Here is a 72,089-nt window from a genome sequence, read left to right as displayed (position 1 = left end):
GACAACTATACAATGTTGCACGATATGTTGGACAATAATTCAAAATTGTACGATATCCACAAGCTTTTGCAATATAAAAGAGATTCTTAAATACCAAAGCAAAGCCCATAAAGTATATTGCCAATAAATATTTACAAACTTAGAATCCAGGGGGAAAATTCTTCCAAACCTTAGTCGATTAATATGAAAATCAGATTTCGTCTGGAAGTTATTTGTCAAAAGAATCTACATAGTTACAAGCTCAGTAGAAAAAAACGGAAGTAAAAACATGTATTTGGAGATTTTCCTATTCCAGAGTATAAAATGGGATAATGCTTCTTACGAGGCCTAACTCCATCTTTATCTTACAAACATCAGGATTATAAAAATGTTTGCTGCAAAATCATGTAACCATCCACAAAAACTAAAGGCATTAGTTACAGAAAAATGTGTCGACCATGGTTCCACTTTATGATTCAGTCGTTTCACAGATCAATTTCCAATTTAATAATCAATAATGTTAGAAATTTTCTGGCCAGTATATGCAAATTCTCTTGGGGTGATTTAAAGTTTCATTTTACCAATTGATTCATTATCAAAATTCAGATCTCTCTCTCTCTCTCTCTCATGTTTCGTTTTTATTCTTTGGGCAATGCTTACAGATTACAAAGTTTAATAAATAAATATATAAACTAATTAATTACTATCACTAATCGTAGCGAAAGATTTATTGATAGTGAAAGCAGCATATTGCATATTACAATACTTTTGTCGATCATTGTCAAAATGACATTTTTTTTCAATCTTGAAATAGATTTGTCAATAAAAAAAATTCGAGAACGACATTCATCCTACCTGATATACGAAAGTTTTGTGTAATCAAACTCGGGTTCGGACTGTTCCTCCTTATTCTTCTTATGGCTTCCCTTCCGGCGGAAGGAGAATCTGTTCACTGATATCCGGTCCATCCCCGTCGTTTATCGTCACACAGTTTCTCAGACAATTTATCACAGTACCCGGCTATATAACGCACGTGGTTTGTTTTGAAATTATGCAATCAATGTATCCCATTTCCATGTCGCCAGAAAATGTAAATCAGTCCGTTGTTTGTTCCAGTAGAATACACTTCATGTCTGGATGCTGAGAACACAATACCGTTACACTTTGTCTCTTTAACTTAACAATGTCTACTTCGTCGTAATTCCGGTAAAAAAAATTATCGGTAAAATCCTAATTTTAACATCCTTTTTTTTAAATTAGAAAAAATTAAAAACACCGATTGGCATATATTAAAGAAATTTTTCCCAGCTAACTTTCTTCGAAATATCGTGATTTGTGAATCGGGTTCGCCGCCTACTTCTGCGTGAAAACGTTCCGTTTATCTGGTAATTTTCAGTCTGCTGTCAATATCAGAACGAAGCTGTCAACAGGAGACTGTCATTGGCAGTTAAAAAGATTCCGCCGAAAACGAAATCCGCGCTCTGATATCTTCAGAGTCTGACATAGTAATGAACGGCCAGCAGAGGGTATTATAAAGCAGGAATATTTATACAAAGTCAATACCCTGTCAACAGATCAATAGGCTGAACAGAATGGTTATATTTGAATATCAAACTCCGTCAAAGGCTACGACCATTGGAATCAACAAAATTCCCAATATATAGGAATAAATGTCAAAACACCAGAGGGATTATTATTGACTTATGGGGCCTCGCGCGTTACCTTACTGTATTGACTTAAGCGGCCCGCTGGTCAGAGTATTGACATAAGCACGAATTTTATTAGTCTTAATAAACAATTAACCACTGTATCTTTATATGGTGGACTGTGCATCTAATGCTGTTGAGCGGTAATCTTTGAGCAATGACCTTTAAATGACCTTTAAATAGCATCTCTGGGAAAATATATACCTGGCTTGTTCAGCAGCATTAAACAAGACAATGTCCAAACGTAAACTCCCTGAGAATGAAATATTAATGAGAACTATCTTGTTATATATCTCTGGGCAGTTTTACCTTTTATTCCTCTGTATTTAATTCACCCCTGATTACATGTACAACTCATAATGGTTTACACGACATCATCATTCTAAATCCTTTATGACAACAATATAATCACGCAGACAAGAGCTACAGAATCTGACAAGGAATTCTCAAAAGTTATAAATATAATCATTTTCAATTAGGAAATACAGTTTTGTTTTTAGGATACATGTATATCTAAATTAGTCCTCAAAGTAACCTAGTAAATCGCAAAAAAAAAAAAAAGATGAAGCTTTTTATGAATAAATTTGAATGTTCCCATGTAGACTTGAATTCAATAAAGAATTTAAAGGTTACTTTTAAAATTCTCATTTAAAGCTTAAAAAATATTCCAAGCGCCATCAAATACTATGAACAGGACACTTAATGAAATAAACGTTAGACGTCACATTGCGTCTATGAGCTTATAAACGTTCTCAGCTTTGAGTTGCTATCACCAGTAAATGTATATTCTTTAACTGCTTAATATTTGATGAACTATCTTCATATTGTTAATTTTTTCATACATTTTTTTTTTCATTGCGATGTCAGATTATATCACTATTTCAACAAGATAGCGTTTCAAAAGTTCAATACAGCAAGTAGTTAACATTATATAATGGCTGTTCCGGGAACACTTGAACTCCCTACAACAGCGATATTTATACAGAGAATACGCTAACAATGAATTCACATTTTCAGCGAAGTGATTTTCATTACCTGTTTTTTAAAGATATGTTATTTAAGAAATAAATAACAAGTTTAAAAACTTCAATGGGAATTGAAGTGGGTCGGTCACGTGATCAAATCCTGTGAAGGCCGAAGGCCTTCTCAGAAGATTTGATCACGTACCGACCCACTTCAATTCCCATTGAAGTTTTTAAACTTGTTATTTATTACTTATATATACATTTGAGACGGACAATTGAATGTAATCGAATATAAATATTGCACTAACTGTACGTCGTAGATTTTGACAAATTACGCTAGGTGTAAATCGGCTTGAAAAGCGGTTACGCTTCAAATTCATCTGGCATGATTCTGTTTCGAAGGGGATATTCTGTGAAAGGCTACTTGTGATCAATTAAAGTGAGCATATTGGTGTCTGGGAATTTTTGAATTCATGAGAACCCATATTCGATGTTAAAAAACACAAGAAACACTTCCGATGTTTGATAATAAAAAGTTGGAGGAATTTCGGTCGCAAAGGGATGGATGGAGACACTTGTCCGGACCAGATAACTTGAAATCAAGTACAAAATTTGATCAAAAACATAAAATCTACGATTTCAGTAAGGCATATTCATTAATTATGATGTTGATAAAGAGACACTGGCGACAGTTTACATTGTTTAAAAGACAACGTCACAACGATCTCGATGATGGAGGTGTGCCTACCGAACTTCCAAAGTGCAGTGTTTGTCAGCTGTTTGTGGCGTGATTGCATTACATTGGTATTTTTCAACAGATTTTCAAATTTATTGTGAGTAAAGTTTAATGAAAAAAAATTATAGCATTCAGAGGTCTGCGAGAAATAAGGGTATAAACGTTGAGATATGCAGCTCAGACATGAAACTTATAACACGTAGTTTTCTATTCTCTATATAAAATCGATCAAGAACTGTATTAAATACTCGTTACATTGTAAATAAAATGATTATTTTTTACTTGCGTATTTTGTACATTTTTATGCATGAAAAACATGCTATATAATATTGCTAAGTGGAGTAAGTATTTTTATGTAGATATTACTGCGCTGTGTGATTAGGTCACGTAATGACCTATAACCTTCAAAAAACTTCATACAGGTATGAAGATATTTGCTCTCTGCATGTTTATATAATAGAGAGATACCACAAATGTATATATAATGAATAAAAGTTATTGAAAAAAGGGTCAACGTTTACATGACAATTCTTTAAAAGTTTCAATGGTGCTCCAACAAGCTATATCCTTGTTAAATTCTACCTTTATATAATGTAAGTTAGACGATAGCTGAAGATTTCAAGGTCAGTCACCTTGGTAATTTGAGGACGTTTTGTGTGATAAACATTGTATAAGTATTACAGCCATATCCCTCATGTTAAAAATATAAGGCTTATGTATTTTTTTTTAAAGAAAGCTCAAAACTTTAGAATTGAGTTTAGGGTCATTAACCAATTATTTTAAGGAATGCGTGCACAAATCACCAGATCCCCGGCATTTCCGGTTCTCAAGAAAGACTGTGACAGACTTACGCCGGGCAATCTAGCATTTCCGGTTCTCAAGATAGAAGTGATAGATTTACGCCGGACAATGGTTCCCAAGCGTCGCTCAGTTCCCTAAACGATTAAGAACGAATGCATATGTGGTATGTAAATTCATGAACTCTAGTAGTTTCTGATAAGAGAATACTTTTCTCACTTTTTCTTGTACGATAAATTAGAAAAATTAATTTAAGGAATGAATTTAATAGCTACCCATTTTATACGGTATAAATTGGGTTGGGGCAAGTTACGCTTTTAAATATAAACCGCGAAGCGGTTTAAAACAAAGCGTGAACTGTTCCAACCCAGTTTATACCGTATAAATTGGGTAGTTATTAAATACATTCTTTATAATTTAATTTTCATTCAATTGGTGTAAGAAAAAAAGATTATTGTCCTTAAAAATGACTTTAATTTGTACAAAATTTGAATGTAACGTCAGGCGGATCGATACGTTTTTGACGCAAGTCATTGTGACGTAGGCAACCCATTTCATACGATTTAAAGTAAATTTTTAGCCAATCAAATACAGCGTTACAACCAGAATTGAATTATTAATTAATAATATAATTAAATTGATAAATTAAAGTAGAAATTGGGATGCGAAAAATCCCTTTCTATAAATGTTGTTAAGGATTGCACACCACATAGCGAATAACTTTGGTTCAGTTCTGAATCGCTAAAAATTTTAAACACTATCAATAAAATTCTGCTTTCTCTATTCAGATTGTACAGGAAAAATGGATGTAGGTCTTATATCTGAGAAGTTTAACAAAATACACATTAGACACTAAATCAATAAGACATTAACACGACACAGAAATTTATTCATAATTTATAGGGCAGCTAATCTCCGCTGTTTTCAGCAGTACACAAAGCGTTTATCTGACGTCGATCTTTGTGCTGATTGGACGCATCTAATTCCGGAGAGAAATCCAATATAAAGCCATTATCACGAAATGAAAAGACACTTTTACCACCAACATCAGAAAGAGGATTTTTTTTCTTTGTTTCCGGGTCTTTTTGTACCAGGCAGAGTATACTAATGTATTTATACGCCTTTACAAAAAGATATCAATTACGTAACATCGGTTTATCGATACTCTGGCAGGAAACCATATTTCCTTGCCAGTTAGGACGAAAATAATTTTTGTCGAATATTAAAAGAGTATATAGATCGTGCGTGAATTTGGCCAGACTGTCTCTTTAAAATACACAGGCATCTTTCTCCCATGCAAACTTACAGACGGATGGACGGGGAGGAAACCTAAAGTCCCCCCTCCGCTTTCACCGGTAGGGGACTAGACAGATATATTTATACATCATTTATTGATTAACTTCTTCTGAGAGCATTGTTATCTTGGTCAAATTAGGAAGTCACTCATGTCTTAGATAAATCGCCTTCGTTTGGTTTCTCGATAGATCTCAAAAGAGATCTGTCATCTTTTGAGTGTTTTGAAAATAGCATACTGAATTCAATAATATCTCGGCTCAATTTCTTTAATTCAACTTTATTTGGGTGGTGCTTATATGACTGAAAAAAATAAGTTTGTAAGCAAATACTCTGCTTCAATTAAATGTTTTACCTTTCAATTTCTGTAACTTATACTGGAGTCAACTTCATGTAGACCCTTTCTACAGAATATATATATATATAAATACCTAGTTGCAGAACTGTAGCGTTATGGTTTTATGTTTTATTCTTTGACCAAAGCTGCAGAACTGTAGCGTTATGGTTTTATATTTTAGCCTTGGGTCATAACTGTTTTCATGGTCAAAGACTAAAACGTACAACCCTAACGCTACAGTTCTACAGAAAATAAACACCTTAGTACGGGTCGCAATATATGGGATTTTCTCCACACTAATCCCTTTCCCTTCGACATCACAGATAAGCTCTGATGCTTTGAAGTCACTGATCGTCCCATTACAAATCTCTATCTGCGAAAGATCAATCATTGGTGATTAGGGGGACTTTATCCTACAATTCTCGTTATGATCACGTGACTGGGATTTCTGACAAATTTACATCTCCCACAAGCATTCTGAGAGTACGGCATGAGAAATACTAGTCTAGTCCCCTACCTGCAAGATTTATCTGGTTCTATTTAAAAATTAAAAAGGTAGTAATTATATCAAAATTCAAGCAAGACGACTGCAATGTAAACTTGAATTGTAACTCATCAAGGTACACTCAATACAATGAGTTCAATTTCTGCAAGCGTTTAAAAAAACTGCGAAAAAACCCCAAATATGACAGTCAGACAGACGGACAAGGAGAAAACCTATAGTTCCCTCTAGTTTCATCGATAGGGAACTAATAACAAACAGTATCGAAATCTTTTCCATTGTGTTACTGTAATATTTTTGTCAGTGACAACGCCTGTGTGCAAATAGAAGGTTTAAACTAAAATCTTAAATATACTTATTTTAAAGCTGAACACCACTCATAAATAGGCATACGCCATATTACTTTTCCTATCTCCGATATCAGCACAGGGTATACCCTTCACATTCGTTAAACCTGAATGCTTTCTTGTCACGGGTACGTGCGTGGAATGGACGACGTGCGTTTGTGTTGGTTATCTTACATTACCGTTGTTTACATTTTATTGCAGTTTACGTGTAGTTGGGTTTGTTTGTGCTGCAATGACCCGTGTAGTTGGGTTTGTTTGTGCTGCAGTGACCTGTGTAGTTGGGTTTGTTTGTGCTGCAATGACCCGTGTAGTTGGGTTTGTTTGTGCTGCAATGACCTGTGTAGTTGGGTTTGTTTGTGCTGCAATGACCTGTTCAACTAATGTAGTTTCTTTGGTAACTTTCCCTTCTGCCTAGGAAGAAGCACACAGTCACAGCTACTTTTGTCGCTACCGAGAGTTTTACAATAGCTATGCAGAATGCATTCGTTCACACCGGTGAAAACTGATTACACTGAAGCGTGACCAAGTTAAAGGCTTATATAGCGGCCGTACAGCTAACGGAAAATGCAGAGTAATATGGCAAATCGTAATCAGCTTTAAGGACATCAAAAGATTCAGCTTGAATTATCTGATTAATATCGACTCTTACACTTGACTAACTATCACGCCTTTTGTATTAAAGAGTAAAGACTAACATACTAGATAAATCAATCACAAGTATTGTTAACTTGTGTTATTGTATTGTTCACTTGTTATATTGTATTGATTACTTGTGTTATTGTATTGTTCACTTGTGTTATTGTAATGTTTACTTGTGTTATTGTATTGTTTACTTGTGTTATTGTATTGTTTACTTGTGTTATTGTATTGTTTACTTGTGTTTTTTTGTATTGTTAACTTGTGTTTTTGTATTGCTTACTTGTGTTATTTTACAACAATATACATTTGTTGACTAGGTTTGAGGACAATGTGGGTTTTGTCCAACCCAAGTTTGACTGAGGTCATTAGACCAAAGACAAAAAGTCTGGTTTGAGGGGTTGACAAAACGCATGTTGCCCAAGAACACTGTCAATAACTAAGTTAATTCCATCACTGTCAAACACCAACGAATGCAAATATGTCTCATTATGATTTTGCTGATCCGGCCCATGTACAGCGTGACGTAAACGGTCCAATATCTCATCGACAGGTCAAATATCTCACTGTGGTCAAACATCGATTTTTTGGGACTGCTCAGTATAACATTGGAAATGTTAGACTTTTTTAGAATAAATTTATATGGGAAACAATTTTTAAAGGTATATTAATAACACAAATACTGTATTTTAACTTGTGTTATTGAAATGATATACATATGAAAAATTTATTTGCCACATCTGTACATAATGTGGAGAATATAATACCTACTTTTCCCCTGTCATGTAATTTTACCTCTACCATTCACACAATACAATGATGCTTATTAATAATTAATTTTTCTGTCAACTTAATTAGTTTCAGAATTTCTATAAAGAAAAAAAGGTAGTAGCTTCTCTTTTATTTTCTATTTTTATTTATTGCAAATATTCAGGCAAAGAAGAAATCTATTAGTGTCTGAGAGGAATAAAACCATCAATCAAGGCTGTATTTACTGGGGACAAATGTACTAACCTATATAATAGCAGAACCAAGGAATTATGGGTAACAGATTGGGGGGTTGACAGATATAAAGGCGAGTGTCACTTGTAATGAGGTCATAAACTTAAGATTACCAATAATTCCTAGCAGCAAAGCAAGTCATTACCAAAGATTCCTAGCAGCAAAGCAAGTCATTACCCATGATTCCTGGCTACAAAGCAGGTCATTACCCATGATTCCTATTTACTATGTCAGATGAGCACCTCTTCAGATCAGCGCTTTTTCAGGAATAAAAACCTGAGTCAGGTTTTTATTCCTGAAAAAGGGAGATAACAAAACAGAGGGGAGAGATTACAATCAGTTATTGTACCCCCTTCCCTTCCCCTATCTTTCATATATTTTTACATACATCCCCCATCCTTCATCTATACATTCTCTACCTTTCTTTCCAAGTGTTTTTTTTTTTTTTTTTTTTTAATGTGCTCCGACATCACTTCTGAAGTTTTGTGGACCTTGGACCTTCTCACAAAATATCTTATGACTAAACCAATTTTTTTTCAACTCTCCAATAAAGTGCCCCGCTACACTGCATGATATGCCCATCAAATATTGTTCAATTATCAAATAAATCAGTTTAAAGTGCATGGAAGCAAATCATGTCAACTTTGATCGTATGAAGATTTCAATGATTTTTCCATTCCTTATGATATTAATGATATTTGATGTACATCTCCTGTGCCCAGGTGTATAGGTATTAATTATAACAAATATTACATCAAATATTTTGTCAACTGGTTGTGTTAAAGTTTTTACAAATGCCTATCTGCAGCTTTGTTTATTGTATTTTTTATGAATAATTTACAATACTACAGCCTAATGAAACATCAAAAACACTACTCATCATGTTTATTCTTTTGACGACAAAATTGTCATCTTCGTGAAACTTGACACTCTGCAATGTGTTGTAAGGATATAAAAAAAAAATAAAATTTAAAAAATTATATTATACAACATCAAATTAGTTTAAATTCTTCACATCAAGTTTATTTTGAAAGTTAGGTTAGCCAACAAGAACTATTTAACCTCACAATTTAACCTCACACAAGCAATTAAGAGGCTGATTCCTCTGCCCAATTCCCAAGAGATAAAGATAACATCTGCTTGATCAGAGATGCACTACTAGAAAGCTCCTCATATAAACTCATTAATTTATCTCTAATTTGACATGCAATTTTCTGTTACCAAAATTCTCCTTGACCAATGCTTGATAATTAAACCCATGGGAGAAGTGGAATTTCTCTCATTAATGACACAAAAGAAACATATTTGTTATAGATTGCTGTAAAGAATATCATGACAAAAAATGTGTATTTTCTCAATTTTTCATTTTTTTAATAAGGTTACTACTGGCTTACTGCAATATTCTTACATCTACTCAGTTAGTGTACAGCCATGAAAAGATCCATTACTGCTCAATGGCCCTGAGTGCCAAGTGTATAGGTCTTAAATTTGCAGCCCTCAATCAGCCAAGTGGTGGGGTCTCAATATGGCTGAACAATTTTGAAAGAGACATTAAACAAGCAAACAAAATCATCCAAAATGAAACATGCAATTTTAACAACAGGTTATTCTACAGCGATTTCCAAGAAATTCTTTTGCATTGGGGGCACAAAAAATATACAGGTTGAAAACAAATGCGTGATAATAGAAACTCTCAGAAAAATGGATTTCCTGGACATCGAAATGCAAATAAGAATAAAATAACTTAACAAAATTCTGGGCTTGTAAATATTTGTCCCGGCTAGTGAAATTAGTCAATACAACTGCCCTAAGGACATGTGCTAAAAAAAGATTATTGGGAAGACTGGTACCATATCCAAAACTACCAATATTTGTCTGTATAATATCATGGTCCCTTGGACCTGGGCTTGGTCCCAAAGTAGTGAAAGTACATTAAAATTACAGACCAAATTAGGGAACCTTGCTACTGATTTCCCCCAAACGATCAAAGTTCTCAGAAATATACAGTAAGACTTGACTTTGTAAATCTGATATTCAACCTCCAAATACTGAAGAAATCAAGGATTTTTAGTTTGGGATTTCATTTATTAATTGTCAGAACAGGGGTAAACACCAATTGTAAAACATGATAGCCTGCGGGGCTAGTGACTTTGTATTCCTACTATGAGGGGTTGGGTTGATCTCATTTTCCTTGGGGGAGGGGGGTACAGGAGCCTCCGCCAGAAATTTTTGAAAATTAAATGCCAAGTCCTACATTGTGGCTGTCTATATGGGCATAAATTATGTTAATTTATACAGACCTTTATCCTTATGGAAAGATTAAAGATAAGGCCAACAATAAAAAATGATTTGTTTGATGAATTCCAATTGACCCATCAATATTGTCACTCCCCTTCATTTTTTTTTCAGTTTATCAGTTTTTTGAAAAAAAAAAAAAATTCTTTTCTGGAAAAAATATGAGACATCTTATCGTATATAAACTTTAGATTTAATTTTCGGTGTCATTTCTCCAAGACACTTTTTAGATCAAAAGCCATTTATTGCAATAAATCAATAAATTTCTAAACCTGTGATTTTCATCTTTAATATCAATGTGTTAGATACTTGTTATTCAACAAAAATTTTTAAAAAAACCTACCTAAAAAATGTGGGTCGGTGTTCATAAAACAATTTTTTTTTATGATGGCCTAAATATTTCCTGGTCAGTTGTCAATATCAGTGCATTCCTTGTATTACTGTAAAATCACTCATTTTCATGGGATCACATTTTCGAGGTTTGAGGAAAAATTAGTGGTTCAAGAGGATTTGATATCATGATTTAAGGAGAAACATCTAATTGCAGAATGCAGTGTTTAAAATAACCATGCGCCCGACTGCCCGAGACGCACAAATTTTGCAGCGGGCGAACAAATTTTCATGTATTTATGCCCGCCTGGACCTGTTAAAATTTTCCATAATTAAAATTCATATATTTGATAAATCTCTTTTATATCAACTTATAGTATCGGTAGCAAAGTGTAACAAGCAAAGAGGAAGAATTCATCAGTCTATAGATTCTGGTTTGAAGTTATGGTGACCTGGTTCCAGTCACATAATCGTTAAAAACAAATTTAAAAGAAGACAATTATTTTCCTGCGAGAGTAGATCTTTGGCAGGGCTGACAACTTTTACTAGCAGTCAGCCCTGCATGTCTGGCTTATTTTGCAGTGAGTTTCAAACACTGCAGAATGAGACTTTTAACATTTCGTGGGGGACATGAATTAGTGGGTCTTTTCATACCAGGAAAACAATGATAATTAAAACCCCATGAAAATTAATGATTTCATAATCATTTTGACATCATAGTTTAAAACACTCATCAGAGGTGGGCATGTATAAAAATATTCAGACAGACAGACAGATGGAGGGACGGACAGCTAGACACAGAGAGACAGACAGATGTTGGTGCATCACCTGAGGCTTTGCCAATGCATAAATCCTTTTCTTTTTTGACCAATAAAGCTAAAAATCTGAAAATGCATTACAGGTGCATGCAGATGTTTACATATTAATTTGTCTAAATATAGCCCTGGTTTACTGTAGAAGCCAGGTATTTTTCTGCATAATTGTACAAAGCTAAAACATGTCTTTCTTTAATTGTAGTAATATTAATGATAATCCCCTGATGTACTCATTAACATGGTGATTCCAGTTTTCTTACAGCGACAAACATTAATTGAAACAGATTCTTTGGACAGAAGGAAGTTACACTTATTGATTTCAGAAAGGTGTTTTGCTCTTGGATTATTTGTGACATGATAAATGAATTTTCTTAAAATACTCTGTTCATGACATAGCAGCAATCCTAAATATATCTTTTCCATAATGTCCTTAGATGGATAAACTGAGTCGAAATATTTTTGAAATTCACACGAAAGGAGCCAAAATGGGAAACACAAAATTCCTTATACCTTAACTTCTTGTGAGAAAAAAAGTTTGTGAAATTCACATGAAATCTACATCTGAACACAAGAAGTTAACTGAAAAATTGAGTTCACGCAAATTTTATCAGTTGTGTTCCAACTTCACAAATGTGAAATTACAAAAGCCACATTTTGGTTTAAATCCCAGAAGCTGATTGAATCAAATTATTTGAATCATGACATCTCTACTTAATAAAATAATGAAATGTAAACTGGTGCCCCTACCCTAGGTATTTGAGGTTGCCCTGGTCAACTGCCATCATGGATGTCCTACAGAAACTCCGCGTTGATTTAATCCCCGAGGCGACTCGTGATAGGAAGCGATTACAGCTGAGAACAGACACAAACATATAGCCAGCTCTCTCTAGTATGTTCTTGATCTTAAATAATGGTTTCTCCCCAGAGAGTCTTTGATCTAAATTAATGGCTTCTCCCTACTGTGTCCTTGACCTCAAAGAAAGGTTTCTTGTCTATGTCACTTTCTACTTCATTCCAAAATCTGGAAAAAAAAATCATCATAAAAGTATTACAAGTCTTATTGTAAAATTAACATGATAAATGAAATAAATGTATGTATTTGTGTTTTTAGGTATTTTGAATTTTAAGTCTATTTTATTTATATTTTTTTTTCCATATTATTTGTTAATATTTAATTCTTTTTGTTTTTTGTTTTGTATATTCTGTTTTACTAGTCATATTATTGTATATCATGATCCGTTGGGACATATTATGTATGAAACAGCCCTATGTGTTAATGCCTTAAGTTGAAATGTCTGAATGCAGTTTCAAAAACTTTGGATTTCAAAATCCATGCTGCGGTCATGCTATTTGGGGCAGTTGATAAATTAAATTAAGTATAAAGATTAGGAGTAAAATATATGGTTAAATAACAGATACCGTGCTTTTTGCAGTGGAACACATATAATACAGTAACAAGAAATAATACCCAAAGTGTGTGACCAAAAAGCCACACAATAAATCCAAAGTTTTTACAACATGTACAATGCTTGGATCTGTAGCTCTCAGGTTTGTCTGTCCGAATTTTTCTAAACCAGAGCTACAGTCCTGCAGCTAGACTGTGCAATTTATTGTATGCATCACAATACATCACCTTTCAGAACTTTTTAGATAATTTTTGTTCTGAAATGAGAAATTCTCTATAAAACTGTGAAAGTATGGAACCTTAAGTTCTCAGATACAATTTTGAAACATTTAATAGGTCCTGAATAAAATAAAAACAGCTAAGATATATAAAGATTTTTTTTAGCTAAAACTAGAAAGAAAAAGCAATAAATAAATTGGTTTTCTCCCATGATGATGATACAAGAAAGATAACTCTTTTGATGTATTCCTGAAAATATTTAACATTGAATTACCTCCCTTGTGCTAGAATTCTACATTACTTGTCCAAGTTGTAACAATGCTTTTAACACCAATCAGCTACTAAAACTTAGTACAAAAAAAATGTCAAACATAGCTCTGACTATAGAACTACATGAAGGTAGCAAGCTTTTAATTTTCAAGTGAGCGAAAATTATAAATTTCAGGTGAATTCAACAAATATTTATTACCCTAAATAACATAAATATTTCAAAATTTTGTGTCATTTGTCAGAAATTCTTGTAGCTGGGTAAGGAAAACGTTCTACCCCGTGGAACATTTTCTGTATGTGTACATCTTAGGTACTTATTTCTTAACTCCAAATATGATGAAGTACGCCCCTACTGAGAATTCCAGTCATTTTCACCTCCAGAAAATAAGCAACAGTATAGTGTTTACAATGATCATTCTCAGATGTTGTGTTCTAATCTCCTACAGAATGTAAAATGCTCTCATTGTTTAAAAATGCAATACAAAATATTATTTTTTTTCAGTTACACTTCACAGCTTAATTATTAAACAAATAGTTTTCATTTCCGGCACTGAAAGCTGTGCTGAGCAATGTTTTGGCACTGTCTATATGCAGATAGCAGGCAATGAGGGCAGTTGTGCCATGTATGATTTTGTAGATAAATTACCCCATAAAATGGTATTAAAAATTTTTATCATTTCATATTTTTCTAGAAATAATAGTGTAGGTAGTTCTGTAGGGACATTTTCCATATCATTTGGGGTTAGATGTCTTCAGTTATGTCATAATTATACCATGCGGTAAACATTTATTAGAAACAAGTGCCTGTAGTTTGTCATATTCTACAAAGTTCCACAGCTTTCTTTTTGAGTTTTGAATATACATTCATGTGTATGTTTGATTGCAGAGTAACATTTGGTTCACTGGATTTTTTTTTTATATGTTCAAGGAAGGGGGGGGGGGGGCTTTAGAGAAATTCCAGTCAGTGGAATTTCATTTTTTATTAAACACTTGTTTCCATATTCTACTTAAGATGTGTGTTTGTTACTCTTTATATTTGTATGCATTCAAAATTCAAAAGTAGAAATTTTCAACTGAATGATGGTACTTTTATCACAGTTGACAGTACAATGCTGATGGAGAAAATTCGAAAGCAAAACAGATACTCTGTGTCGATTGGTTAAATACAAGTGACACTCTGAATAAAAAGACAAAATGTTGAGCTGGTGATAAGATATAAAGGAATCTCTTTTCTGAGTTCTCTGTCAGTAATGAGATCTAAAGCTCAGCCGAGATGCAAGTGACTTACGCTACCCCGCCTACCGCTACGGTTTTACCTGCTTCTCTTTTACGCTCGGGCTCGAGATGTTCTAAACTTGAATCTCGGATTCCAGGTGAATTTAACACTTTGTTACTTCGGTACATATATAATTTTAACCCCCCTCCCTTTCAAAAAGAAAGGGATTTTAACAAAAGCTTATCAATTGGAGACTACGGTGGCTGTTATTGGACATAGTATGAGATTTTTTTAAAATTAATTTATGGCCACAAAATAAAATTTCGTTGTCAAGTAATAAAATTCGTTGGAACGAAATAAATTTTGTGGCCATGAAAAAAACAACAAAACTTGTGGGAAAGAAATACAAATTCCTGACCACGAAATAAATTTCCTGGGAAGGAAAAAAATGTCGCCACAATATAAAATTCGTGGCCATGACTTTTCTTTTTTCTAAAATACAATGTGTGCACAAAGTAAAGGTGAAACGGGTTCGTCTCTATGTTTCCAACTTTGTGCGTTTTACTGCAGTCAAAAAGTCATAAACCGTTAAAAAAAATGAAACAGCAAAGATATTTTTAATACTGCAATTATACGTACAATATATATACTTATCAACATTTAGAACTCTTGAATATTTTATCCAGACAAAAATGTTTTGGTTGGTATATAAATATATACTAATCGGATACTGAAAAACAAAATAAAAAAAAAAAAAAAACAAAAACAAAAAAAAAACTTATGCATGAAATCATATTGAACATTTCTAGAAGCTTGTTTTTGTTTTGCTCTTTTTTTTTTTTAAATTTAACCACTGTAAGTGTGAACAAACCAGTTTTGTACTAGAGCTTAGATAAATATATACTAAAGATATATTGTTGAATTCAACACCATATCAATAAAACATCTGCATCAAAGTCACAGTATTTCCTGATGTATATATTATTATAATGTACTATATGATTCACCCCGGCAAAAACTGAGATAAAACATATTTAGGGGGGGGGGGGCATTGTCATCGAACAATTTTTTTTTAATCAGTGCAACTTAAAGTTGGGGGTACAGTCTGAATTTTATCCAGTGGCCCCGATTTTTTTTTAAATTTTAATTTCATCTTCCTGTGTTTTCTACCTCTTCAATATTTTTGACCCAGGTTCAGACATACTGTGGATATGTTACATATTTTACAGTTTCACGAGTATCATATTGCGGTATTGTACATGCATGTACATCTTCCATTTGTACCTCCATTGTAGAAATGATTAATATTTATTATAGTATTATATTTTAATGTGATTGGAAATGTCCCCCTGAGGGCCCTTGATTGATGAATAAACATAATCCCTTAATCCCATTTTATTATTGAGAAATTATTAATTTACTAGATAGAATAAATTCATGCAAAATAACACACACACACACAGAGAGAGAGAGAGAGAGAGAGAGAGAGAGAGAATATGGTCATTGTTGACGTAAGAAAGGGTAAATTTTTCTGAACAGAATTAGTATACTGAAGATAAAACTATTTTTCTTCACTCCTGGGGCCGCCGTCAGGTTTCTGGAAAGGGGAGTGGGAACGAGGGTCTGGAAGGGGCACCCCTCCTCTCAGCCAGACATTTTTGAACAACGTGTTACCTTTTCGTTGCGTTCTGGCGTATTCTTTAAGTCCTTTTTTTCACAAATTAAAAAAAAATCTAGCAACATTACTTCAAACAAGAGGCCCAAGGACCTTAACGGTCACCTGAGTATAATTAATAAATTAATAAAACAATTTAGAAGTTAAATACACTGATAGTTGAAGCTTTGTTTCCCTAAAGCAAAAAAAGTAGGAAGACCAGGATCAACAAAATAATTAGTCTAGTATTCAGTATCAACTCATAAATTAAGTTCTAATCTGTCCCCCACTAAACACTATCACCATGCAGACTATTAACAAACTATTAGTGCTTCTGTACTATTTTTAAACCCATATTAAGACCTCTAGCATTGACCTCTCTTATGGTCTTTGAAGAACTTTTAATAAGATAAGTTACTTTTGTCTCATTTTTATTTATCTGTTACTTACAGGTCTACCTGATTATTAAACCTAAGAAAGTACTTTTTTAATTATACGATAAACATTCTTGCATAATTATCTTATTCTATTAACCTTTCAAATACATTATTTTCAGTGATTAATTATCAAAGTTGAATGGAAAAGGGGAATAATTTCTCTCAGTAGAATACAAATTAATAGAGCCCTGCCCAGGACCAGAATGCTTAGACGAATGGTCCAGATGTTTAAAAATCTGGTAGAAATTAAATACGCTTACTCATATCATTTAAACTTATACTCAGTTTGCTTCCGATATGCCCAGAAGCAGAGAAGAATTTCACAGGTACAATGCATTTTCACTACAGATTCAACAAAGCCTTACCCTAACACCAGAACCCAAGACGAAGGGTCAAGAAATTTACAAATTTGGAAGAGTTACCCTCATCATCATAACTATGGACTTCAAAGAATTAACACTTTTCCACTATATTATCAAAAGCCCCCCCCCCCCCCTCGTTATGCCAGTACCCCTGACCCTAGGATCACAAGATTTAAAAATTCTGTTCGAAGCTCCCATTTTCATCATAGCTAAGCAATTTATTTATCAGCTCAACACTAAGGAGCAGACAGGATTAATTAATGATTAATTAATAGAATTAATGCTTTTTCACTATATAATCAATAGAGCCCCCCCCCCCCCCCCAAGAACCCCAAAAACTGAGGCATATATTTAAAAATTTTGGAAGAGGCATCCTTGTCTATCATAATCATGCACTTAGTTTGTTTAAATAATCTCCAGTAGCAGAAAAGAAGATTTTCAAAGAATCAATGCATGTTCACTATATAATCAATAGAGCCCCACCCTAACACCAGAACCCCTGACCCTGGGGCCATGAAATTCACAATTTCTGAAAAGGCATCCTTATGCATCATAACCATGCACTTAGTTTGTTTAAATAGTCTCCAGTAGCAGAAAAGAAGATTTTCAAAGAATTAAAGCATTTTCACTGTATAATCAATAGAGCCCCGCCCTAACAACAGAACCCCTGACCCAGGGGCCATGAAATTCACAATTCTGGAAGAGGCCCACCTCCTCATCATAACTATATACCTAGTTTATCACCTTAATGCCCAGGAGCAGAGGGGAAGATTTTCAAAGAATCAATGCATTTTCACTATATAGTCGATAGAGCCCCGCCCTAACACCAGAACCCCTGACCCTGGGGCCATGAAATTCACAATTTTGGAAGAGGTACTCTTGCTCATCATAACTATGTACTTAGTTACTTTATTAAATATCCAGAAGCAGAGAAGAAGATTTTCAAAGAATTAATGCATTTTCACTATATAATCAATAGAGCCCCTCCCTAACACCAGAACCCCTGACCCAGGGGCCATGGCTTTCACAATTCTGAAAGAGGCCCACCTCCTCATCATAACTATGTACTTAGTTTATCACCTTAATGCCCAGGAGCAGAAAAGAATATTTTCAAAGATTTAATACATTTTCACTATATAATCAATAGAGCCCCGCCCTAACACCAGAACCCCTGACCCTGGGGCCATGAAATTCACAATTTTGGAAGAGGTACTTTTGCTCATCATAACTATGTACTTAGTTACTTTATTTAATACCCAGGAGCAGAGAAGAAGATTTTCAAAGAAATAATGCACTTTCACTATATGATCTATATAGCCCCACCCTGGGGCCAGAACCCCTGACCCTGGGGCCATGAATTTCACAATTTTGGTAGAGGGCTCAATGCTTATTACAATGATGCCAACAGTTTGACTGCTTGATGTCCAGGAGTAAAGAAGAAGATTTTTAAAGATTGCATTATTTTTGGTGGTTTTAGCCCCACCCCTCAGGCCTCAGGGGGGCAGGGACCATGAAATTCACAATTTTTGTTTTCCTTTACCCATAGATGCTATATACCAAAATTGGTTGAAATTGGTTGAGCGGTTCTAGAGAAGAAGTTAAAAATGTTCAAAAGTTAACGCACGACGGACGACGCACGACGACGGACGAAAACAGATAGCAATAGGTCACCTGAGTGACTCAGGTGACCTAATAAGCTAACAATGAATTTATTTTGTGGTTAAAATTATGTTTATTTTTAAAGGGGTGCATAAGAACCAACGACCCCCTCCCCCCCCCTTCCGACGGCCTTGACACCGTATAATAATTATTAAACTATTATACTTTCACCTTGAATCATGATCAATGAGGGTACCTGCATGTATCTTCCCTCCTCACCCCCCCCCCAAAAAAAAAGGTAAGAAAAATATGTCATCATTCATGATGAGACAAAATTAATCCAAACGATATAATATTGTAAAATACATGTTATCTTCCTTGATGTATGTCATTGTCCTCTATGTATTTTATAAACACCTGTTTATATTGAACAATTTATTGTAAACAATGCAAGAAAAAAAATGTACTCTACCAAATTTTAACTTTACTCAATTTAATTTTATGTATGACAAAAAAATAAATAAATAAATAAAAAAATAGAATATTGAACAAATTTTAATGAAAGAGGATAGTAGTATCCAAAAATTCTATATACACCAGCAAAGAGCCATTCTCCAGATTAAAGAACTGAGTTTAAGTATATAAAATAATTGTCCTATATTTTATCTAATATTTATTTTCTTGATAAGAACAGCATTGATCTGACTAAGAAATGTGATTTATTGACAGAAAAGTTTTAAATTTTAATCATTGTATATTCATTGTAAGAATATTTATAACAACGATCGATTCATTTGAGTTCTATTCTGTACCGCCCATATTGTGGTTTGGTATTTCCATTATACGTCACTGAATTCAATGCTTTTTAATTTAATCAGTATTTTATCCATTCTATGCTTGTATTTGAAGTTATTTTCTATCATACATGTATATATACTAAAATCAAAGTATCATCAAAATATCTAGAAAGAAAGATAGAAAAAGAAAACAACAAATTTAGGATCAGAGGTGGCTATATCCCCCATCTTATAATGTACATGTAGTCCTTTCTTTTTTTTTCCCTGTTCCGTTAACTTTAATTTTCATACAGAAAACTTCTAAAGAGTTTTTCTGGTTTGGGGGCCTCCCTCCTTACACACTGCTCTGCTTTATCATGTTTTTATTAAAGGGACAGAAAACGCCACTGACAATTAATAAAGTACTAACATCACTACTATATGTACTTACCACTGTATCTAATTGGCTACTGTGGCTTTTAAAACCATTTTTTTTTCTTCTCTAGAACCAAAGGGCCAATTTCAACCAAACTTGCCACAAAGCATCCTTGGATGAAGGGCATTCAAGATTGTTTAAATGAACGGTCGCGCCCTCTTTCTAGAGATAATTAATTTAGTGAATATTTAATGACATCATTCGAAAATCTCCTCAAGAACCACTTGGCCAGAAAATATGAAACTTATTAAAAGCTACAATATACATAGTGCAAGTAAATTTAAGAACAGATAAGCCATGATTAGACATATTTATATATAAGCATCCTCAGGTAGTGTAGTTTCAGTTTATTTAAATCAATACACCTAGGGGTAGTGTGGGGCCACAATATGTTATCAAAGTTTTTAAATTGGAAAATATTTTGGAAAATCTGCCGAAGAACAGCAAGGCCATAGTGACACAGGTTAGTTTGTGCCCCACGGGCCTCTTTTATGTTTAATGCAATTTCCTATAATTTCATACACAACTCTTCTTTTTGAGGAGATTTAAATAGTCTATAAATATAGCCAGGACCACTATGCCTTCATATCCGAAGAATCCTCGATACAAAAATGAATATTAATATTTAATTAAGTAGTTTTTCTCAATTATAGAATTAACCCGACAATGAAGTCCCATTGGTCGAGTTTAATACTTCATCACTTTACACTCCTTTGAATTTCACACTGTAACGGTATTTCAAAACCTTAAGTTAAACAAAGTCTGAAAAATTTTGATATAAGCCCACCCAAATTGAAAATACCAAGGGAAAAAACTGCTCGGGATAAAACCAAGGTCACATTAAGTCACGTGATTAATGGGATTGAATGGTATTCGACAAGAAAACAAGAAGATCGTTTATCTAGCCAATGATAAAGAAGATCTTGTTTGTGACGTCACAGATTCAGTCTCTCGAATTATGATGATTAGGTTACTATATAAAATAGATATTTACATATTTGCTTGCAGAACATCCTTTTCGAAAACTTTCTAAAACAGCGAAATTAAAATCCGACCCTGATTAGCATTGTATAATGAAATGCGTGCATTTTTAAAATCCATGAATCGTAATATGAATAGATAATTATATTCGTGTTGAATGATTTCAGTACAGGACCTCACCACCTGCTAGTCATTGTAGGAAATGTAAAAATCTATTGAAGAGTTCATGAACTAATGGCCCTTGACGGAAACTAATCATGTGTATCGTCTGTGTAAGGCGCCACCTGGCGGTAGTTTTTCATGGAACGACAGCGTAGTTTCATTTCGTTTGAAGTGAAAGACGTCTTTTAATCTTCGGGAAAAGTCGTTTTGTAAACGGAACTCTGGACCTAAGTGTAGATATGGCAGTTGGAAATATATAGAAAAAGAAAACTTTATGCCTGATTCCATGGAATTAAAACAAGCTTTTCCTGTGACGAAGAAAAAATAACGTGGATAATTTTTAATTTCAAAGAAGCGGATTTTTAAAGGAAAGTGCTTTATGAAATAGGATACATTGAGTGATTTTAGATACATTTTACTGAAGTTGATTCAGTTGTCGATTTTCAGAAAAAAAATGCCAAATTGTTGAAAATATGGCATTTTGAATTTTATATCATTGAGAAACAAAAGTATGATGGAAACACATAATATAAGCAGGTTAATATTTTTTAAAAACCAAAGTAATCAAACTTTCAATAAATATTTAACAAACAAGTAAGCATTGCCGGGGAAGAACTCGGACCGCAGTGCATTATGGGAAATCCAATTAGACCTTTAGTCAGACAGTGTATCATGTTACTGTGCCTTCTCCAGGAAGTGTGGTCACGTGGTAAAATGTTGGATCCGCCCGGAAGGTCATCACTATGGAGACAGGGGTACAATTCACCTGTCAATCATCATGATAGTCAGCTGTTTTGTGGTGGATACCGGGTAAGTTAAGATCCTTGAGTATTTTATGATTCACCTCTGAGTATTTTAAGAAATCAATCTCTTTTGTCATCCATTTTTATTTGCGAAATTGTGGATCTAAAACTACACATGTACGATGCCTGTGATGTTGACTGTCAATTTTATTTTTTAGACCAAACACAGAAAAAACGTCATTTATACCGTACATTTTTACAAGACAAAAAAGGGGGAATAGGTGGCAATGATTTTTTTCTTCTTACGTACACCTGTATTGACACTGAAATAATTAAAGAATTCTGATAGAAAGGTTTTCGAGACTATAAAAACTAGAACATACCTTTTAGTATAAATTATACCTTAACTAGATCTGAATGACTGATGGATGATAAAAGTGCAGATATTTGATGACATAATTTAGTAATGATTAATGTTAATCAGGTGTCTATTATCACTAAAATGGTTAATGAGCAATAAACATTTAGGAAAAAATCTGAATTTAATGCGAATAAAAATTTTCCTCTTAATATTTACAAACAGATGCTTTTAACCCCAGCCCTAATCCACCACGTCTTTTTTACCCATTAGATACTGAAAAGTAAAATATTTTCAGAAATAAAAGATTCCAGTCTTACGGTGTCTTTCTTAGATGAAGCGTATAACAGAGTGTTTAAGGAGACACTGTCATAGGAAACCCTCTAATGGAACGCTGTGTCAATTGACGTTTTTTTATGGGACGCCGTGTCAATTGACGCGTTCGTATTAGAACACTGTGTAAAATGACGCCTTCTTATTGGAACGCTCTGTCAAGTGGAGCTATCTTATGGGACACATTCCTTTTAATGTTTTTCTTCTGTAAGAATATGAAAAGTCAAACAGGAAGTTAATTGTTTAAATCTTCTGTATTTCCAGCCATAAACACAATACTTTGTTATCAACTATTCTATGTAATCAATAAAATATTTGGTTATGCAATTAGTACAAACATTAATGAACAATTTCTTTATTCACTTGAAATAATTTGTAATTTTAATTAACCTGTAATTCTAATTATCCTTGATGTAGTTGAGTGTCATTATTGAAATTTACACCAAGTTTTCTGACCTTAAGAAGGAAATACACAGAGATGTATTTGCATTAGGTGCACTCTCTGTTTGGAATGTGCCACCGTGGGCTCTGTTTCCCTTGTTTAATTATAAATTAAACCTTAAGGACAAAGCAACTTCCAAAAACAGAGGGAATACCCAAACACGTGAAACAAACTTAAGTTACATCTTCAGTTTGTATAATACTAGTATTTCCCGTTTTTCCCCTTAAGTGTTTAAATGATATTTAACATAATAAAAATAACTTTATTATAAAGAATGCTAAAAGGCGCTGCATGTTAGTCGTTATTTTCACTGTATTTTAGCTGTCACTTATTTAGGCTTATTTAGGCTTATTTTAGCCGCTTTTAGATCATGATTCGCTCTCTGCTTCTTCACATAAGAATATTGTACTTTTCAGGGTCATTTTAATAGCAGACCTGTTTACCCATATTGTTGTCTCTCAGTATTTTTTTATTAGATTCGTCAGTGAGATTTGGCTTTTGCCCGTAAGATTTCACTTTCCATCGATTTTGCTAGATAATAACTACATTTCCTATTACCAAAACATGGTTTAATAACAAAGGAAAACACCATGCTTTATTTGGAGGGTTTCTGTCATTTTTTTTAAACCACCGCGATTTAGCAGCCCGAACTTTTCACTTTTTTACCGAATAAAAAGCATCAAACTGAGAAAACTAACTGCTAAAATACAAACAAAAGGATTTCCGATTTCCGTATTTTCATAATAGCAAAACGTGAGACGTATTCTGGACTGAAAATCCGTACAAAATACGGCGAAATCGTAAGAGTAAACAGGTCTGTAATAGAGAAATGCTTAACTGATACTGGATGAGGAAAACTTTCTCTGTCGAGTGTTGTGTATCCTGAGATAGGGGCATCATTTATCAGAACTCTCTCTATCTTTCAGAATGTTGTGGAGAATGCCGGAAAATGTGGTGTGTGTGGTGACCCGTATCAGGGACCTTATGATAACGAGGCTGGCGGAAAATATGCCAGCGGTATCATTACTAGACATTATGACGTCAGTGATAAATACATCAACGTCACGATAGACCTTGCTGTGTTTCGTAAAGGATATTTTGAATTCCGAATTTGCCCGAACAATGACGTAAATACCCGAGTGAAACAAGAGTGTTTAGACCGTCATTTGTTACATATACATTCTGTAGAGTTCTTTCCCTTTTTTGATGGAGTCTATCTAAATCCTGATTCATTAATTCCCGGCAGTACTCGGTATTTTCCGAAGGATCGAGGAGTTGATATGTTTCAGCTTGAGATCCCGGAAAATTTGACTTGTAATCAGTGTGTACTTCAATGGAAACACGTCACAGGTAAGGTCAAAGGTCAGGATCGAAATAAAACTAGTCACGATTTTCTCCACCCGTTTTCACTACTATTTTCGCTTGTGTTCTTAGGTGAATTCTTTAAATTCTCATTAAGCTTGTTTACACTTCCGATAGCGTTTGCATGAGAAAACTTGCCAAAATGTTAGAAAAAAAATTGCTAAGAAATTTTGAATCATACATTGTCAAATATCAAAGTCTTTAAAGTGCGCATTCACTTTAAATGCTAAATATTCTGTAAAGAATAAAGATAGAAAATATACTTAATTGCAACGGCTAAGAATTATGAAATAAGTAACTCACTTATGTTTAATTTTGGTTTAGGTAAAATTTAAAAGAAAATATTTAAATAAGTGAAACTTCAGAAAAAGAAATGATATATTGTCTAAAATAATGACAATTTCTCTCATGAAAAGAAAAAGAAAGATTCAGAATAAATCATTAGATAATTTGTATATTTTAGGATGCAAAAGTGCATCAGAAATAGCGAGAATGTTGGCGCTTTTACACGTGATATAGTGTTATTGATTGTTTTAATTGTTTCAATACTCCGCCAGAATATTGAAGCCTTAAATCATTCCTGGTACCAGGAAAAATATAATGAAGCACTCTTAACCATGCGTTAGTAAATCAAACGCACCTTTCGTAAATAATGTTCTTGGTTTGTAAATCAAGCGCACCTAAAAACACATTCATTTAAATATATATATTCAATAAAAGTTTCAAAAGATAAGGTTAAATTTTACAGAATACTTTAATGATTTATTTATTACTCAGAAATTAGGGATATTTTAATTCAAATACGACAAAACTTTTATTTAAACATGTTTAAGCACAAATTATACGAGACGTTAAACGTTAATAAGCTCCAAATTTGTATCGTTTCATTGGACTTTTGAGATTGAATACTGTTCGCTATCTTCATATTTCATTTATCTCTGATGCGATTTGAAAATCAATGCTTAATTTAAGTATTTACAAGCGTCTTAAAAAAGTTAAATACCAAGATGCTTATTTTGTTTGTTATAAAGAACACTTCAGAATTATTTTTATGAGAATCGTATATTTTCTATAAAAAAAAAAATTGTTGACATGATTTTGAATCAATTAAACTGAGTCATTTATTGATCTGTGGAGATTAATCGATCAATAGTGGATAGATAATTGAATCAGGGTGTTCACTAATCAGATATGATGGATGGTCCAAGTGTACACACTGTCGCAGTTCACGCAGAATTTATGAATGTTAGCAATTTTAGAGGAACAAAGAATGAATACAATGTGATATTTCACAGCAACAGATTCATTTACTTCGAAATGCAGAATTTTATGTAAATTTACATACAAGTATATTTTAATGTTTTCAAACCGCGTATTTTCTCTTCTGTACGACAGAAATAAAGGAAACAGACATATTTCATCTCTCTCTCTCTCTCTCTCTCTCTCTCTCTTATATACATGTACTTAAAAATGCATAGATCTATTATGTTTCAACTCTGACTTTACGGCAACTTCATCCTTCTTAATGTACAATGAATAGTTCTAAATTTCATTTTTGCATTTTTTTTTTTTAAAAAGGAAATTGTCCCCTCCGTTTGTGTAAAGTAGGTCATAAATCCATTTAAAGGACAATGAAAGGGGGGACATGCCCGTCTCTACAACACAGATAAATCAGACACCTCAATGTTCAGTCATTTGTAAGGGCTGTCAGACCTGACACGAGTGTAATTAATTAAAATTTTTAATTCAGCACGTCATATTTTGACGGATCGTCTCTGTGATGTCGTGTGACACTCGGCCGATTATTAAACCCTGGATTTCAGTAAGAACCACCTTAAACAGTGGTGAAAATGTCCTTATGTTAACTTTTACAATAGAGTCCTTAATATAGTCTTTCCATGATTAAGCATTTTCAAACTAGAGTAAATAGAAAATCTCTCTCTCTCTCTGTCTCTCCCTCTCTCTGAAAGCCTATATCATAAAGGAGAAAAGACAGGATTGTTCATTAATACTTAGTAGTCAACAGTGATTAAGACAGAATAGAATAATCAATCAATTAGGGCGAGCATCAAGATTAAGATGCAATCATTAAGGATAAAATGCGGGGTGGGTAGATTAGGGATGGGGGTGGGTAGGTTAGGGATGGGGGTGGGTAGATTAGGGATGGGGGTGGGTAGGGATGGGGGTTGGTAGGTTAGGGATGGGGGTGGGTAGGTTAGGGATGGGGGTGGATAGATTAGGGGTGGGGGTGGGTAGGTTAGGGATGGGGGTGGGGGTATATTTACAGCTGCTCCCTGAAAGCTCTGTTGACGCCGGCGTCTAGACAACAATGGCATGATTTACACGAAATATAACACGTTTGATAAATCCAAGCACCTTGAACCTTAAAAAGAAGCTACCACTGAACCATTAGAACGACAAGGTTATTTGTCAAATAACAAGCAAAAACAAGAGGCCCGTGGGCCATAACGCTCGCCTGAGTAACTTTTGCTCTTCTCTTCATCAGATTATTCCCCCTTCATATTTTTTGTAAAACTTTGATAACATAATATTATGGCCCAAATTCAGGGGGTCAAGATTTGAACAAACTTTAATGTACACTACTCGAGGATGCTTCCGTATGAATATGAAAAATCATGCTTTTCTGTTCTTGAGAAAAAAGACTTCTTAAGATTTTTCCTATGCATTACTATGTAACACTTTGATCCCCTGCTGTGGCTCACCCTACCCCAAGGGGTATGAATCGAAAAAACTTCAATCTAAACTACCTGAGGATGCATAAATATGACTTTGCTGTTCTTGAGAAGAAGATTTTGTCTATATATTCCTATGTTTAACTTTGATCCCCCATTTCCGCCCCACCATACCCCAAGGGGTGATTGAAATTGGCTCAGTAGTACTTGAGAAAAAGTCGAAAATGTTAAAAGTTACAGACAACGGACAACAGACAACACTCGACAGATGGACACTCTTTGATCAGAAAATCTCACTTGAGCCATCGGCTCAGGTGAGCTAAAATGATAATATATAATGAATGTTTACCTGATTTTAGATCTTGACGTGTAATTAGTGGCTTAATGAACAAAATTAATAAGATTATTCTAATTAACCGCAATACTTGATTTAAGAGCGGGTTTTGACATCCTGTAACATGTATAACCGTGTTTTTCAACTCAATTTCCAGAATTCCTGCAATTTCCAGAATTCCTGCAATGTTTGCATCGGGACGGGAGATAGGATAAATGTCGGACTCGGTTCACAAATTAATAAATCTCGCATGAAATTCTAAAACCATTTTTTTTGTACATAATTACATAATTTAAGGAACCGAACTAATTGATATGACAGTCATTTCATTTTCAGAAAATGCAAGTCTTCTGTATTTAATAGACTTTTACTGGTAGTCAAGATATATAGACGTATATATATCTAATACCTGTAGATGTTAAACATTTAATAGTCGAGATTTAGAACTATGCAACTATTTTAGCATAAAGAAATCTGACGATAGCAGGGCAAATTTCTTTCCTTAACTAAGTTATATACCAGAAACTTTTTTCAGAACAGGGACAGCCGAAAGAGAAAATGGCCGATGTGCCGTAACTATTTTCAAATGTTAACGTCATTTCTATTTTTACACTTTATTTGGGAATGTCTTCTTCTTTTATTTTATTTTTTAGGTCAATTTTGGGGGACGGCCAAAAACGGAACCAATTGTCAGGGATGTGGATTTCAGGAAACTTACATCAACTGTGCAGACATTTCTATCGGAATCTCAACAGATCTCCCTTCGGAACCCACTCACTCATTGCATACCGGACCCACTCATTCCTCTCACATCAGTAAAAGAACCACGGATGTTTCGCCTCAAGTATTGGTCGGTTTGAACTCCACTACTAGAGAGGAGTGTAGGAGATGCTACGCGGTCCCCGCCTGGAATCATTACCCGGGTATGGATGACTGGTGTGACGAGAATTGTCGGGAAGGAAACTGTCCGCCATGTCGGTGTTACTGTGGATGTCCCGCCATCACTTTCCAAAACCCGTGAGTTTACTACTTCCGCTTGTCGCCCGTTTGGCGTGAGTTTACAACTTCCGCTTGTCGCCCACGTCGCGTGAGTTTACTACTTCCGCTTCCGTTTGGCTATGTCTTTTCAGAGACTATTTTCTAACTGGATAAGTCCATAATCTTTCACAAAAGGGATAGGGGTAGCTGTATTTCAACAGTTAAATTTACCTCTTTTTCATCTATTGCAATGTCTACATGGAATACACATATAGATCTTTACAAAATCCACTGTTATCAAATTATAAAATGTCTTCTTTTATTTTGCTTTAACTTTCGAAGTAGTTTTTACCTGCATTATATCAGTATTGTTTTTAATCTTTAACCATATATGTATAATTAATCTGATTAATTTGAATAATGTATTTTGAAAATCAGTTTATATAATGTGTAAGCATGTCTTCTCCATGCACAAAATCTGACCGTTAATCATAAAACAAGTGGAAAACTGTCTATGTGATAGCAAAACGGGTTTTCTTTTGTTCGACCAGTACTGGTATTTCTCATTTAAGTTATGAAAACTTTCTTTTCTGAAAACTGTAAAGGAGTTTGAATCCCAATAGTATCAATGTAACCTGCAATAATTTGCACAAAATGACAATGTTCTACCAGTGGTATTTTTCTTCATCAGTTATCAAAAATCAAAATCCAAGTACTATGCACATCTCTAGTATATGTACAATTGATCTGCAAAATTAAAAAAAAACTTCCTACTTTGAAAACTGTAGGAGAAGTTATGCGGACAAATGATGTACCTTATATGCATTATTTTGCATAAAACTGACAACGTACAGCAACTGGTATCAAAATCCAAGTACCAAGCACATCTCCGATTCTAGTATATATTCAATTGATCTGCAACATAAAAACTTTAGGAGGATATATCAACACGAAATACCCAACATAAGCAATAATTTGCATAAAAAATGACCTCAACAACAGGTAATTTTCTCATAGAGTACTATTTTCAAAAAATAAAATCCAAGTAATATACATATTTCTGATATATACGTGTATGTATATTCTATATGCAAAATTAAAAAAAGTTCCTATCTTGAAAACGGAAGGAGGAGTTTTGAATACAAATAACCTCCCCTTTTGGTAGCTGTCCTCGAGTGCCACTTCATTTCACTATTTCAATAACTAGATTTTTCCTAGTGAAAACCCGTTTTAAAACATTTTGCTGATCAGCCATGATTTCCTTACTGCTTGTGAAATAACAATTGATGAAGAGTTCCAATGTCAACGTTCAACTAGAGGCTAATATATTACACACTAAAATTACAGTACCCTTATTTGTATCTTAATATAATCTGAAAAATTTAATCTAGAAATCTGCGTGTTACCTTACATGTGTGTGATTAACTCATTACCGCCTTGGAAGATGGTATGCAGAGTTGAAGTTTTTTGCATTGTTCGACTATGTACTTCTTCTCTTTTGTGATTGGTAGAAATTACATGATGTGAAAATTTCCAGTTATTTCATTGGTTAAAATGCTGTTCAAGGCAAGGGAGATAATTTTCTGGTGATCTAATTTTCGTACGACTTAACAATTTCTCAAGATTTTCAATCTAAAAAAAATTGACAAAACGAACAATTAAAAATGTCAATAAATAAATCTAAATAACACTTTGATTTTTTAATAGCAATTCCTAAAATGTGTTTCTATATTTTCATTGAAAACAGTAAGTTCTTTATTGCTTGTTAGGTTTTTAGCTTCTATTTGTTCTTATTTCTTTGTTTTGCACTGTCTTTCTAATACCTCGGTTTTCTCCGTAAACGCCGACTAGCAGCAGAGTCGAATTTTACGGAGAAAGCCGAGCGTCTGGCTGAACTTTCACATGCGATATGGTAGGGCTAATGTCAGTAAAATCTTGATGAAGAAATGCTCAAGAATAAATACGGTCTGATAGCTGTATGCCAGTTTACTGTTTAAGGTTATTGCTAAAGACGGCCAAGCTTTTTGAAAAAGCTCCACTTGTCGTTATGAGGTAATTTTCTATAAACATAATTCTACCTTACAGGTGTGTGGGTGTGGGGGAGGAGCGTGGATTCCAAATGGACACGTGGTGCTGGCGGGAATGTTGTGAGTACGACTGCCCCGCAGACAAGTGTCAGTGTAGCGTAAACATCAGCCAAAGCTTCAATAGTGTTTACCACGTACAGCGGGAGTTAGTGACACCTCAACCGGAACCGGAAATATCGCGTACAGAGTCCTCTACTGCGAAAACGACTAAAATAAGCGATGATATAGATAGGAGTACAGCATCGGCCCCCAAAATAACAACACTCTCCTTAAACATATCATCAACAACAACCCTGAAACCAACAGTGAAAACAACACAAACAACCACAGACAAACCGCTATCTTTATCAACGACATCATCAACAACAACACAAAAGCTAACCCAGTCAGAATTTAACCCAATTTTTGACGACCCCACAAATATAACTGGATTCGACCCGACCGGAATTCCTCTAGAGGGATTATCATCTTCGTTGTTTGGTCAGTTTTTCCTGTCTAAGGTTACCAAGGATATCGAGGACATCCTGGATGTTCCGAAGGACACAGAATACCTACCGAACAACGTCAGTAGTTTCTTTAACCTAGAAGATCCATTCCAGAGTGCTGAACAAGCCGTGAGTGTGTCTGTCATAACAATTAATGCGCCAGAAACAATATCAGCAGACCCAATAAAATCTACGTCGGCGGATCCAATGGAAAATACTGGGGATATTCAAACTTTTATTAACACATCTTCATTAACAACTTTTGCATCTGTTGATCAAACAGAATCCAAATCTACCACAACATCGGCGACAACGACATCAACTACATTATCAACGACCACATCAAAAGTAAGAACAACAACCAAATTGCCAACCACAAAAACAACAGCTATAACAACCACAACGAAATCAATAGCTATAACAAATCGAACAACAACAAGTAAATTACCAACCACAACAACTTCACCTACAAGATCAAGAAGACCGTCAATCAATAAAGGTAAACAACTACACACAGGGAAGTTAATCATGCCCCCTCCTCCACCTCCAGTCTCAATAAATTTTCCGTACGGTAAAGGACCTACATTCTTTTCCAAGTTCAACAAATTTCTGGGGACAAGGAAGCGACCTCGAATAACAGCCGCAGCGTCTAGTCCTTATACAAGAGTACACAACAGAGGACCTTATACCACAGTCAGTGTAGGAAGTAAAAGACTGCGGAAAACAACCACAACGGAGAGTCCACATATCAAAGTACACAATAGACGACCGCATACGACAGCCAGTGTACAAAATAAGGGACTCCACAAAACGACCACAACTGAGAGTCCGTTTACCAGGATACAGAAAAAACGAACTCATACCACAGAAAATGTACAAAATAAGGGACTTCGTATATCTACCACAACTGTGAGTCCGTATATCAGGGCACAGAACAGACGACCTCATACCACAGAAAATGTACAAAATAAAGGACTTCATATATCCACCACAACTGTAAGTCCGTACGTGAACAGGAAACAAAATGCTGGGCGTGTAGAAGAACAAAAACCTCGATCTGTTATAACAACGCTTAGTCCAGCAAAAAATGCGGAGTCTGGGCAAGGGCAAAACAGATCAACATTAGGATCTGTACATTCAATATCTGAGTCGACGCCGAAATCTGTAAATGACCGAAAACCTACAACTGAATCTTTACCTATAGTTACTTCTTCTAAAAAAGAAGCAAAAACTAAAGATGCTGTATCAACTAAAACTAAACCTGCAAAGGTTCCGAGACCTTCAGAGGAAGTTATTCCAGACGTTGTGCCATACCTGATATTCTTCCCGGATGAGAGGAATGATAAATATGAAGGCTTTTCTAAGAACCCTCCAAACAAACTGGAAATTAAGAAGCCAAAAATAAGTTTCCGGTCTCGGACGACATCAGCCACACATGTCGTTGATCCGCCACGTAAAGCAAAAGAAAAGCTTGATATCACTCAACGAAAGTTCTTTGGAAATTTTTCCTCCAATATGAACCTCAAGTTGAACCGTAAAACGCCTAAAGAGGAATCCTACACAAAGATCAAAATGAAAGAACATGGTCCGACGTCGCACCCCCTTAGTGCGAGTCTGAACAAAATAAAGACCAACGTCGAAGGTAACTCCTCTTCTAATTTTAAAGTAACACAGTTCAATAACACCCAAGTCGGAAAAGACGGAGGGAAAATTTACATGGATGAAAATTTGCCCACTTTTGAGCCATATGTTCCAAACAATGAAACAAATTCCACTGACCTTTACACGGAGGTCAAGAACGTGGTCCACCATAATTTTGTTTTGAATGGTCTAATAGAAAATATGGGGACATTGCTGAAAAACGGCGAATCCAAAATACACTTTCTTCTAAAAGGAAACCGTGAACGCGATAAAAGCAAAAGGAAACCTATAAAAGCAACAGAAAATGTACAGCTGGTCGACGGTAATTTTATACCTACACAAGAACAAGAGAAATTAACGAATCCTCAAGGGGAAGAAACGCGTCCAAAGGGGGAAGTAACGCGTTCTCGAGACTTGATAAAAAGTCAGGATGTTCAAAACAAAATGGCGGGAAACCAGGACTTGACTCATTCTCAAAGAGATGCTCAGGTAAACATAGACCTGGACAACACATTGTCAGAAAACACGAAGAAACAAAGGACAGCTAAAGAGAAGATGAATCCAGTAGAATTTAGTGCAAAAAATGTCAATGTGTTCAAGGGTAATAGTGCTATATCAAGAAAAGCTGAGAATATCGAAACAACAACATCTAAGACGGTGCACCAGACTGTAAGACCATTTCCAGCTCACATGACCCGACTTCGTCCAACAAACCAATCAAAAGACAGAAAGGTCATGTCTGCTCTGATGTCCTTCCCCCCACCCCCGCCACCTTCGCCGATTTATTACAAAAACCTTAATAAAAAGACACCCAGTAATCCAAGCCCAGCAAAGAGAGATCAAACATCTCGAGATGTGATAGGAACAATTCCTCCGGAAATCAACAGAGCAGAAAAGAAAACAACAGTTAAGTTTCCACCTGTACCTTCTATTTATCCATCCAATGAACGATCGCCAATACCGGCCCCAACACCGATAAGAGTAAAAACAACAAACCCAACTAAAGTTACAACAACGACTGCACCACCAACAACAACACAAAAAACGACCACTAGGGCGCCTAAGACAGTGACCCCGAATCTCTACTATCCGACCATACCCAGGGGATTGACCACTACTGTTTACAAAATCAGTCAGATCTTCTTCCCTCCAGATTTCACACAAAGAAGATCACTTACCGATATCATTAATGCTGATCCAAATAAAGTCCCAGGGACGTACACAAAAACTGTGTATCCACCCACACTAAAACAAATAAATGCCACCGATGTGATGTTGTCAACCCCCTATCATGTGAAGGATTCCGTTTCTAAAGTACCACTCCTAACTTCTGGTACCACCGTAAGTACAGTTCGACAGAAAGCTCCGGGCATTAAAGGTCTCCCGCGCAACATAAAGCAGACAGAATCGGAATCAACTTCTTCACCATATTTAAGGAGTAAATTAGAGGTTCCCGATCCATTCACGACAGGTAACAATGATATCACAACCCAATCAGAGTCACCTCACGTATTTAAACACGCTAACGGGTCCGCTTTAACGACAAACGTCCGTAAACAAACGAAAGAAGTGAAAACCTTTCGCAATGTTGGTATAAACATTTTAAAAGAAATATTTAAGTCACCGAAGGTGAAAAAGCAGGACGTTCTCTCAGGAAAAGTGAAACTACCACAGGGAAAGAACGCAGTGATTTTAGACATTGGTCTGATGAATAAAATCATGGATACTTTCAGGCGATGGCTTGCCAGTATGAAGTTGTTAGTGGTAGAGAAATAATCTACAGCAATTATACAATATACGTAAATAACGTTCCTGGAACTTGCAAAATAAAGTCCCAGCATGATATTGATACGTGTACATGTGGAAGTTTCCGAAAAAAATTGTAAACAACAGGGTACTTAATCTGAAAAATCACGTTCACTCCTTGCAGCGCTTCAGAATGATCTGCTGCTGAGGTTTCTGCGTTACTCACTTCCACCGTTTTGTGCTGCAATATTGACTCACAAGGAGAGAAAACAAATGCTGTGTAATGAAAAAAAAAACCCAAATAACAATCTTAATATCTTCTGTGAATGGGACAGATGATTCTAACTGGTGGGATCTTCTTAAAAGACTGAGTCTGTGTCCACGTGTGTAAATGTAAATCACAGGGTCTCATCACTGCCTTTCACTGCATGAGAACATTTTACTCCCTAATATGATATTTTCATTCTCTTAATGTATATGACCAGGGCATAAGTGTTCATCATTATGTTCTCCGTCCCTCTGTCCTTCCAATCTTCTGTACGTCGCTCCGTCATGATTTGGATTTAGTTTCAAAGAAATTGATTAAAACAAAGATACATTAAGGTATTTATTGTATCAGTTAAACTTTTCTGACCTTGACATTGCCTGTGACCTTGGCCTTATTTTCACCAAAGATGAACTGTTCAAGATATTTTTCTCAAACTAAACATATTTGTGAGAGCAGTCCATTTTTTTTTAATTGCTGACTTTGACTTTCAATATAACCTTGATCTTCATTTTTAAGGATATTTTTTCACACTTCTCAAATATATATAGTGGTGCAAAGATTTTTTGGACCTTGACCTTCCCCGTGTCTGAAGCACACATGCACATTACTTTCTTCTAAGATCCAAATGCCACTACAAGCAAGTCTATATACGATTAATCTCTGTGAAAACAGTTCAACCATCCAAATTCTAGAGATCGTATATAAATTTGTCACCTATAGAAAAAATAAACTTATCGCTGTTACAGATAGGTTGAAGAAACGCTACATACATGTTTCATGCTATAATTTTTTTTACTTTTGGCTCAGATCGAAGAGACAAGATACTTTTCTTTTCAAGATTCAATTATCCCTGTACCCTTGGGGCGGGGTTCAGGTTTTATTGACGTATTTTGTCATGCTTTGTTGTCCAATGAAAACAAGACGAGCCGTCCCTAGGCTTCATTCAAAACTGTTAAATCCTATGTATAACTGTAGATCGTTTTCTCTTATTAGAAGAAATTATCTTGATCTGCACCGATCGAACACTCGCTTCCCTTGTTGTAAATATATAAATAGTTGTTATTTATCTCAAATACCTTTTGGCTTTTGAATAAAGTTTAAATAAAAGGTTTATAAAATGTTCATAATATTTTTCTGCTTAAAAATATTTATAACTTTTACAGAATTTTTTAAGGTCTTGTAGCATTAATAAGGCCAGTATATTTTTAATGAATCGTTGTTAGTGTTTATGGTTTCCAGGATTTTAAAAATAAAATTCATTGTGAGAGAGAGATTGAATCCTCACAGAACAAGCGATGATGTCACTACACAATTATACTGTTTTATGACAAAATAAAGCATAACCGAGTATCTGATTAATTAGGATAATTAGTGACACAATTCATGTACTGTGTAACAAGATCGTAGAGGATTCCATGTTATTGGTGTTATTGGTTATGATAAAAGAGATTTCTGATCCAAGTGGGGTGTAAATTTAGACATTCCAAGCTAAATATTGTCTGTGTGGGGGTGGGGGTGGTAGGGAGTGGACGGGGGTGTTAGATTATTAATTAAGAGAAGAAGCATTAAAAAATGTAATAAAAATATTGTTAAGTTTTGAATTGTTGTTATACATATACGATAACATCTATTAAAGTTAGCGTTACCATGGTTACAACAGAGTTCATTGTCTAACTTTAACTTTCCAGTAGGGTTTCCAAATATCCTTAAAAATGTTATTCATTTTCAAAATATTTTTCGGTATATTAGAACACCTTTTTCTTAGAATAAAATAAGTTATCTCATTTTAAGAATTTTAATAGTTAGGTGAACAGTTTATTAATTATAAAGACATCAGTCTAAATAAAGCTTATAAGATAGCAATGGCTACAATAGGTAAAATATAACGAACTTATAATACAAATGAACAGCATAGTGATAAAAGGTCGTGCATGTTTAACATACGGTTAAGAAATCTTTCTCGTTCGATATAGTCAACATATATCTTACAGTTTTACATGTTTCATAATACAATCACCGACAACAAGGAATATCCAAGTTAGTAAACTGATGATTTCATTTCATCATTTAATGCATTCATATTGTTTGAGATGCAGCTAACTGTAATGACGAATATTCAAGTTTCTGTGGTGTTATTGGAGGAGAATTTAATCTGAAATATTTGTCTGTGGTGTTCATGCTTTAAAGCATCAACTCAATTTACTTGGTTAACACCAATAAGCACTCAGAGGTAAACAATATTTACCGAGTTCGGAGGGCGAGGTGAATATATTTCCTTTTAGATACTGATTGATCATACTGATCAAACGAAATAATACTTACATGAATATCAATTATATATACTCCGTAACATTCATTCCTAAAATATGTGTTTGATATCGTGACATCAAAACGTCACTCCGAACAAACACGCACACACACATATTTACATAGATTTCCACACGCCATTTACTCAATAATAATTCATCCTAATGTTATATTCGGAACATATCTGTACACATCGTAAAGTTGTGGAGGTTTTGGTCGAGCCTTAATAGTAACATGACCAACACATCCGTACACATCGTTAAGTTTTGGACGTTTTGAATCGAGATTTTATAGTTACATGACCATTCGGGACACCTCTATGCACAGTTTTTTACTAGGACGTCCCAGCCGATGCTTTGTTGTAGCGGATTTTCGGACGTCTTCGGGCCTGACTGTTCGCTTTCCTCCGTTTTTTGACGACGATGACGACGACAACAATGACGATGATGACAGCCCCGCTGACCCCGATCACAATCAGAATAATCTTGTCGTCTGCTTCCGGTGGCGGTTCGTCTGACTTTGTAGAGTTGCTTCCCTTTAAACCTAAAAGTAAGCAGTGTGGATACATACTCCATGTGTATCTTGAAATCCAAACTCTATACACTACACATTGAAGAGTTCATATTCCAAGGAACTCTTACACAATTAGAGTTATCCCCCCCTTTGATTTGTCATAAAGTATTCAGACTAAGATGAAATTAGTGAATACATGTAATTTCTTAGGTTGCGTTTTCCAGTTTAAGTAAGCAACAGTGTTTTCTGTTTATCAGTTCTCTGTTGTCTCCTGGGGTATCAAGAATGATAGATATCATGTGTTGGAAATGGAAAAGATCAATTCAATACGATATAATTTTCGCAAAGTCCGAAAATCCTTTCCTATAAATGTATAACGGGTTCTGAACCGACTTTTCTAATTCTAAAATCTGAGCGGACTAGCATTGTACCTGAGACTTTATAGATGTTTTAAACTATCCAGAATGTTACCGCCTATTATAGATTGGCCATGACTGGCGGCCAATATTCCAATCAAAGTAAGAAAAAAAAATTCCATACATGAGGAATAAAGAGTAAAGACGTTGTAATATTGAAAAATACAAAAATTAAAACCTCAGATATCGTGAGAAAGAAGGCAAATGAAGTTAGGAAACTGCAGCTTAGTGACATCGGACTCATTTCTAGACAGTAAACGTGTACACGGCAGCAAAATAACTCATAAAGACGAGGACGGCGCTCTCAACTGTTATAAAAATTCATTCAGGTATAATAGGATTAAAAACAACAGGCTATCGACACCAACAGGGACTGGAAAAGATCAAGACGGTGTCGCGTGTAGACATTCGAGTCCTCGGATAACATATATGCATTCATAACGAGAAAAAAAAAATATCTTTGAGGAATTTTCAAACGAATCTGAATACTAACAACTCATTGCCAAAAACTATACAATATATTACGGTCGGCATGAGTTTGAAATAATGAAAACATACACACTCTTTATATTGAACGTTTAGGAAGTTTATTATTCAAAAAATATGTTGAAATTAAGAGTACATTACTTGTGTGTAAGTCAATAATTACAATAAATTTATCACTTTTAAAAAAAATCAAAAAGCAGGAGCGGAACCACGATTTTTAGTACCGATGTATCTTGAAATTCATTATTGAAAAAAAATTAAAGACACAGGCATTTTATTTCGAATAATTTTATGTTTGCTTTATATAAAAACCACTATTTTATCCAGCTCAGTGGGTGTAAAGTCGCCATTTACGTTTGCTATCCTATTTAGTTCGGGACAATTGAAGAATTCGGTTTATCAAAGGTGGTCTTGACGCTGAGATGAAATGTTTTGTACATATAAACAGTGCATTTTACATTGGATTTGTATGCATTTGCAGGTTAAGAATACAATCGGAAACAGTTGGAAATTGAGCCGGTGTCACACCGCGAAGTTTAATTCCGTGACACAACACATAGCGACAAAATTTAAAAAAAAAATACTCAGGTGACACTTTATAACAATGTCTGCTAGGTTTTTAAAATTTTAAGATCAAGGGTGACGCAGTGAATGTCTTAAATGACAATTGAGAACGGCTGCTGTGAGGAACGGGCGATAACTCTTCCCTAATTACCGCACCAAGTTCTATAAGCATTTAACAGATACTTGTGTTATTGTTTAAAAAAAAAAGGCATGACATGCAATAAATACGAAATAAAAATATATGACATTTTGATGCACGTATGTAGAAACAGCGACCCTGAGTATATCTTTTAAACCCCCCCCCCCCTCATTTTTTTCTTTGGTATCGCTGTGCTTAAAGCTTTAAATATATAAATAACACCATGCTACGTTATAATTAATAACATTCCTATGAATTGCTTACAAGTAGGTTTATAGGTTTATGCACACATTTTGATTTATGGAGCAATAAATGATACTGCACTGCAAGGAAAAAGAGCGTACTTAGTTAAGATAATCAACGACTAAATATTCACAGCTGTCGTTTATTATATAAACGTGCATCTCGTGTCGTAAGTGAAAAAAAATTAAAGAAATAAAAACATTGTGAAATTTATCAAAGTCTGTTATCCTATACAAAGCAAAGTTTAACTAATACACATATACATAATACTTTGATATGAATTTCAATGAAAATTTATAAGAATAATTTATAGAAATTTATTTGTAAGAGTCTTTAAAAAACATACCATAAAAAGAAAATACGGGTTGTTTTTTTTTTATCTAACGTGTTGAAAATCAATTCATAAACACATGGTACTTTGGGGAAAAAAATTCACATACCTCAATGGTTATTTTAGATTTCTAAATGTCAACGAAAATTTACTGTTAAAAAAGAGAGAAAGAAAAAAAATGCCCAAATGATAATCAATGTGTCAAATATTATTTTATTACTGTCTGAAGTTTTTCTTGTCTTTAATCACTTAAAAAGACTTGTAGAAAAAAGTTTAAAAAAAATAATAATAAGATCCGCGCCTGATTTTTACCTACCCTGTGTTAATGTTCCTAAGCAGCAAAACAGCATTACAGTTGTCATGGTTACCATGTCTGACGCTAGACTGTGATAAATCCCTGATTTATTCTGTAGCAGAAAAAAAGAACATCTTAATTACAAAACGGGGATGAAGAAATGATATTGGCGTTGCAGGTGAAAAAAAATAAGACAAAACCCGTGATTAATCAATACCTGTAATTAATGTAAAGTTTTTTTTAATACGGCAGAATCCCGATCTTAAGTATAGCTTACCTGAACGTAGACGCAGCAATGCACACTCCATAATTACAGCTAGACGACTTCAGATTTTAATATGTTATTTATGTAGACAAGTTTTATGTCATTTTTACCTTTAGGTTTATATACGTCTCGTTTTTAATTAATTCCCATGAAATGCATATTGTCTTGGTAACGGAGTAATGGTCAAAAGTTTGTATAGCGTTCTCTGTAATATTTCCAACATGCAGTAATAATTATACCTCGGCTGTAGTCAATTATTTCACGCGATGAAAGATGCTGAATAATAAATGAGATCAATTAGTGCGGTGATCTGGTGCATCTTATTGACCGCTAAGCTTAAAAAACATTGCCCGACCCCCGGGACTTACCTCCGCCTATGACTAAATCCTTTCCAGTAAGATTTCATCAGCAGCAGGCCCGGGGCCCTAGCTTCTATGAAGTTACTTGGATTTACCTAGATTTACCTGGTCGATCAATGCCACCCACGACTCCGTACTAAAGAAAGGCGTACAGGGGCGGGGTCCACACTCAGAGCGGGGTAAATCTAGGTACCGGAGCTCCCACGCTGTCAGATGAGACCGGGGTAATTGTGTCTCCTGAGAGCGCCCTCTGTGGCTCCTAACGTGATCGCCGTGTTCGCTTCATTAGAGTTTTCTTATTACAGGTAATAGAATCAACATGTGAACGGACAACAAGCCAGGGAGATTCTGTAAACACTAGGAATCTATATCATGGATAAATGAGGAGCGGGTTGTCAATAAAGGAGCGGATCTCTCTGGTACTCTGGTACTGAAAAGGAAGGAGCGGATCCCCCATAGCTTACAGACAAAAGGGGCGGATGATATCACACTGTTTAAATATTTTTTGGAAAAAAGTCTTTCATACATATTTCGAAATTTTTAGTTTGAAAATGAATAATATTACAGGATTTAAATTCGGTGATTTTTGACAAAAAGAAATAGAATGAAATGTTTAAAAAAAATGAAATTTAATCATATCTATCGACAGAGTAAGATAAGCTGGAGGAGAAATTAAATCAAACATCTAGTTGTAAACACAAGGAATCTATATCATGGATAAAGGGAGCGGATTCTATATTTCAATGGAAAGTGAGGATCGGATTCTCAATAAAGGAGCGAATTAAATTTCTCTTATATGTTGGAAATAGAAGGAGCGGATCTCTCCATTGCTTAAAGTCAAAAGGGGCAGATTTTATCTCAATGTTTAAATATATATATATATATATTTAAAATAATGTCTTTCATGGATGTTTCAAAATCTTCGCAACAATTTCCAGTTTTAAAAAATGAATAATATTATGATGTATGAATGTAAATACATTCGACAAATTTCAAGAAATAAAAAAAGGATGAAGTGCTTTAAAATTTGAATTAAATCATCTTTATCAACAGAGTAAGGTAAAGAGGAGCGGATCTCTTTTCAAAAGAGGCGTGGATCACTGCTTATACTTTTGAGAAATCTGAGATTTGATTAATAATCCTGACAAGCAATCTTAACGACTTAAATTTCTAATATGTGTAGGGCCTAATTGTTCTTAATGTAAGAAAAAAACTCTTGATATTTTCAAAAATTAAAGGTTATTCTAAAAAGAAATTTCAATAAAATAATGTAGGGTGGTGCTGTTATATCTTTGTTTAACGTTCAAACAAAAGGAACTAAATGAAAATTGGAGTGACAGAGCTTTGATACTTGAAAGTGATTGTCAAATAAGAGGCGACATGACGAGTTGGATTGTGCTCTGTAGGTATGTCACTATCTATAACTTATTACGGTATTTTCTCTAGAAATAGCTTTACCGTTAATATAGATCTAACAGCACGAAGTCAATAAACCAAGAGAGATAACTCTTTTAAATGCTGTGCCTGACATATATAATCAAAGAACTGAATGTACTGAATCGAGGAGACGTCTTTCTGTAAAATGTGTTAACGTGCATAGGCAAAAGCTTATATTGAAAAGAAACCCCATTGAAAATCACTGGAAAGCAAAATGTGACCAATACCACAAATGTATTTTGTACCTTTGTAACGCCGACCGAGCGCTCGTATTCCTATTCCGTCCTCAGTGTTAAAAGTCTATATTTTGGAAGCGTAAAATTCTTCCTCATATCTTGAAATGAGACTCAAGTTGGTTTTTTCTACAGTTTATTTACACATATCAGAAATATATATGAACAATCACTAAATTAACGGCAAGATAATCCAATAAATCAAATAATTGCAAAAATCATACATGTAATAATGTACCCAACGCAGTTAACAGTCCAATTGCAAAAATCAAAATCATGCCTAACAAAGTTTCAGCGCGGTATTTATACTATGGATCCGCTCATGACAATAATTAGGAGTTATATTTGGATCCCTAAGATCAGAAGTCAATGCAATAATTACATAAATGAATATATCGGTCAGCATAGAATAGACATGTGGGGTAATTGCTACAAATTAAGGATTGGATATACAAAGTGAGAATTATGGAATCACTGTCTAGTTTGTTGGGTATGCCAGGGTATCAATAATAGTTGAAAACGTGGGATAATTTGCATAACGGGCGAAGGAAACAAAATACTAAAAATGAGCAATCTTTTATGTACAAATTTATTTCCCGGATTTTTGTGTTTATTTTTGTGATGCTGCCGTATTTGCATTGTATCGACACTTCTCTGGAAACATGGTTATAATCGTGGTTAACAAAGGAAATTCTCATATATGGAGCTCTCCTCATTGTTTGCTTATTACTCCTAACAATGAATGTAAAGGACAAAAAAAATGTAACGCTCGAGACAAGTACAACAATTTTCATCCCCTAACCGTGAAAATGTGCCACCTCTACACTATGAAAATTCTACGTAGAAAGATTCAATGGTGCATTATAATGGTGACAAGGCTCAACAAATTCCTGTTAAACGAACTGTAACGTGTTTGGGTCCGTGAATTTGAGTATATATCCTTAATCATGACGATTAATTAAACAAATGATTAGAAATGATAGGTTAGACGAAGCATGTGAAAATAAACGAGTCAATATATACAGATATAATAATAGGATTTCCTATCCTTAACATAAAAGCATACAACTTTCTTTAAACAATAATGGTATGGGTCTCGCACACGGACAGGTCTGTGTCCTGCATGTATCAGTACCAGGACAGGTACGGGTCTCAAATCCCGGATTGGTCCTGTACCCGGACAGGTCTGTGCCCTGCATGTATCTGTACCAGGACAGGTAAGGATCTCCGAGGTCTCTGTCCTATACACAGAGAGATCTTAATAAAATTCGAGGAAAAGTAATAACAACTTAATTAACGTTCAAATACTACCACCCAGTATACTAGACACCGTATACTGTATTAATTACAAGCCTTATTAACCTCCGCCGTACCTCACTATTATGCCTCCAACGACCGTCTATACTGAGCTCCAACTGGCAACTGCCAGCTTTCTACAGAACGCTCATATATATACCCGTATATTCCCGGACTACCCTTGGCGCTATCGTATCACACTACGATAAAGTCCGGCTGACGTAATGTATCAAGACATCCCGAGCCCGATCTCTGTCACAGAACATTAAGCGGTGATGGATCAAACCTAAGGATTGAATTTCTTCGCTACTTTGAAAATATTAGTGAATTAAATCTCTGGGACACAGAAAGAAAAAGAAGAGTATTCTTAACAGTCTTACGCGGACAAGCAGAAACTTTTGTTTACGGACAATTGGAACGATTGGACTCAAATTAAAGAATCTATGGACTGTAGATTTGGACACAAAGTTATGAAAGAAAGTTATTTGACAGAGGCCAAACTGTTGAATCTTTCCGAAATGTTGGGCAAGCTATACAAGATTTATATCGCCGAGCCTATCCAGATAACCAGGAATGACCCCCGGGTCATTTTTCGACCCGAGGCAAAATTACACCTAGCAAGATTTTTAAATTTTAGATCCTTGTGAACAAGATGTAACTTTTTCTTTAACCCTTTAACCCCCAGAGACGCATTTGGACGCATTTTCAGCATCTCAGATATTTAACTGTTCGCGTTTTTTAAATATTCGGGTTACAACAAAACAATTGATATTTTCTGAAACTAGAGAAGAAACTAAACATTTTTTCTACTTAAAGATTTTCTGTGCGATGTTGAGAAGATATCATAAACTTGAATTGAATATTGCATATCATTGCAGGAAGCTGATAAAACTATGCATAAATGACTGATTTTATGCTATCTTCTGTTGGCTTTATCTTAATTACAAACACAATAAAATAAAAAAATGAATGCCATATCCTGAAAGCTGGGAATTTTTAGTATAATTTTTATTATGGACATTATAAGGTACGTACATTCATTACAGAGATATTTGTTGTTGAATATTTAATCTTTTAGGAGTAAAACACAAATGCAATATAAAAATGCACTATGACGTCATTTGACGTTTTACATGCACAATGAAATCGTTCATAAGCTTAGTGTAAAACACACTGGTTCTTTTGGTATATGGAACAGATTTATTTTAAAAAATAAATTATTTGTAAAGAAGTGTACAAAACGTTTTGAGCCATAAACATGTAATGAAAGGAATTTTCCAAAGCTTTCGGAGATATATTATATACATCTAGTAATAGTCTTTGGCCCAACGCCCCGATTGCGTGCAATCATTTGATCAGAAATCCCTGTCGAATTTTGTGTCAGTCCTACAGTAGTAGGAATAATTAATCAAATAATTTAATATTATCCTTATCATTTTCCTAATCTTCAGATTTATTCTCAAAAATGAAATATATATATATATATATATATATATATATATATATATATATATATATATATATATATATATATATATATATATATATATATATATATATATATATATATACATATATGAATCTTTTTTCTAGTACTTGGTGTACTTTGAAAGGAAAAGTGCATTTTTATTAAAGCGACAGGATAGATAACGCATTTAGCCTTTTTTATGATTAAAGATGAAAAAAAAACCTGTCACAATGAAAAGTTATATCATAAGTACTATGAAGCACGTCGTAAACGTAGCCAAACAAACAGCTGATTTTAATCAGATTGCTATATAGAGATAACTTCTGAATAAACACACAGGAAACTCGGGTTTCTTTGTTCGTGTTAAATTCATTGTGTCAGTCTTCACTGAGTTAAGAACAAGTCTACATCAAACTGGATAAAAATGGAAAACTGAGGATAAACTAACAAATTCTCCCTCATTTTTATAATACTTTACAAATAAGCCGGGATTACAAATATGTGTATTGAGGAAGCTTAAAAATTGAATCTACTGCTACAACAAAAATAAAATGGGGAAAGTATAAAAATATTTGCCAGAACATAAATATAGCAAATATAAATATAGCAAAATATGCTATTTAATATAAAAACCGCCATTTTGCTATTTTTTAAAGCTGTGGAGAAATGTTAATGGAAGTACAATCAGAAGTATTCGGAAACTATGCCTAAGTTCTCATTATAGAAATCAACGGGAAAGTATTTTTAAAACACCCCCTTTCCTTTTTACAGCAATTTTGAATTATTTTTTTAACAAAGCTCTTGTTGTTTCACGGGGGGGGGGGGGGGGATGTTTACAGATAAATTTACATGAGTTAAATATATGGAAAAAATGAAAGGTCATTTATCCATGTCCATGAGTATTTTAAAATCTGGACAGGTGATGTTTTAAAGCCTGATTTCAATGGATATACATCTTCTTGCCCCAATATAAAAAAGAGTTGTAATTGAGAGCTATTAACAATTTGACACTGTATTAATAATGTCATATTGTAATTTTTGAATTTACCGGGTGGTAGTAAATACAACAAGAGGCCCACGGGCCACATCGCTCACCTGAGCTCATTGGCTAGGAAGAAGCAGAAATCAGTTCAGTATTGAACAGGGGGGGGGGGGGGACTTTAATTTAAACTACCTCAGGATGTTTCCATATCAATATTACTAATTATGGCTTTCCTGTTCTTAAACAAAAGAATTTTAGATTTTTTTTCCTCATGTTTTCCACCGTCACGGTAGCTCATTCTGTATAGCTCTCGCTCCGTGATCGGAAGGTAAGGGGTTGGAGCCCCGGCCCCAACTGACATAAGTCGACAAAAATAGGTAGCAACTGTTCCTTCGCCAAGCACTCGGCACTTTGAAGTGAAAGTTGCGGGTCCCACAGATGAGACCTTAATATCCCAGGCCCATGTCACGGCAGGCGTAAGCACGATAAAGATCCCTCACTGCTCAATGGTCTGAGTGCCGAGTAAAGGTCTAAATCTGAAGCCCTTCACCGGTATATGGTAAAGTCTCTATATGAGTGAAAAATTCTTGAGCGGGACGTAAAACAACATATAATCGATCAATCCTATGGGTTTTTTTTTTATATATAAAACTGTTATCTCTTATTGTGGCCCCACACTCCCCACCCTAAATTTGAACAAATTTGAATCTACACTACCTGAGGAATCTTCTATAATAATATAACTAATCATGGCTTTGCTGTTCTTGAGCAGAAAATTTTTTTTTCAAGATGATTCCTATATTTTTTTCTTATGCAAAACTTAGTTGACCCTCTGTTGTGCCCCCATGATTTGAACAAACTTGAGTCTACAATACCTAAGGTTGCTTCTGTATAAATATGACTACTAATGGCTTAGTTGTTCTTGAGATTTTTTTAAAGATATTTCCTATGTAAAGCATTTCACAGTAGAAAAGGATTTCTCAAGAGAAAGTTTCAGAAATATAATTAAGTAAGCAGTAAATAATTAACAAAGATTGCATTGTAATCTTTGGGGACAAGCAATTTTTTTTAAAAATAGATAATTATTCAAATGATTAGAATATTAATATATACTGTGGTGGAAAGATGCATTAAATCATTAGAAATAGAATGACAAGACCCTTACTAAAATTCTGTTGTGTATTCAATTTCATTGAATCTGTTGCTATTAGGGATGGAATACCTTAAATTCTTTATTGCTGATTCATCATCCAACTTCTTCTGCTAGCTTCTGAATGCCTTACTTTCCCAAAGCTTTGCTTTATATACCCTTTGGTTTAGCTAGTCCATTCCAAGGGTTGTCAGATCATTCCATTATTTGGTGTCTTCAATGCGTTTTACTCGAATGCCCCTTAACCAGTACCCCTATATATTCCTATGTAAAACTTTGACTCACTGCTGTGGCCCCGTCCTTTCCCTGGGGTCATGATTTGAACAAACTTGAATCTACTGTATGTAATGAAGCTTTCACATAATTTTCATCTTTTCTTGCCCAGTGGTCCTTGAGAAGAAGATTTTTAAATGATGCCACCAAATTTTCACGAATTCTTAATTATCTTCCCTTGAAAGAGGGCATGGCACTTCCTGTAAACAAACTTAAATCCCCTTCACCCAAAGATGCTCTGTGGCAAGTTAGGTTGAAATTGGCCCAGTGGTTCTTGAGAAGTCGAAAATGTGAAAAGTTTTCAGACGACAGACGGACACCGGACACTCAGAAAAGCTCACTTGAGCCTTCGGCTCAAGAAAGCCAAAATTTACCATATTGCAAGCTGTCATATTGTAATTTTTTGTATTTACTTAAATTAAAAAATTATAATATGACAATAATATAATTCAATCACTACTGAACGCTTGTTTGCAATTAAAAAATTGGCAAAATTGTCATTTTTATTTAATAAAGGGGGACCGGTATAAAATGTAGGCTGGAATCGAGAATTAGTGTGCGTAGTGTTTTGCCATACTCTCCCCATGGCCGTCTTTTGAAACTTAATGATGAACTAGTGATATTGTATGTTCGAGTACATATCAGGGTGTTGTGAATTCTCAGATGCATGTCGCTGGAACCAGGCAAGTAATTTTATTCAATGATAAAACAATACTGAAAGTAAATGGGGGCCCATTTCATGTCAAAAACGACTGGGCATTGTTTCTTCTAAAACACATGGGTTTTCCAAAAAAGAAAAAAAACCCGGGTATTTAAGGCGAGATATTTTCTCGAATGATTCCGAGGACATCAAAACAACATTTAACAAACGAATTAGAGACAATGTTCAGCAATATCCCTCCTCCTCTCCCAACTTTTATAGATGTCAATTTTTGTAACGTTGATATTTGTAATTTTAATGTGTACCATGGCGTTGAATAGAGTAAACCCATGTTGTTGTTTTTTTTAGAAAGTTCCCTTCTCAAAATTGCTATTTTTTGTAACCATGGCAACACTGTTCATTAAAATAAAATTACTTAAATAAAGAATTGTGTATCTTAGTGTACTTTACATGTGTACCAAATTTTCTTGAAGTCAGGCAAAAATTGTAGGAGGGAAAGCGATTTGAAAATTGCTGAAAATAGTATAGTACCCGCGTTTTGTTAGGAAGTCCCATTCTCAAAATTGCTATTTTTGTAACCATGGCAACACTGTTCATTGAAATAAAAATACTAAAATAAAAAATTATGTAATTAGTATACTCTACAGGTGTACCAAATTTTATTGAAGTCAGGCAAAAATTGTAGGAGGGAAAGCGATTTGAAAATTGCTTATAATTACGACAATCAGGCAGCTGTAAAGCCAAAGTCTTATACGGATAACGGACATTGCGTAATTGTATAAACTCTTTCTATCAAATAAAATTGACTAGTGTAACTAAAAACTAATTGACTGCATGCGTTGTTTTAATAGTATCACTAAATCCTCTGATATGGAAACATTATATGTAAATGTGTTAGATTTCTGGGATGAAAAAGGGGGAAAAACACATATTTTGGCAATTATGGGTCTCATTCGTTGCCATGGCAACCATGACGTCATTTTACTCTGCATAATTAAATACTTTAAGATTTTATCTTTCAGAAAATGTGTAGGTTGCTCTATGTAAAAGTGACTAGAAAATGTTAAAATTTCAATTTGAAATTTGTGGGCACTTTTGCAGAAAAAATGCAAAATCTCTGGTAGTTAAAGGGTTAAGACTCCTTTAAAACAAATTTTAAGTTAACATCCTCATAATTACTGATTGTGCGAAGATTATGAATGAAGTTGGCGCAGAAAAAATGAACAGTCAAGTTAAATTCTGTGTGAATGAAATTAATGTCACGATTACGTTTACTTATGGTTTTAACTGGCAAGAATGGAATGCTGTCAAGTACAATGTGTTATTACATGTAACAAATCTTTTAAATGGACTGAATATCGCTTTGAAAAGTAGTATTTTATTAATTTAATAAAATATGAAAAAAAAATTGGTGATACAGAGGAAATTCGGAAACTTTTTTTCTTCTTTCAAACAATATTATTCAAAAAAGTAAGATTGATTGTGTTTCAATGCCATTTTGAAGATATTATTTGTATAATAAAGTTCATGTAATATTTCAAATAATTAAATGTCGTGGAATTTACAAAAATATGATCAAAATCCATTGCAGACAACATATCTTAAAAATTTGATTTTTGACCACATATAATTTCTAAAACATTATTATAAGGACAACAAAGGGCAACTAAGGCTATAAATGGTTTGGAGTTCTTTTCATCAGATTTTGGAAATATCAGATTAAAATGGGTCGAAATTAGAAAGTTGATAGAGGAAATTCGAAATGAAATAATGAAGAAAGCCATGGTTCAAACTTTAATTGTTTACTTATAATAAGCATTTATTTAATTATCAAAAGGGTTTTGTTATTTGTTATATCTTGTTCATAAAGAAAATATTGGTCACGGTGTAAAAAAAAAAAAATTCGAGGTATTTTCAAAGAAATACTCAGGGACTGCTAGCATGAAAAGTACGCCATTACCCTAGTGATTTTAAAGTGAACAATAACGCTACAGGCAAGGGTCTATAATTTACAATTATTGGTTTTTCACTCCTATCCGTGGAAATTTTTTGTCATCAAAGTAAACGCCATCCTTTATCCCATAAGTATATTTAATTAGGTATTGTAAAAAATAATTACATATAGTAATCCTTGTTAATTCAAAACGGGTAAAGACTATTTCTTAAATTGACTACATAATAGATTAAAATGTTTATTTAATGAAATGTAAAATAAAATATAATTTTTATAATTCATCAAACAAATGATAATGAATGAAAGACACTTAAAATTCTACTGACTTAATTATGGTAAAATCCAAATCAAACACTAGGAGACTAATTGTTCTCCTCAAAAAAGGTCTCGTAAAGACTTTATTACGATAAAAAATAACCTCATATAAAATAAAACCTACTTAAAATGTACATAATTTTAGCATTCAATATTTTGGTGCATTATTGAACGCCGAGTTTGCATTACGTATACGAGTATGCACTGAAATATTCCGAATGCGAGCATTCCTCTGCCGACCAGCTGTGATTGCCATGATTGGGCGAACGTAAAAATCCATAGTATGGGAAATTTAGTATACAGGTAAGTGAACTTAACAAATATGCACATAACATGACAGTTTAGTAAATATTTCTGAATTATAGTATGGTGATAAGCTAGTATTTAGAAACATTTGACATTCAAAGTAAAATATAAGTATGCTCTAAAAAGTATATTTAATGACATTTTTAAACATGTTTTTCTCAATACAGTCTTATATCTTTTTTCTGTCATTTGCATTTGAAAGTAAACAATAAATTTATATTTACGGGATTCTACACCATCTGGGCCACCAGGAGTCTTCTTCATCTGAGAAAAAATAAGGAAGCAACGATTATTCCATCCTTCTCTTATTCGTAGCATTAAATTTTATGACATTCTTAATTTTAGAAGGGTTTTCTTAATCCAGGTAAATGTTTAAATCTCTAAAATGCATTTTCATTATATTGTCCAACAATATGTATCTTTATTACAAGGATGATTATACGAAGCATCCTTTTTATTTTGGGGGAGGGGGATTGACAACCTACCCGGTAAATCTTTGATAAGCCATAAAAAGTTATATTGTCCAAATCGACAATACAATTCTGTATGCAATTTGAAAAATATAAAGTAAATAGATGTCCATAATTCCATGATACATTGGGTTTGTATGAGTTGACTGCTTAAAGGTCATAATTATTAAACTCTGGTCAGATAAACTGTGAGTAATATAAATATTGTTTTACTTGAGAGGTAACTCTCTTATAGAGCGTCGGTCTTCCTTGTTACATTTTTTTTTCTAAAATATTCTTTTTTTCAGTAACTTTTATGTGTTTCTACAAGCAGATTTTCACAGATATATGAGAAAAATATGAATACCTTTTTTCCCACAGGTCATAGCTGACTTTATTTCTTGCAATTCTGCTTTCATTAACGTCGTATCTGTCTGTATAGAAAGTATTCCAGTTTTCATGGTCTCCATTTTCTCGAGGATTTCTTTATCATGCTCACACACGACTTGAATTTGTTTTATAATTGACTCTTGTTTATCTTCTCCCAAGGAAAATTCCTTAATGTCATCAAGTTCTTTCAAGTAACTTTTTCCTGTACAATTTTTTAAGTCGTCTGCAGATATCGGAGATGATTGACCAGTTTTCATCAAATTCGTCTTGTGAGGCAGAGGCTGAACTCACGTGACCGTACACTTCGTTTCGAATCAGTCGGATCCTCTCCACATCATCACCAACAGTTATCTCCCCTGCTGCTGGTAAGGTTTTAAAACCCCAATCATTTGTGGGCTTATCGATTTTCGAGCAGTAGTTTCTTATAAGCATATACAAAAGAATAATGTCAAACTTCTGATACCCATACTTTTTTGCGTCATCCAAAAGTTTCTTTTGTTCAGGATTTGGACCTTTAACGCCTTTTGGTAGTTTTGTTGAGTTCACTTTTCCATAAATATGTGTAGAGGGGATCTCTTTTTCTAAAATGTCTCGAAGTGTCTGTGTTAATACATCGATTATCGCCATCCCCAATTTAGCAAATCTAGTACGGTCGCCAAAAACTCCTGTAGAGGACACTGCTGTAGCAAAACAAACATTCTCACCCTTCTGAAACAAAATAGCAATTCATAATTAAAAGAAAATTCCTTTATTCTACAGATATTGCTGAATTTTCAGGTAAAGAAAAATACCTCTTAAAAGTACGATTGTACAAAAAATGGCAATTAAAAAGTTTTGTTTTTATATAGTAAAATATTTTAGATTTATCAATAATAAAGAGACGGATTTGTCTACAGCAATGTCGTAACAGTTTCAATGTATATTTTAAGATTTGTAGCTCCAAAGACAATCTACATTTCAGATATAATCCTAAATCTTGGTCATGACATATCACCTCAATTCGAGCATACCACAAAGAAAGACAAAAAAGATCCTCACTGTATGTACCAAAACTTACCTCTCTCCAGAATGCTAAAGTCCACCGTACGTTTATTTCATGTTTTTCCTTTCCAACTGGGCAATTGCACTGAATCCCGGAGAGTTCGTTTTCTGGAATGAATGTTGTATCCAATTTACTACAGAAAATGTTGAGACATTTATAACCCTTTTGGAAGGATTGTTTTTCAAATGAGTTTGTCAATTCTGTTAAGGCATTTTCAACAGTTTTCCCAATGAGGCAGGAATCTTTGGGTTGAAGGTTTTTGATTCTCAACACTTGAACCTGGATGTCGTTCTCAAAAATACCAACAAGAACTGTGTGATTTCTGGTTTCAAAATTGCTGCTGTGTGATACAGACATGGACTATTGTCATTATCCATCTGCACTTTCCACCTTAGGAAACTCATGCAATACGCAATAAGTCTGTAATATATGAACAAGGCAAAGGATTTAAATCGAAAACACAAAACAGATGAGTACTCCCATTCCCTGTCTAAGACATGACGTGTGAAAGGCTTATTGTTCATGCAGGGGACATACCAAGAGATTTCGTCTTCGGTTTTCTGGATGCTGACTAACATTCGTAGTCTCTCCATATATGACATAAGTTCTGTCTTATGTTGAACATATAATTCATCTTCCCACAAGGCATCTATCAGTGAATTCTTCAGATTTCCTGTGGCATTGAAACTATTCCATTCTTCAATGTATATTCGTTGGCAGTCTCTGCTGATGTGGTCCTCGTCCGCAATTAGTTTACTGAATGCATTCGAAAACCACTGTATGTCAAGAATAACATGCGTTCTCAGTTCCTGATCATTAAAAAAGAGTAGCATTCCATGCCCATGGAAAAATGATAGAAAATCGAGAATTTCTTCTTGACTTTTCAATTGGTATCCATTTGGAAGTTCCTCATTCACTTTGTTGATATCGCTAACTGACAAGATTTGCTTTTCCGTTTTCTTCAAAAAATACTCAAGAGCCCACGCTGAGGGAACTTCTATCTTTGTATCCATGCCTTGCGATACAACCTCAACAATTGATCTTTTTAGACCTTGCAGATCATGGCTGTCTTCTTCACCCATCTCAATAAGTTCTAATGCAAATTCCTTATAGCCAGTGCAATCACGGAGCCACTTTTTATCTTCATGTGGTACTAATGTCCAAAGACTCTTCCAGAAACAATTCCGTTCCTGCATTCAAATTATTCCAATTTATAATTACCAAAGAATAAAAGCTGAAAAAATCAATCACATTAGTTTTCTTTTCTAATTTTTTAAAAATAATTTTGCAAACATAGAATTAACTTTTCGTTGTTTGTTTTGATGTATTTTCTCGTTCTATGTATATAATATCATAAAATTTCGCAAAGAATGCGAGTCGTAAATTAGAGCAAACATATGGGCCGATGGAAAACAGCTTTTCCTCCAATAAACGGAGTAATCCGTAAAACAATCAACTAACAAGTGCTACATAAACAATAGCAATCGAAGATAGAAAGGTGGAAGTCCTCACATCACATTTATCATAACGTTTTGGTGTAAGGTTGTTATTAATGTCCTTTTCAAGTAAAATATTCAATATGAAATAGGTGTGTTATATCAATTAACAATAGTCACTTCCAGTCTTACATTGATTATACATATTCCTTTGAACTTGAAACAAGACACCACAGAGTCTGACCCATCTATTTCATATTTGAATATTTACTAAAAGGACATAAATGGCAACTAAGCAACAAAACATTATGATACATGTGATGTAATGACTTCAAATTCCCTATCAACAAAATCCCTTGTTTATGTAGCACTATTCTATTATCACCTGCATATGGAGATTAAGTAGCTCTGTTGATTCGGCACTTAAGAATATCCAATCCTCAGCCAGGAAGGATTACTTTTTAATTTATTATTTTAATCAAAAAGTCTCAAAATGAAACTTGAAATTGAAATCTTTTCATACAACAATTTTCATTTTATGCATCTCAGTGTGATTTAAGGTTCTTTGAAGTCTTAAAATTGGTCTTATAAAAAGTTTATATATCTGTACCCAATAAAAGTATAATTTAACAAAATCCAGTTTCCTTTAATCTAGCCTTGGATACCTGTGTTCCTTGGCATGTCATGCAATTAAAAATGATTTGTGGTGTTTTGCAATTATAGGAAACCCTTAATACACTCTACAGTATTAAATATTTGAAGAAATAGAAGAAATGAAGTACCATTTAAATGCAAAAATTATGCAATTTTCTTCAAATGCCTGAATAGCTATAGTTTTTTTTATCCTAACATATATTTGTTGATCAATTTTCAATGCATGGTAGGTGTTTTTATTCGCATTTACTGAAAATATATTTGAGATTTACTTATTTTACCTATATAATATGATTAACATTAATGATGAAGTTTGAAGAATTTCCATGGATAAATACTTATAAATTTGAAAATTCTGAGATATTTTTGTGAGCATTTTCAATTATTCCACGTCTGATTTTAAGAACCCGAGGATTGGAGTACCCTAAGAGCATGCTTTACGTAAGCACATGGCAAGCTACAAACAACAATTAAGTTGATGATACAAAGATATCAACGGTCCTGTTTAAAGCTAGCAGCATTTCGCAAGATCTATGGTCGCTACAATGATTTTTCAGCAAATACAACTCATCATTAAGTCGAATGCTGACTGACGTTTTTCATACGTATAGTTAGGCCATTATTTACATGACAAGGAGCACGTGGGTGTGACAGGTCGACTGGGGATATTGACGTCTCCATGGCACTTAATCTCTGATAATTTTAGAGGACTGTGTTTGCTCTGCTCCCGATTTGTATTGTGTTAATGGACCTTAAATCTACATTACTGGTCGTTATCTCCATATTTCACTTGTAAGCAATGACAGGTCGTACAAAATCTATTCTGAAAATGAAGTATTTCTGATCTTAGAATTAAACAATTGAAAAAAAAAAAAAATAGAGAAAGTTCGAGTAGGCCGATATCTTTTTTGTTTGGATTTCTCATCTCAAGTTGGTATTCTACCTAAAAAGAAAAAAAATGTGAAAGAAGGCATTGCATGATTTCCACATGCAATGTCAAGGGACAGTTGATGACCTTCAACTGACATTGCTGATAAATAAAAACTATCAAATCTAATTAAATTGTTATTAACTTATGGTAATGTTGCCTTCTCCAATTTGTTGGAATTTTGTATTTCTTTTAAATACAATAAATTTAAGAGAGAAAAAATTTATCTTTTAACCATGTTATAGACAAAGAGAATTTGTTATCACGTGATCACATTTATGATGGAATATTGTAAATCATCATTACTCTCTACAATATATTTTTGAAACTTTCATAACATTTGTTAATACCTTTTTTACTTTGCTCTCTGCATGTGTAGCCACAGCAAGTATCTTGGGACTGGTTCCACCAAACGTTTTTATGGATTCAAGCCAGAAGTATAGGTATTCTAATAACAATGTACATCAATTAGTATTTTTAAGCTCGTATTTTTTGGTTGTGTTAATCAAAATCAATTTCGCTGTTAGAGTATTCAGGCATTGTCATTTTTGCGTGCAAATGATAAAAAGAATTAAACAAATTTAACATAAAGTGAAATTATGAAAAATGAATTTATTTTTTATCTCGTTATAGGCACATGGCTTGGCTAATCCCCCAGTTTCTCTGAATGGAGAAAAGGAATATACTATTAAGATTCTTGACCAAGAGCAATAAAATCGGTAACTTTGAAGTAGATACGTAAAAGAACTCTGGTAACTTTGAAGTAGATACGTAAAAGAACTCTGGTTTAAAACTCCTGTGGTGGAGAGATGGGGACTCGAGCCATAAATAATACTTTTGTAGATATACCTTGATTAAAGGGTGATGCCAAAGTGAGGTTCATTGGTCAACGGACAGAACTACGGACCAAGCGTAGGTGGCAAGGCAATAGTAGTTAAGCCAATAAAAAGTACTTTTGTATCCGGGACCATGAATACTGAGCATCAAATATCCTGTTTGCTGAAACACGCATCTTTTTTTTTTTGTCTCATTTTTCGAACTTTTTTTCTTTTATTACTTTTGGGTTCTAGTTCTTAGTTCTTCCTGAATATCTTGGATTTATCTTTTGTTGTAAGAAGTGCGTTGGTCTATTCTGATGAACGTCTAGGACTTATAATTAAAACTCTACACGAACACAGTGTTTTAATAAACTTTTGTAAAAGATACAAACTCTTTGTTATTGGCTTACATGTGCAATAAATGCGAAATTAATTGAGACATCTATCACAGTTGTGATTAATCTTAAACTTTGACTATAGTGATCAATTTGACAATTTGATTTACTTTGAAAAGTATGATTAATTATAGTGATGACTTGCAACTTTGATTTACTATAGTAAACTATTATATAGTTAGGGATAGTTAGGTATGAGGGAAATAGCAAGGGAGAAAACTATTTCCTAAGGCGGCGGAAATTCAATTGATATATCCCGAGTACCAATTCCATAACTGTTTTACTTTATTTAACCAAAAATCGTAGGAAATCTATTAACCTAGAGACTCAGCCATTTTTAAAACAATAATCACAAATGCATGTGAATAAAATTTTGAAAATAATATTATCTTAAAAAATATAAAATATTTTAACTGATATTTCAAAGGATTATCGTTGTCCTCATTTTGGTAGAATTCCATTATGATTTTGACATTGCATGTCGAAATGTTTTGACGTCATAGTTACATTCCTTATAACATTACGTCACAGACTTGAATTTCCTTGAACGCTCCGCCCAGTTTTCATTTTAATTGGTTAAAATTATTTAAGAAATAAACAACAATGTTAAAAAGTTCTCTGGGAAATGAACTTGGTTGGTCACGTGATCAAATCCTGTGAAGCCCGAAGGGCTTCTCAGAAGATTTGATCACGTACCAACCAAGTTCATTTCCCAGTGAACTTTTTAACATTGTTGTTTATTACTTTTATTTACATTTGAGAAGAAAATTCTGAAAAGAACTGCATTTATTACACAAACGGCCCGCCGTATTGCTATGTTGTGACGCGCAATGACCTAGAAGCTGTTTGGTCGTGAGAGTTCGCCTTGCTCCAAGATTTGAATACTTACATTTATGTTCAGCAGTCCAGTTCAGGAAACATCTGTTCATAATGAAAAAAACCATGATCGCTACTGAGAATAATCTTACTTTTACTGTATAAGTTCTAAATATATGAAGTCAAAATCGGTGGTATCGTCTTCAGTTTACATACCTTCAAAGGAATTTCGGGTTAAAAAGGTAAGCGTGATTTTAGGCTAATAACACATTCTTCACACCGAAGAAAGAACTAATGATCATTTGTTGAACGAAAAAAACATATATGTTTCAATAATTTTATCTTTTTCATCGCTTTAACGGCTTAGAAGTTCTGAAACCAGTGTCACCGTGACAGAAATATGTAGACAAGATATCATCTCGCTGTGTGATTCGGTCACGCCATGACCTCTGACCCCCTAATAAGTTCATACAGAATTGAACATATTTTCTTTTCAATAGGTTCATCTAAGAAAAATATTTGCAAATGTAAATAATAATAAATATTCATGAGGGAGTAGTCCAAGGGAGAAGCTCTGATTTTTAAAGGAGTAGTTCTTGAGGTATAATAACGTAAACTATAGTATTCTGTAGTATTTTTTTTTGTTAGGGTATCCAACTTTTTCATTTCTAAAGCTTCGAAATTGTGAAATTTGAATATGACTATTATAAGCAAAATCACAACCAAAAACATACAAAGACCCCCACTTTCGAAGCCTTACTAATTGGGATGCAGTGAGTTGTGACATATTGAAATTGTTTTGTCTATCTTTGCCTGTCTGTTCATTATGCCTAAAACAGTTTGCATTATGATAGTAATAAGCTCATCCTGTCTCTTTCAGTCCAAATGTTATGGTCAAGGTTAAAATTACTGAAAGCAGGTAAAATTTCATTGTCAAGGTCATGAGGTCATAAATTATCATGTATCAGGAATTGCTTTTTCACAATTAATGCATTCTTGAAAATATGAAATACCTGTCTCTTCATCTGCGAAATCTATAGTCAAGTTAGTAATGTAAAGGTAACTAAGAGGCAGACGATGAGATTTATATGTAATGTCCCATGAGTAAGACAAAATGAATCTCACATACAGTGGAAGTTCAAAGAAAGTAAATTTTAGATCAGAAACATGCCTTTGTAAGTCCACGTAGAGAAGATAGATCCCTCGCATTCATCTGTTTCACTACACACGAAGTCTTGGAAAGCTTTACTCATATCCATCACCAGTATGTAGAATGCTTCCGATCTCATGTAGATCTGATGGCAAGCATAATAAGCAAATTGTCCTGCAAAATCAATCATGCTGACACTTATTTCATTTTCCCTGGCATCCAATATTTTTCCCATTACATCCCGTGCCAGTTGTTCATCATTTTTGTCATTTCCCCTGGCATAAATTTTTCTTCTTTCACTCTCTGTAAGCTGTTGATCAATTCTTTCATCTCGTGATTCATCTGTTTCATTTTTCTTTGGAGCCAGTATAGTATTCTGCCTTGCATTAAATTCTTTTCCAGCACTCATATCAGCCTTAATGTTTTCCAGTCTTGCGTTGTTTCCAGTGTCTATCTCCAATTCAATATTCGCTGAGTCATCATTGGGGTTTTGTCCCTCCTGTTGAAGCTCAGATGTTGGAATTCTGATCAATGGTTTCTTTAAGGACTCATCTTCCGTAGCTACAACATTTACATGTATTTCATTAAAGTATAGACAGGTTTTTTTTAGGTCACCTGAGTCACTCAGGTGACCTATTGCTATCTGTTTTCGTCCGTCGTCGTCCGTCGTCCGTCGGTCGTAAACTTTTGAACATTTTCAGCTTCTTCTCTTGAACCACTGTACCAATTTCAACCAATTTTGGCATATAGCATCAATGGGTGAAGGGGTACAAAAATCGTGAATTTCATGGTCCCGCCCCTCTGGGGCCCGAGGGGTGGGGCTAAAACCATCAAAATTAGTGCTATCTTTAAATATCTTCTTCTTTACTCCTGGACATCAAGCAGTCAAACTGTTGGAATGATTGTAGTAAGCATTGAGCCCTCTACCAAAATTGTGAAATTCATGGCCCCAGGTTCAGGGGTTCTGATGTTAGGGTGGGGCTATATAGATCATATAGTGAAAGTGCATTATTTTTTTTTAAAATTTTCTTCTCTACTCTTGGGTATTATCGAAAGAAATTGAATACATAGTTATGGTAAGCAAGGGTGACTCTACCAAAATTGTGAAATTCATGGCCCCAGGGTCAGGGGTTCTTGTGTTAGGGTGGGGCTATATAGATCATATAGTGAAAGTGCATTATTTCTTTGAAAATCTTCTTCTCTACTCCTGGGTATTATTGAAAGAAATTGAATACATGGTTATGATAAGCAAGGGTGACTCTACCAAAATTGTGAAATTCATGGCCTCAGGGTCAGGGATTCTGGTGCTAGGGCGGGGCTATATAGATCATATAGTGAAAGTGCATTATTTTTTTGAAAATCTTCTTCTCTACTCCTGGGTATTATTGAAACAAATTAAATACATAGTTATGATAAGTAAGAGAGACTCTACCAAAATTGTGAAATTCATGGCCCCAGGGTCAGGGGTTCTGGTGCTAGGGCGGGGCTATATAGATTATATAGTGAAAGTGCATTATTTTTTTGAAAATCTTCTTCTCTACTCCTGGGTATTATTTAAACAAACTAAATACATAGTTATGATAAGAAAGGATGCTTCTTCCAAAATTATGAATTTCATGGCCCCAGGGTCAGGGGTTCTGGTGCTAGGGCGGGGCTATATAGATCCTATAGTGAAGGTAAATTATTTCTTTGAAAATCTTCATCTCTGCCCTTTGGTATTATTTAAACAAACTAAGTACATTGTTATGATATGCAAGGATGCTTCTTCCAAAATTGTGAATTTCATGGCCCCAGGCTCAAGGGTTCTTGTGAAAGAAGGGGGGGGGGGGGCTCTATTGATTATATAGTGAAAAAGCAAAATTTCTTTGAAAATATTCTTTTCTGCTTCTGGTTAAAAAGCAAAGAAGCTAAGTGTAAAGTTATGATGAGAAAGCGTGCTTCTTCCAGAGTAGTGAATTGCATGACCCCTGGGTCAGATGTGCTGGTGTAAGGGTGGGGCTCTTGATAATATAGTGAAAATGCATTAATTCTATATAAATAATCCTGTCTGCTCCTTAGTGTTAAGCAGATAAACAAAGTGATTACTTATGATGAGCAAACTTCTGGTCCCAGGGTCAGAGGATCTGGTGTTTCTTGGTGGGGAGGGGGGGGGTCTATTGATAATTTTGTGAATCTGTTGCAGTAGTAAAAATGCATTATTTCTTTAAAAATCTTCTCTGCACCTGAGCATATCAGAGGCAAAAAGAGGAAAAGTTTTAATAAGGAAGGGTATTTTTACCAGATTTTTGAATATTTGGTGGTCAAGTGTTCTGGTCCTGGCCAAGTCTCTATTAATTTGTAGTATACTGAGAGGAGTTATTCCCCTTTGCCATTTACTTTTGATAATTAATCACTGTAAATAATGTACTTCAAAGGTACTTGGAAGAATTTTTATTGTATAATACAAAAAGTACTTTCATAGTTTTAATGATCAGGTAACTTGTAAGTAATAGATAAATAAAAATGAGACAAAAATAACTTGTCTTATTAAAAGTTCATCAAAGACCAAGAGAGGCCGATGTAAGGGATTCCAAAAAGGAATTAATATAGTAGAAAAGCACTGATAGTTTGATAATATACTGTATGGTGATAGTAATAAATGGGGAACAGATTAGAAGCTAATTATGAACTGTTAATGAATACTAGACTAATAATATTGTTGATCCTGATCATCCTATTTTTCTTCCTTTTGGGCAACAAAGCTTCATCTTTCAGTTCATTTTATACTCTGTGGATCCTCTAAATTATTGTATTATACTCAGGTGACCGTTAAGGCTCTTGGGCCTCTTGATTTATTTTAAGACTATTTTATGTTTATGTTTTTGGCCATTTTCAGCTCAAATCGAAATTAATGATCATTTTCTGTGTATAAGATGGTTTTTAAAGAAAATTTTGATCTTGTTTCTGAAAAATCAATAAATATTGTTGTTTACTCTGTAAAGATTTGCAATAAAGGACTATATTCGGTCATAACCAATATTTGCTCCCCAAATCAAACTTTGACGGAGAAATACATAATTATATTCTAAAACAGGGTGATATCTGCAGACTTCAAAGCACTGAATATTTTAATAAACCATGACGTCATATGTTTGATATGACTTCAGAAAATGACGCAAATTCAAAATTTTCATGATTTATTCAGAAAAAAGGTTTATATTCCGTCGATATTTTGAGTAAAAGTGCAGGTCTGCTCCATCTCAATAGTTTGATATAATGTGTAGCATAATAATATCAATGAAAAATGTAAATATTGTTATGGAGCTCTATAACCTTTATAGTAAAACTCGAACAAATTTTGTCCATGTTTGCTCTTTCTGAAAAATAACATAAAATCTGAATAGTTTGTGACTTCATAGAAACAAAAATTGCCAATAACCTACTTAGAAACTATAATATTTTTTGTTAAATTAGATTTCTCCTACAATATACTGAGTATACAATTTAGCGCATTTAAAAAAAAACAAAATATGACTTGGGAGGGGGTGGGGTTAAAGTTCTATGTTTGACAGCTTGGGTGTTAAAAAATACACTTTATGCCATTATACCTCATCTTAAAAAATACGTTTGTCTTTTGTGTCTATCATTTTTTAGTTAATTTTAAAAAATCGAATGTATTATTAACACAAATACTCTTTTCAATCTTTCGGATTTGTATGCGACGACTACTTAAGATCACCAAATTTTCACAGGACCTTTTTAAAGCGAGAAAGGTTCTTGGAACTTTAAAAAGGGATTTTTTTTAAAAAAGAATCTTTGTTTTTGTCGTTTAAATAGTACACTACTAAAATGATAAGCAACAAAGAATATATTTCTGTATTACCCCTATAAGTTTCTACATAACGAATGCATTTTGTCGAAATTTTTTAAATAAAATTCATTTTCTCTGACCTAACACTTCCGTAACAACTGTTTACATTGTGACGTCGTTTGATGCTTATATGACGTCATTTATTAGTCTCCTTGCGTGTTCAAACGAGAAAAAAAACATTGAACAAGATCTGGACAGTATGGCACATGGAGGAAGCATATTGATTTGATATGGTGTGAGTAGGTCACGTTGAAGGGGCATATTAAAAGATATCTTAATAGGATTTAATACAGTATTCTTCTCGACCAATAAAATTTCAAGATTTTAATCAGAGGCAGGTTTCTTGGTGAAAAAAAATATTGTTTTGTCACGTAGCATAAAATATCTTTTAAAAGAATACAAATTATTTAAAAATATTATTGTGGTCACAGAAAAAAAGGAACTTTAAAAGACAGAGTATTTTCGTGCCTTCAAGGGTATAAGTCTTATCCAACCTACCGGATTGATTTCACATTATGACATACGGTCAGAGATATGACCTACAGATACTGTTTAATAGCAGTGTTTCTTATATAGCATGAAGGTATTTAAAATGCATAAATGGTATTAAAAAAATGATGCAGCCATGTATCAAATGAAATCTTCTTTGGCCATTTACTTGTAAAGTTTATATTTTACTAAAAATTGTATCGCCGTGCCGATTCCACCTGCGATTCGTAGAACCACAATAACGAATATGCCGCTGAAAAACCGGGGTTTTTACTCATCTTTCTTATTAATTTTATTTAAAAACAAGATGATTAAAATTACAACAGTGAATGAAAAGCTTTCTCTTGCTCATCCTTCTTTCTATGAAAGCTGACAAAGTTGTAAGCCAACACCTCTGCATTGTTCCTTGTTTATTTTTTTTTTACATTGGTTCTTAAACGAGGAATATACATATATTATTTCAACAGTTTCTAGAGTGTAGGAGGTTTCTGTTTGTTTTTAAAATATCATTAAACACTGGATATCGAATACCTGAAACATAATCCTCCATCGTGTTCATGTTCTTCAACACCCTATAACTATAGTCCTGCTTGACACGTTATTACCAGTGACGTTAATATAGTTAATACTGAGGACCTTAGATCACTAATTTCAATAGGTCCTTAATATAGGGAACCCCGATCCTTTAACTGGCGTCGGAATTTCATAAATATTATGGATTCTGTAGAGGATTACGCCAGGCGATGGGCCAGACAAGAAAAAGAAGACCTAGACACTTTGTCAGAATGGATTAAATGTATCAGATATATGTTAAAATCGCGCATTAAAAGATGAGGGGCAATGTGAGAACCATCTATTCTTCTGTGTTCAATAATCCAGTGGAAAAAAGAAATTAGATACATTACATGATCAGTACTTACTGGTCCCTGCCGACAAAGCAGGTAACAACATTGTCTTTGTTTGTAAGGCTCATTATATTAAATGTATTTTAGAGGAACTTGGATTTTAATCTACAAGTGGTAATTCAACTAATTGTCATCTCTCTCGAGAGATGACACATTAAGTTTGTTACCCGGACATGAAGCCCCAGTGTAAGCTGCCATTGACAAGCTGGTGGTCTGGCAAATGACACGATTTCTAAATATAGAGATGTAAACAAAACTGCTAAATGACAAGGAATGGGCGATCTGTCAAACAGGCCATCTTAAAAAAGGAAAATTACACATTAATCATAGAGAGTCACTGAGACAGAATCGCTTGGATAGTGGTGGGTCTTCAAAATACATGCAGTTATCTAATCATGGCCAGCGCGTGTTTATTGGAATGCACTAAACATGGCATCGATTAGAACGGCCAAGGCGTGGATCAAAGTATTTACAGAAAAACAAAGTGGCGGGTCTTCAAATAACATGCATTTATCTAGGCTGTTACGTAAATGATGGCCAGCGCGTGTGTATCAAGGCATCGATTAGATCAGCCAAGGCGTGGATCCAAGAATTTACAGAAAACCAAAATCAAAGTATAGATACTCGCATTAAAAGTTTAAATACGACTGATGTGAATTGATGTCGAAAATTTTACCTTTATGTGTATCTTAGTCATTCAATAACTTGATGCCATTTTTAAAATATTTTTTTTAAAACAAATAGTAAATGTTAAAACTACAGGCATTGGAAGAAAGATTATAATCATCGTGAGTTTTTAAGCATGTCTGCACTCTTCTTTGTTTTTTGTTCTATAAAAAATAAATGTCAGAAATACAATATTGTTACCTCTGTATAAAACGGAATTTCTTTACCCGTATTTTGAGAATTTATAATTAAAGCACCTGCAATCGTTTTCTCTGTGTAACTTTAAATTGCATTATTGGTTAATGGCAAAAAGCTATCAAATCACTTCTCTTATTCTTGAAATATTATTATATAAAATGATTGTTTCCTTTAACAGCCTAAATATCAGGGTTGGTAAATTGTTACTCTTTCAGATAATTTGTAAATGCATAATTTTAGCTTACAACGTTTAAATTTTATTACTGACCTATATTTAAATGCATGTGAGGGTTATTTCTTTGGATAAACCAAATATTTAAAAGTGGAAAATCTTTCGAAATCAACTGAGGGCCGGTGACGTATAGTGAGACTTCTCCCATAGTGAGACTTCCCCCGGAAGGCTGGCTATATAGTGAGATATCCTCCGGGAAGACTGGCTATATAGTGAAGCTTCCCCTCGGAAGATCGTCTGGCAGTAGATGAGACTTCTCCCGGGAAGGTCTCACTATATAGCCTGTCTCTCCCCCCCCCCCTTTCATAGTGAGACTTCCCCTCAAATGTAGTTTCCGGAATATTTTATTTCATTGTAAAACAATATTTTTCAGTATATGAATAAAAGTTCTCCGTTAATTAATAATTAAAACATCTTCATAGCCTTTTAACAGTTTGTTATCCAAAAATAATTTTGGGATGACATGTACATGTATATTGATGTGAGATAACTGAATGAAAAATATACGTTTTTGTTACTAGTATACATCTTTCTTTACTATATTGCATGTATTTATTACATTCTCCATGAATTTTAACATAAGCAAATTCCAATAATTTTTAATGCGCACTTCTATATTTATTCATACATGTATCTATTTTATAAAATCATTATCAAAATGCAAATATATATACACCGTCGATGTAAATAAAATACAACTGTACACGGAAGGGGGAAGCCTCACTATATGGTCGTTTAAGGGGGAAGGCTAACTATATAGTAATTCTCCCCCCCCCCCCCTAGCGGGGAGTCTTACTATATATAGCCAGATTTCCGGGGGGAAGTCTCGGGGGGGGGGGGTCTCATCATATTACACCGGACTAATTCAGGTTAGCGCTTTAATATTCTTGGCTGTTGTCCGAGTAAGCTGCTGTGATGTAAAGTCAATAAGAACGCTAAGGTTTTACCCATCTTCTTGTATAACAATTGTTTACAAATTTTACGAGTACTGCTTAGTGGTTACATTTTTTAAACACATAGACAAAAAAAAATATTTGAAAGTACTGTTGCAAATGTTCACTGAAAGGCAGCTTGCCTCTCCCTTCCCCACATTTTTTTGTTGCAGCATATTCATACCCCCCCCCCCCATGTGTTTTTCGAGAAAATCAAAAAGTTTAAATCTTCCCTCCTTATCCACGAAATAAGAATTTCGATTTTGAACACTCCTTTTTTTCCTAGTGTAAGATTATCCAGGTAAGTTGTAATTTTTTTTTCTGACTACCCCCCTTTTTTGGAAAAAAGTTCTGCTTGTAATCGCTGAGGAAAAAAAATGTTACATTCCACTGTCTATTAATGAAGCCAAAGAGATGACATTTCAGGCTTTCTGGAAAGCCAAACTTGTACTCATAATTCTCTTTCTAAGGAAGAAATTCTTCAAAATCATACGTAAGTTTTGAATATTTCAAACAACCAAAATGAATTTGAATTACCATATCTATATTGGATTCCGAAACTTCATAAAAATCCTTACGAAGATACATAGAGGGTTCCAGTAAATGTTCAACCAAGCCTCTTTCTTTACTCCTCACTTAGATATTAACAGTAGTGAAGGAGGAACTTCAAGAGTACTGTGCAACAATATATTCGAGAAGTGGTGTAAATTAGATGTAGACACTTAACAATTCCAAGGAGCTTTTTGGAAAATTTGAAATCACAAGATTTTACCAAAATCAACAGCTTAAAAACTTACTACCTTTCAACTTTATACACAACCATTCCCCACGATAAATTAAAGTCCAGGCTTTTTGATATCATTGACAGCTGCTTTTTCAATAAAAATGGAACTCGTAAATTTACTTACCTTGTCATTGGTCATTTGCAAAATCATTTTGTTAAAAATATTCTGATTGTACACACAAGTACTCTGAAGTTGACATTAAAATATGCTTGAGTTTCTGATTGACGATATCTATGTGGTTTTTGGAGACCAGGTCTTCCAACAACCTATTGGAATTCCCATGGGTACCAATTGCGCCCCGTTATTAGCAGACCTTTTTTTGTATTTATATGAAGCAGAATTTGTCAAAAATCTTATACGTGAAAAGAAGAAAACACTTGCTGTGACCTTCAACTCGACATTTAGATATATCAACGACGTATTGTCAATTAACAATGGTTATTTTCATTCTTATGTCGATACGATATATCTCGGTGAGCTTGAGATAAAAGATACCACAGAGTCTGATACATATTTGGATATTTTACTTGCAAAAGACGTTAATGGTAATCTAACAACCAAGCTTCATGATAAACGTGATGACTTTAACTTTTCAATCGTCAACTTCAATTACTTATGCAACAATATACCTTCATCACCTGCAAACGGGGTTTATATCTCTCAGTTGATTCGATACGCAAGAGCATGCTCTACGTATGTACAATTTCTAAAACGAGGTAAATTATTGACAAATAAGTTGATGAAACAAGAATATCAGCTGTCTCGTCTATAGTCATCATTTCGTAAGTTCTATGGTCGATACAATGACCTTGTCAGCAAATACAATTTATCATTGAGTCAAATGCTGACTGACGTTTTTCATACTAATTGTTAGGCCATTATTTACACACTGAATTGTCGACGGATTTTTCCGTTATTTCCCGATCATGACAAGGAGCACACGGCGGGTGTGACCGGTCGGCAGGGGATGCTCACTCCTCCATGGCACCTGATCCCACCTCTGATGTTTGGAGGTCCGTGTTTGCTCTGCTCCTATTTTGTATTGTATAATGGACTTTTGAGCTTGAATACTGTTCGTTATCTCCATATATTTCATTAAGATTTCACATATTAGTATACCACAAAAGTAATCAAGGGCCGGAATATCTGCAAAAATAACTTTTCTGTGTCCAGGCTTATATGATATGCCATGAGCACTAAGTATTAATCATATAGATTAGAACAATCCGAAGTCAATCTTAGTACAAAAAACAAAGGCCTAATAAGTGATATGAAAATGTCAGTCTGAATCCATGGATTGCCGAAATCAATGAATGAAAAATATAACAACGGAGGGATAACAAAATTTGCAAAAAAAGATCTTACGTCCATTTTTTGTTTATTAACTAGGATATTTTTCCTAACAATAATTGTATTCATAGCTGGTTAAAGAACATTGTACCTGTTAAATCTCCTTTTCTCACAGAAAATATGTGTTGGTAGACATGGAGACCTCTAGTCGATTTTATTTCCTTAATTTCTTCAAGACTTTTCCCCATCAGTCTGTAGAGAAGAGTCGTCTTCCCTGCTCCAGCACAACCAACCACGATCCCTCGTGCATGACGAACTGTGGTTCTCCCCTTTTTCATGTATGCCATAAATCTTTCAGTTGGAATATTAACAGCATCTTAAAAATATAAATCATCCAATCAGTTTGAAAAAGCTTCATCAATTTTAAAGATTTGTCATCTAAGTCGTTATTTTGAAATGTATTCTGTAGTTGTTTTCTATTTTTTCATACAAAACTTCTTTTTACAAGGTTTTTAAAAATATTTTAATGAATCAATTTTACATTAAACACAATAACAAGGTCATAATAATGACGTCGGTGGAACTATATTTCAGGGATATATTGCTTTTATGTCGCAAAGTGTAAACGTCTCTTATGTTCAGCTATTCATATGCATACTAGCATTAAATTTCATGTATATACCTGCAAAAAAAAATATTTTAAAGATATTAGGACTTCGATAGAATGACATCTTCAGAAAGTGTGGTAAACAAATAAAAGTAAGATTCCTCAACCCTGAAAGCTAAAATAAATAATGAAATAGAAATAATAAATTTGAAATTATAAGAAATAAATGATATGAATACAATTTATAAACAACACCTTGCTGAGACCTCTATGGCACCCCATCCTACCTCTGATGTTTTTAGAGGTCCGTGTTTACTCTGCTCCGAATTTGTATTATTTTAATGGGCATTTGAGCTTGATATCTGTTCGTTATCTTAATATTTCATTTAAAACTAGAAAGAAATTTCCGTCTGTCTTCATTCCATTTGTCAGTTTACAGTTTTATTTCAAGTCCAATCCATATCGGTAAACCGATCCCGATGTATTTTAGTAGTATAAAATTCAGTTTGTGTGACAACTGTTTATCATACAGTGTAAATGTATAGTGTTATCAACTCATACTCATGTAATATAAATGCTACTTATCAAAACCCATGTGCTTCTATATTTAACTAGAACTGTCCAAAAGGGACAAATACCCCCGCCGGGTTTTATGAGAAGGTGCCAAGTCACTAATACTAGTATTTGATGGATCTAAGAGGTGTTCACAGTTTGTTTAAACATTTAGAGTGAAAATTTACTGGCAATTGCTCATTAATTTTTTTTGATAAATGAAACTAAGGCGCAGCCTAATAAAACATCAATACAAATAATAACCTTATTTTATTACACTGAAAAATTAAATAACAATTTTTCAAGTATTTATCTATTTGAAAGTATTGATGCATTATTTATCCATTTTTTCTACAGTGACTATAGGTCAAAATCATGACACACCCTCAGGTAATAAGCAATCTTTGTGTGAAGTGGAAACTCCCAACATCCCAACATTATTCTCCATAAGAAAGATATGGACTGGACATGAATTATGAACTTTTTCTGTCAGTGATCCTGAACTTGCCCAAATGACCTTGGGTAAAGGTCATGACACACCTTCAGGTAATAAGCAATCTTTGTGTAAAATGGGAACTCACCAAGTTTATGCACATGAAGATATTGACCGGACTCGAATTATGAACATTTTCATTCAGTTACCTTGAACTTGCCCAAATGACCTTGTGTCAAGGTCATGACACACTCTAAGGTCATGGACATTTTTGTGTGAAGTGGTAGATTCTAATGATCCTCCGTAAGAAAGATATGGACCGGACACGTTTGCACAGACAGACAGACAGCTAGACAGACGGACAAGGTGATTCCTATATACCCCCCCCCCAAAAAAAAACAACTTCATTTTCGGGGGGTATTAAAACACTAATGAATTAGGTACTGCATAATTTTGATGAATAGGTCAAAGTTCTAGAACAAGTGGACTGCACCACTGGTAGTTCTTTGTCTTACAACAAACAGTGCACTTCTTAAATAACACAAACTCACATCAGAAATGTCAAAAAATATTCTGTATATCGGCAGTATAAACTAATTTGGAAAATGGACCTGAGATCAAGTTGAAAGGTCACAAAGTCCATAACCATGATAATCTACAAAGGCCATAGTACGATGCGATACGTGACCAAGTAAATAAATTCTATACCTTCTACAGTTCTCAAGATATAAATTGAGATAGAGTAACGGACGGACAAAAGACACCAGGTAAAATGATCCCAAAGTGCTACTATGCTCTGCAGACGATACAAAAATCCCGATTTGATTGATTGTATGTCTTTTAAGTCTCAATTAAGAATTTTGTCCATAATATAGATACTTCACTATGTACCACTGAAGAGCTTCAAATTTAGACCGAACTAAGCACTCAGGGTCTTTGAGTAGTTAGGGTTCTTTATCGTGCAAACACCTACCATGACATGGAACGGCATGGGACATATTTTTATAGGTCTCATTTAAAACACCAGTGACTTTCACTTGTAATGCACCTCCTTTGGCAAAGGAAAACTCACTTTCTACTTTACGTCTAAGGTTTGACTAGGTGCCCCCTGATCACGAAGCGAACGCCCTACCACTAGCGTATCGTGACTGATTTGAACCTCAAAGCCAAGCTGTCTTACACTTATGAATAAGCTTTAAGTAAGGCAAAGCCTCAACTTATATTTGACAAATATTACAGTTTAAAAGAAATAAAAATAAAAATTTAGCATATTGAGCTAGATATATAATTGTAGATGTCAAAATGGTAGGTGGCAATACCTTTAAAACTATAATAAGTTCAATTCTTCAAAATCAAAGAACTAACTATACAATACTTTTTTAAATATATAAAGATTTCTACATACCCTTTACATACGCATTGGTTTCAAGCTGTTGTATCTTGATTTCATCTAAAAAGAAATGTCCAGGAATATTGGATTTTTTTAGTTTGCAATTGATATAATGAAGATTATGAACAGTGATCGATCTAAAAAAAAAATCTAAAAGAATACAAATATGTGACAGGAACAAAATTATTATTCAGATATGAGATTAAAAACCAGTTGCAAAATTTGAATTTGAAACCAATTAACCATTTATTTCATGCGTCCTTTTGTGAAGATTTTAATTCATAATTAATTAGTCATATATATATATATATATATATATATATATATATATATATATATATATATATATATATATATATATATATATATATATATATAGATTCTAATGAGAGATATATAGATATATATATATATATATATATATATATATATATATATATATATATATATATATATATATATATATATATATATATATATATATATATATATATATATATCAAGTGGGACCAGATTAAAATCCATTAAGAGAACTTTATATAGAATTGTGATTATCACGTTTCATTACAGAGCTGAATTTTACATTATAATTTTATATTAGAGAAAAACCCAGAGGGGGGTTAAAGATATTTCTTTAGCTCTCTTTTTATAAAATAACAACAACATGACCAAGACCTTGTAAAATCCTTCATTTAAAAAATTGCTAGAGTTTTACATATATTACATATATTACATGTATTTTAAAAATAGTCACAGCAAACACTTAGCATGTTATGTACTTGTATACAAGTCCATGTACATTACATGAAAACTCAAATAATCTACGAACTACAAATTAAAACAGTCGCCTGCGTGGCGCAGTGGCTAGAGCGTCTGCTCAAGAGTCACAGAGTAAGGAGTTGATCCTTACGTTGCGGGTTCGAATCCCACTGTGGGACGTGGAGACCGGTCCTTCGGATGC

General features: G+C 34.1%; 4 protein-coding genes across 5 annotated transcripts in view; 2 read left to right on the top strand and 2 right to left on the bottom strand.

Annotated features, from left to right (window-relative positions):
- Window positions 1-12,752, bottom strand: part of LOC133199862 (NAD(P)H-hydrate epimerase-like) — a 27,168-nt gene extending 14,416 nt beyond the window's left edge. The window contains exon 1 of one of the 2 annotated variants that reach the window (XM_061335680.1): window positions 12,489-12,752. In XM_061335680.1, coding sequence (XP_061191664.1) covers window positions 12,489-12,613 — 125 coding nt within the window. In that variant the 5' untranslated portion in view covers window positions 12,614-12,752. Of the gene's footprint in view, window positions 1-834; window positions 985-12,488 lie in introns of those variants that run through there. The other variant, XM_061335681.1, reaches the window with a different exon arrangement.
- Window positions 12,753-21,891: 9,139 nt separating this feature from the next.
- LOC133199829 (uncharacterized) lies at window positions 21,892-24,624 on the top strand. The gene is made up of 2 exons (XM_061335656.1): window positions 21,892-22,068; window positions 24,061-24,624. The coding sequence occupies exons 1-2, from the start codon at window positions 21,892-21,894 to the stop codon at window positions 24,622-24,624; spliced, it is 741 nt and encodes a 246-aa protein (XP_061191640.1).
- A 6,656-nt stretch (window positions 24,625-31,280) lies between these two features.
- LOC133199828 (mucin-2-like) lies at window positions 31,281-34,490 on the top strand. The gene has a single exon (XM_061335655.1). The coding sequence runs from the start codon at window positions 31,281-31,283 to the stop codon at window positions 34,488-34,490; it is 3,210 nt and encodes a 1,069-aa protein (XP_061191639.1).
- Window positions 34,491-36,514: 2,024 nt separating this feature from the next.
- On the bottom strand, window positions 36,515-53,574 carry LOC133199827 (uncharacterized). The gene is made up of 5 exons (XM_061335653.1): window positions 52,614-53,574; window positions 51,769-52,237; window positions 40,752-40,926; window positions 40,044-40,134; window positions 36,515-37,578 (listed from the first exon to the last, which is right to left on the bottom strand). Exons 1-5 carry the CDS (start codon window positions 52,957-52,959, stop codon window positions 37,370-37,372), a joined length of 1,290 nt encoding a protein of 429 aa, XP_061191637.1. The 5' UTR covers window positions 52,960-53,574; the 3' UTR covers window positions 36,515-37,369.
- Window positions 53,575-72,089: the final 18,515 nt, after the last annotated feature.

Source organism: Saccostrea echinata, unplaced genomic scaffold (assembly GCF_033153115.1).
Source record: "Saccostrea echinata isolate AGI-Se365-2 ecotype Australia unplaced genomic scaffold, CSIRO_AGI_Sech_v1 ptg000036l, whole genome shotgun sequence".
Lineage (NCBI taxonomy): Eukaryota > Metazoa > Mollusca > Bivalvia > Ostreida > Ostreidae > Saccostrea > Saccostrea echinata.
Note: the sequence above shows the minus strand (reverse complement) of the source record. Positions and strands in the feature narration are given on the sequence as shown.

What these genes read in the sequence shown, in the direction of transcription:
- LOC133199828 (XM_061335655.1), top strand. Translation starts at nt 31,281, where the DNA reads ATGGAAAATACTGGGGATATTCAAACTTTTATTAACACATCTTCATTA.
- LOC133199829 (XM_061335656.1), top strand. Translation starts at nt 21,892, where the DNA reads ATGGGAAATCCAATTAGACCTTTAGTCAGACAGTGTATCATGTTACTG. An exon ending in TGTTTTGTGGTGGATACCGG is followed by an intron (nt 22,069 to 24,060) that starts GTAAGTTAAGAT and finishes TCTATCTTTCAG; the next exon opens with AATGTTGTGGAGAATGCCGG.
- LOC133199827 (XM_061335653.1), bottom strand. Translation starts at nt 52,959, where the DNA reads ATGTCTGTATCACACAGCAGCAATTTTGAAACCAGAAATCACACAGTT. An exon ending in AGCATTCTGGAGAGAGGTAA is followed by an intron (nt 52,238 to 52,613) that starts GTTTTGGTACAT and finishes TTGCTACAGCAG; the next exon opens with TGTCCTCTACAGGAGTTTTT. An exon ending in TGCAGACGACTTAAAAAATT is followed by an intron (nt 40,927 to 51,768) that starts GTACAGGAAAAA and finishes ACTCTAATGAAG; the next exon opens with CGAACACGGCGATCACGTTA.